Below are 72,089 nucleotides of genomic sequence, written 5' to 3'. Positions count from 1 at the left end.
CAGTGATTTAAGGAAGAACTTCCATTACTTGGCCCTTTTGCTGGATTTAGACCATCTATCCTCTTTCAAATAGGGATTTGTAGCTCTTGCTTACCTGTACCACCATATGGACATTATTGTCCGTGGAAGTAAGAGGATTTGTGACTTCTAGCACGCGGTTCCCCTAAGTTCTATCCATTTTGATTTCTTCATTTTATGCTTTCTTGTATTACATAGTAGCTATTGGCTCTTGTTTTATAGGTTTGGGCCTTAGAGCTTGGCCTTCTAGTGGGCTCATAGCCTATCAGCACTTCAATCCTTTCCACGCTTGAACTGCTTAGGCTCGAATAGAAGCATCCCTTTGAAGTGGGAACAACTTCTTGACCTATAGAGATAAATGTTCTAAACTTTTAAACATAGATATAGCTGTTAAAAAAGGTTTAACATGGAAGAATTAAAGAAAGATTCTTGGCAATGTCTCACGACATATCTCTTTCCAAAGATATATGTCATAAACACTCATTGAGAAAAAGGTTATTAATAGAATTTTTTATGCAAAAACATAACATTCTATTATGTACATATGTCATGTTATGTACTAGACTTTATAATTATTCTAGATGTTGATTCTGAATCACATAGAATAAACTCACAAGATAGATTCAACTCATTTTAAAAGGAAAGCATTAGTTTTGGAAAGATCCAAAAGGTCATTCTTACAACTTAAGCTCAATACATGTCATTTATTTGAGGCAATATATGAGAGATATTTGGATCTTTAATATTCTTTTCCAAGAATAAGGTGTGGTTATTAACTATTGTTGATATGAAAAATTAGATGGACATTATAGCCATTTTCAAAGAACCAAGATCTCATCTACGAGCCAAAATATTATATTAAAGCATTATTGATAATTGACCAAAATATAGGCCGAACATGAAGAATAGGCCGAGCATGCAGAATAGGCTGACCATGAGAGAATAGGCCGAAAAAACAAGAGTAGGCCGATTATGGAAGAATAGGCCGAGTATTGCATGTCGAGTTTTCATAACTAAGAAACACATGGTTGATTAAGTCCAAATTTAATTACAACAAGAAGTCTTGAAAACTAAATCTTAGTTGGACTCTAGTTAGAGCTTTGACTCGACCTAGGATTCTGTTGTATGACCAAGAAGATTAATCCTATTAGATTGGGAGACTTTACATTCATAAAGTCGTACTCCTTGTAAGACTAGGAGACCTTCAGTTTCTACATAAAGGAATGTGACACAACATGCTAGATATATTCATGATTCTACAATTACTACATACTTTACAACTTGAAACCATTACTGACTTAGCCATTGGAGTGAGTGGCCAGACAACCTCGTCCAGCTTTCTAACCATTGTTCCAGGTACATCGAAGCTCGAATCAAAATTGAAGACTTTATTAATAGCTTACCTTTCTTGACCAAGTTATCAAATAATGTCATTCGTGGGAAAAAGAATTGAAAGCCTTCTTTTACAAAACAAATCACAAGCTAATGACGATAAGCGAGGATACTCATGTTCTTCACCCACAAGTTCATCAAACATCAAGAAGTAAGTACTACACTTATCTCACCTATTTATCTTTGGCAATTAGCTCTAAAAAAACCATAATATGATACAACAAAGAGGATCAAAATAAGAAAGATAAGCACAAGGACACATAAGGCACCAATTCAAATAAGAAAAGAGAGGATCTAAACATAATACTAGTAGTAAAAGAAAGTTAAAGGTCGATCTCTAAAGTTCATGAGAGAGCAACAAAGCACATAAAAAAGTGCCGATCTCCAAAGCTCATGACAAAGCACCAAAGCACATAAAAAACTGCCGACCTCCAAAGCTCATGACAGAGCACAAAAGCACATAAAAAATGCCAATCTTTAAAGCTTATAAGAGAGCACCAAAAGCACATACACAAAGTGTCGATCTCCAAAGCTCATGAGAGAGCACCAAAGCACATAACAAAGTATCGATCTCCAAAGCTCATGAGAGAGCACCAAAGCACATAACAAAATGTCGATCCTCAAAGCTCATGAGAAAGCACTAAAACACATAACAAAGTATTAATCTTCAAAGCTCATGAGAGAGCACCAAAGCACATAACAAAGTATTGATCTTTAAAGCTCATGAGAGGGCACCAAAACCATATAACAAAGTGTCGATCTTCAAAGCTCATGAGATAGCACCAGCGCATATAACAAAGTATCGATCTTCAAAGCTCATGAGAGAGCACCAAAGCACATAACAAAGTATCGATCTTTGAAGCTCATGAGAGAGCAACAAAAAGCACATAAAAAAGTATCGATATTCAAAGCTTATGAGAGAGCACTAAAGCACATAAAAAAAGTGTCGATATCTACAAGCTCAAGAGAGAGTAATAAAGCATATAATAAAGTGTCAATCTTCAAAGCTCATGAGAGAGCACCAAAGCAAATAACAAGCTCATTGGAGAACAACAATACATGAGCTTAAAGGAGAGCAAAAGTGAATGAGCTCATTGTAGAGTAGAAGTACGTGAGCTCATTGGATAGCAATAATACATGATCTCAAAGAAGAGCATTTTGATAAACAACATCCTTTCAACCTCGCTAACCAATCTTCTGAATATCAAGATCATTCAAGCAGTTACTAATTACCGAGCATAAATACTCTTCTCAATAGGGCTAATGATAATTGACAAAAATATAGGCCAAACATGAATAATAGGTCGATCATGACAGAATAGGAAGACCATGAGAGAATGGAACGAGCATGACAGAGTAGGCCGACCATGAAAGAATAGGCCGACCAAATAAGAGTAGGCCGACCATTAGAGAATAGGTCAACCATGAGAGAATAGGCCGACCATGATAGAATAGGCCGACCAAGACAGAATAGGCCGACTATTAGAGAATAGGCTAACCATGACAAGGGAATGGGTAGGCGTAAGGCTACTGAATCCCGTAGTAAGCCTGACCATTCACTAACTTAATCAAATCTCAATCCAACAGCATTGAACTACAATTAACCTTAACCAACAGGTTTTACATATTTAAAATGTAGACTGCCAGTATGAATAAGTAGGATCAGAATTGACATGAAATTACAAAAGGATAAATCTAAAATTCCTACTGCGGAGATTCTAGAATTATAAGCGTCAACATACCAATAAAATATCAATTACATTAACCCGAAGATGAAGGAATCGGGCTACTAGATGAAAACCACTGCGGAAAAACTAACTACACCTGAAAAATAGTTAAATTGAGACTGTCAGTCTCGGGAGTGAGTTAAAATCATATATCCAGAAAATAATTACAAACACTTCAATAATACATTTAATTAATTTAAAATAAATATTAAGTCGTGCAAAATATACGTGTCATGCCATGCTTATATAAAAAAATAGATTTCACATACTATGGGACGGAGTACTTTAGTAGAACCCTAATCCCCATTACTAAACAGTCTCAGCCTTTCGACTCTCTTGTTCCAACAGGATTGGCGCCCAGAGAGCGAAGCTCGACCAGGGTCCTTAACTCCAGTCTGGTCACTTAACTTTCCAACTAAGCCGGCGCCTAGAGAGCAATGCTCGACTAGGGACCTTTACTCTGGCAACTCACTCTACTCAGCCCAGAGAGTTAAACTCGACCAGGGCAAATCCTAAACCATTCTTCTATTACCTGACTCAAAATTTTATACCGGTGCGCACGCGGTCTTGATGCAACCCATCAGGTGGCATGTTCAACTGCTGTCTCATCCCGAGTCAACATACAATCATAATAGCCAGAATACAGAAACGAAACGTATATAAATAGTAAATAAATAAATAATTAAAATATTAATCATTTAATCAGAGCTATTACGTAAAATCTTAGAATGACATACGTAAGCATATATATGACTTTAACTCACAGTTCTGACGACCTTCTAGCTCTGCTCCGATGCCTCAGGTGGAGCGAGCCGAACTAATGGATTTATCTAATCACAGGAATAATTTAATCAAAAAAAGTAAAATATTTGACAATTAAACCTAGGGTTAGACTCCTAGGATTGACTGTCTAAAAATTTTCGAGTCAAGTAAATTCTATCGAAAATCCGGCAGAACCTCCTCTAAATTTCGGACATCTACCCCCTGTATAACGGGTCCAGGACCTGCTAGAAAACACTACAAATATATAGCGATAAATTAACGAGACTCGGGTCACCAAAACTGCATTAATTTTTTCGACTCTGCAACATAACACAATCACGATTATTGGCAAACAGTCCGAAAAATTATTTATTTTAACTAATAAACCTCACATAACTTTTTTTAAAATTCAACACAACAATTAAACACATAAATTTTATCAATGAATTCTAAAATCAACGGGCCAGAGAATTACCGAGATGCTTGATCGCTCGGTCGACTCGCCTCCAGCTGCAAGAGTCCAATTGATGATCCGAACGCACCAATGGACTCGAAACAACGCGCTGATGATGATCGCAGCTTCTGATCTTCCGATCCGACCCCTGATCATCCGAAGAGATTTACGGACGATCTCGACCGTCGATTTTCAAACGGAGTCCGATCGCTACGAAATCGGTGCTAGTGGAAAGCTTGAGCTGAGGAGAGTCCAGATATATCCTCTGATCAACCCTCGCTGGAGCTTGCTGGAAAAATACCCAAACTCCCGATTGCCCCCACTTTCTCTCTCCACCACAACTACCAACTCCGCCCATCAATTTTAACACCACTACCGCCAAAATGAAGCTCAGGCCGAGGGGAGTCGATCGCCACCCGACTCGGCCGCCAAAGCCACCGGAAACGCCATCCACGGTGTTGACAACCGCCGCCTCCTCTCTTCTCTCTTATTTTTGTTTCGCCATGCTGCCGCCGCAGCCGACTCTTCCGCCAACTACCGCCACCGCACCTCGATCTCGATGGACGACAGCTCTTCCTCTCTCCCTTTTCCTTCTTCCCTGACGCCATCTTCTTCTTCTCTTTCTTTTCTTTTCTTACTTATCGGTATTTAGTCCCTAAACTTTTCTTCTTTACCATTTAATCCCTCAATTTTTTAATTACTAACAATTTCGCCCAGTAAAATTTCTGATTAATCCTTAAACTTTTCTTTAGCTTTTCAATTAAGCCCCTAACTATTTAATTTGGGCCAAAATAGAATTTTTTAAAATATATAATTACTTATTTACCCTTGCTTTTAAATGTAAAATTATCAAAATACCCTTACCGACATATTTAATTATAAAAATACAAAACATACAAATTTTCATTAAAACTTCCATATTAATAAATTATATTTTTAAATCCTTATTCCAAGATAAATTTTTAATTTAATCCTAATTCACAATTAATTTAATTAATCAATTTGCTAAATATTTTTCAATTAAAATTAATACCATTAGTTAATTAAAATGTCATTTCTCCATTAATTCTTTTATAAAATATTCTTTACTAATTCTTTCATAATTTTCAAATATATAAATTAATTTATACATTCATATTCTGGAAAATTGAATGACCGAAAATATAACCCATCTTCCAAAGAATTTACTCTAACTGATTTCTTAAAAATCAAACAAATTAGATATACAAAATAATTCCCTTATGTTGTCTAGCATTAAAATTCTATTTAAATCATTCCAATTAAATCAAATAAAAACAAAGTAAAATAGATTTAAATAAAAACTCATTTATTAACTATTACTAATATTATTATTATTAAAAAAATCTAGGGCATTACACCGACCATGAGAGAATAAACCGACCAAACAAGAGTAGGCCAACCATGAAAGAATAGGTCGAGTAGACAAGAGTAGGCCGAGTATTGTATGTCAAGTTGTCATAACCAAGAAACATGGGGTTGACTAAATCCAAATAAAGTACAATAAGAAGTCTTGAAGACCAAGTCTTAGTTGGACTCTAATTAGAAAGCCGACCCGACCTAGGATTCTGTTGTATGACCAAGAAGACTAATCCTATTAGGATTGGGAGACTTTATATTCATAAATTCCTATTCCTTGTAGGACTAGGAGACCTTCAGTCTCTATTTAAAGGAATGTGATATAACATGTCAGGTATATTCATGATTTTACAATTACTACATGCTTTGCAACTTGAAATCATTATTGACTTAGCCATCCGAGTGAGTGGCCGGACAACCCCGTCTGCCGCTTTCTAACCATTGTTTCAAGTACATCGGAGCTCGGATCAAACGTGAAGACCTTATTGATAGCTTACTTTTCTTGATCAAGTTATCAAATATCAGTAAATGATTTATTAATATAATATAAAGATAAAAAATATCATTCAGAATAACAAAGTTGATCCTCTAACAAAGCTATTTGACTTAGCAAGAACATGATCATTATAAGAAAGAGTTCAGTATTGTATATCATGATGATCGATTTTGATTGTGCTTTAGTTCAAGTGGGAGATTGTTAGAATATGCCCTAAAGATAAGGAATTGTCAGTTGATCTATGCTAATTTATACATCATAATGATGGCATATAATTATACTAAAGGAATTATTCAATTCTTTAATGGTACGAGCGGTCATGGTATTATCAAAGAATAATTTATCGTTAGGGATGAACATCATGGAATATAATCACAAATACAAGAAATATTATAAAGTGAGTTTATAATGATGAGACATACGTTTCTAAAGTTTGTTTATAGTCGATATTTGATTAAGAATTAAATATTGATCGTTGGATATTGATCAAACGCTCGAGACTACCATAATGTGTCATCACTTACTTATGAAGTAAGCAATTTGTCTCATAAGGTTGAGGAATAGAGATTTTATACGGGTGCTTGTTACAAGAACAAGTTTATTGAACATAACCACATTGAGTACTCCATATGAAATTTATCCCAAGTGTCTATGGACAATACTCTTATGACAATAATGTAAGACGTGATATTTAGACTTGATATAATAATATATTATCTTATATTAGGATTATTATACTTTGATACTATCTTATATTCTCTTATCCATAGAGTGCTTAAGGAACATTCATTAGATATAGTAAGAGTCATATAAAGATAATAAATTATCAATAAAGAATTCATTGCCCGAGCTAATATGACATGGGACATTATCCTGATGATTCTTGATATGCTTTAATATGGAAATCCTTAGCCAAGGTTGTACCAATAAAAATTATGAAACGTGTTTCATAGATTTTATTCAAAATATTATATGCAATTATCATGAACAAATATAATTTGTTCAATTATAGAGTTGGCACTTGCATTCATACTCTATGAATCAATTGGGGTGAAAATACAATGAAAGGATTGAATTATATTATAAAATTATTCACTGCAAATGTTGATTAAAGCACTCTAATCACTCCTACACAGTTGGATGGTCATGATGGATTGTTAGATATCAATCTTGATATATGAATATAGATTAAGTTAATTAGAGAATTAATATGGAACTAAAGGAGTTTAATTCATGATCCATATTTATTTCCAATATGTTAGGAGCCTTTTAGGTCACACACAAAGACTTTAAGTGAGGATTAAAATGAGGCTTTAAGCATTGGGCTTAAAGTCATATATATTGGGCAATAATTAAAAGTTAATTAATTAAGAGCTAATGAACCTTATAAAACAGACCTAGATGGGTTTAATATCTATGGATTAATTCTTAATTAATCAAACTCCAATTAGTCCAACTTAATGTAAGCTGAAATTTTATAAAAATTCTAAACCTTTAAGGAATTTGATTAAAAGGCAATATATATAGAAAGAGATGCTATGAGGCGGTAAGAAGGAAAAGGATGTCTTTGATGAAAAAAGTATTTTCTTTAGAAGAATACCCTAGTTAAATTAATCAATAAGATTAATTGATTCATACCCTTGCTTAGAACTAATATTAAATCTCCTACATCTCTTTTCAATCTCTTAAAAGTTATTTAAGAAATATTTATTTAGAAGCTTATGTGGATCATCAAAAGAGGCTGGTCATTTGAGTAGCTTTGAAGTGCATCAATCATCCTTAAAGAATCAAGAATCAACAAAGTAAGAAGCACTCCTTAGATTGGCCGAAGACTCCATTTGTAAGCCTTTTCCATCTTTTGTTTGTTTATGTGTTATGATTACTTTACATCAACTTAAAAAAAATCCTAAAGATTGGGTTCATAATTTTTACCGAAAGGATGTGCATAAAGAAACATACTCTTTTTTTATGGGTCTAATGAACAATAGCAAATTTTAGTAAAAAAATAAAGATATATCCACCTCGGCCTTTACCTGATAGGAGAACGGCTGGTAGGCCAATAAAGAATATAAAACTGAAAGAACATGATGTGAGAAGTGGAACAAAGCTTTTAAGAAAAGATAGGGTGATAACTTGTCAAGGTTTCTATGAGATTGGTCACAATATGAAGACATGTAAAATATTGAAAGAAAGAAATGGAGGACAAAGTATGATAGCCACACCTGAGATGCGAACATAATAACAATAACAACAACAACAACAAAAAAGTCATGAATCAAATCCTCAACCAACAAGGTCATCTAAATTCAGGTAATAAATATAAATGATTTAATATAATTATATCCTAGTAAGTTTCATTAGAATAATTAATCTATTATATTAACTGATGTTTGGATAATGTTTAGACAATATGAGGTAAAAGGAAGGAATAAGAAGACATAGCTAATAATGCCAATTCTTAGACATTTATTACTGAGGTATGTTCTTTCTAAGTATAAGTACTTTAGTAGTTAACGTTATAAGGCAGTCCGACTGAGATTTTTACTCTCTTCATATAAGAATATGCAGTAGTGGAGGATCTATTACCATTGAGTGCTCCACTAGTCATCAATCCTTCGGGTGCATCAGAATCTATTTCTAATGCAAGATCGAGTTATCCTAATGTTGGATTAACTTCACTTACAACATATCAATAAAAAAGAAAGCCTCCATATAATAATGTTACTCAGCCATGGAAGTCAAAGAAAGCTCCATGTGGTTCTGGAGTATACATAAACCTTCAAACAAATATTATAATTCTCAATGTAAGCTTCACTAAGACTTTTTTATTTAATGATCTATTATATGATTCTAACATCTTAACTTAATTCAGCCTAATACACATGAAGAAAGAGTTAGACTGGAGATAAGAAAAAAGTTGGCAATGAGCTTAAACTTATCTTTATGATAGAAAGGAAGAAAGGTTTTAAGAAGTAGAAGAAGCATTTTATCACAACTTTATAGCTTTAGGTATTAAATAATAGTAGTCATACATGAAGGTTTTGTATTTAATTTTAGCTATTTACTATTCTTTATAAAACAAAACTCATGCCAAGCCTGCAACTTCAAAAGGAAAATGAAAAAAAGTTAAAAATAACGAAAAAATGATCAAATAGTAAAAACTTCAATGGAATCAAGAGTTGCAAATTAGTCATAACAAGAGTCAACTATCCAAGATCGAAATGCATGAAAGTCGAACTTTTTTTGTTGAAACAACTGTTGTAATTTATCAGTCAACAACAACAGCTATTTTTTAGCCAAAGTTTATGGCTTTGTGTTTTTTTAAGTGATGTAACTAATCCAAGCATTGCGAACTTGGCTATTATGTTTATTGTGTTTTGACAGTACAATATATATGTTGAGGTTTTAGATCACCATAGTCTAATTTATAATGCAGTTATTTTGTGAAACATTTGCAATCAAATTTATGCAAGAATCTGCAATAGCAGTTTAATATATTACAGTGTGAAAATGTTATTGTCATTTTCTCTAGGTTATGTATGGACAGATTTATGTAGGCACTAACTAAAAGCCACTTTGCAATTATATCCACCAATTTTTATTGCAGATATATCCACCAGATTAAATACTAAATTACTAACTAACAGTTCAAAGAAACCATCACACTTGTTAGATCACATTAGAAAAAAAAGGTAAAGGTTAAACTCTTCTAATTGGCATTTCATCAAACATGTAATTTGTATGAATCAAATTTCTTTTCAGTTATAAATCCAACCTAAACATATTCACTAATTGAACTTTCTTCATTACCTTCACCCTGAATTTTTAACCCTAAACTCTAGCAAATTTTCTCTAAACATCATAATCACATGACTACATAAATCAGACACCTTCATTTAAATTAAAATTATAATAACCAACACAAGTACAACTGCCCATATAGCCTCTCTCTATTTCTGCTTCTTTGCATTTGCGTATCCATCCTTCTCACTCTCTGCAATAATCCAGGTATAATTTGTCTCCCTCTTGCACACATTGGAGGATCAACTCACGAAAAAAAATCCACAACTACCATGCATTACTAAATTATCAAAGTACCAAAGTTAAAACCTTGATTCGTCTTACATATTTTGTTCAACACAAGAATCATACTTACATTGTGTATAGCACATGCCAAGAATTTTCTTCTTGGATTTGCAGCTATCCATGACGTTCTCAGTACACAAGGAGTCATACACCTACTTTTTTGTTCTTCCATTGTTTCGCTGCCTTCAATTTTCCTCTTCTTTTCGTTCATTTCTTATCCTATCCTTTCCTAAAAGTTCTTCAATTTCTTTTCCATACAAAGCTTAGCTTAGATTTTGAAGATGAAAAAGAATTTATTCTAATTAATATGCATTTTTTTACTGTTATTATATTAATATAAAATCATTATTGTCTTATTATGTAAATTTTATCTGTCAATTGCTTTAAGTGACAAAGTGGGTCCCACATTGTTGAGTAAGCACTTAGACAGCTTAAAAACAAAGTAATACACCATAGTAATATATATTTATCCCGTTCAGATACTTAATCAAATAAAAAGAATATCCAAACACTAAAATAGAAAAAAATTAAAAAGTACAAATATCAAATTTGTAATTATCCTTTGATTTAAAGCTAGGTGATCCATTTGGATTTTTTTCACTCTTATATATAAAATTCTCAAAAATTAAATATCTTGTACATTAGCTGCAAAAAGTAGCAACATAGAAATTCGTTTTGAAGTCCGGCAAGCAAATCAACTGAATCATAAAAACAAAAACTAAGAAGCAGCAATTTTAACATAAAATGAGTTTCTGTACTGGGAAGGCTTGAACCAAATGGGGTTACTATTAGTACACATGCACAAAAATGAATTGACGTGTAGAGTGTCCAGAGCATGAGATTCTTGTATCATAATTTGATTATGAATAAAAACATATTCAAAATCCATGTAGTAGGAATATTTACTTTAGATATTTTACAATTAACTTAATTAATGACACAAATTAGATTTTTAACTATTCTCAGCTACCTCCTTTGTTTAATAACTCAGCCAACTCAATTCAAATTAAAAACTGTTACATCAGATAAATTATAAGCCTGTGTTTTCTTTATAGATGTGTTTTCTGTATACAAGAGTTACACGCAATAAGACATTTGTTTTTGTTGAAATTATCAGCCACCAAATAAAACAAGAAGTGCAAGAGAATGACTCAGAAAATGAAAAAATATAGAGAAAAAAGACAGATCTAGGGTTTTGAAAGGACGGGCTACGGTTAGGGTACCCATCCGTTTAAGAATAATTGAACCCGATTAAAGATATGAATCCAAATTTATCTTAAATCTGTTAAAAAATTATCTTTATTATTCAGATTCGTCCAAATCTAAATAGAAATATCCGCATATTATCTGAATCCTATTAAAACTGTTTAAATTAAATAATTATTAAAAATATCTATGGATATTTAAATAGATAACGGGTATCTTATCCATTTATATAAACATTCGAGTAATTAAATAGATATCTGTTTACTGAACCCATTTATAGTAATTAAATCCTAAAATATATTAACAATAATTAACATAAATAAAAAATACAAAATGTAAGTTAATCAAATCTAAATATTCACATTAAATATTCAATATATTAATACAATCCAAACATAAATTTAGTAATATTTAAAATAATATTTTAAATAAAAAACATAGAATAAAATTTAATATAATTGGGTTCAAATAACGAGTACCTATAGATTTAAACCCAAACTCGAACTGAATCCGATATAGATGGTAAGATCAAATTTCAAACTTGTTTATTATTTTTCGAATATTTATTTTACTAGAATTCAGTTGAATCAACTACCCAAGAATATACACTCGAATACCAATTTTATATAAAGCTTTATAGATATTTAATAATTTATTTGTCTTATAATATTTAAATAAATTAATATATTTAAATTTATGCTAAGCGTATTTTTAAGTAAAAATATGGAGTTTTTAGTTTAATTTTTAACAAAAAAAAATTTAAAAGAATGTGAAATTTGTTTTACACTTTTTAAAAAAAAAAATTAAAATTAACTTTTAAAGGATAGAGTTTTTATAAAACACTTTAATGGAAATTATTTATTTTCTATTTTTATTTAAAAAAATTCTAAAAAATTAGGCAATCTTTTTCCAAATAAACACGCTCTTGATTAGAGATTTTAATTTATTTTTCTTGAGGATTTAAATAATATAAATTAAAAAGAAAAAAGATTTTGAAAGGAATTAATCTTCTTTAATAATTTTGTCTTGAGTCTCAACTCAAAGATATCTTCACTTTCGCATTATCTTCACTGCTTTGTACTTAACCATGGCTAAAGAGAGGTAACAACAATTGATTGAAAAGAAATTAGTCAAAAACCGAATATATGGAAGTTAAAGTTGAATTTACTATTTTAGTTCTATAGATTTAATAACTTAAATCTTTAAATGAATTTGCATTTCAACTTTAAAATCGTAAATTAAATTCACAAAATTTCATAAAATTTATTTTAATTGGAGATATCTTCATTATTACTTAAGTTTAAAATTACCTAATTATCCGAATATGTCAATAAATTAATAAATGCTTCTCAAGGCAATTTTTAAACGAATTTAGGCTGACTTTAATAGTTGGATATATATTGTAAATTTTAGATTGATGTTATTTTCACTCACTCTTATTACTAGAGATTGAAAATTATTATAATATGATTAAACAAAAACCAATTTAATTAACATTTTTCAAATTGTTGGTAATAATACAGAAAGCCCAATTTAATGGGCAGCAAACAACTACTCCATTAATTCACACAAAAATAAGTAGAAATTTTACAACTTATTAGAACACTCAACTCGAGTTGCAAAAGTTTGGTTTCCAAATTTAATCTTAATGTTTTCCACCACCTCCACTGCCGCTCCCAGTACCACTGCCAGTTCCCTGGCCAGCACCAGCCCCTACTCCAATTCCTATGCCAATGCCAATTCCAACTCCAATTCCTCCACCGCCTCTATGGCCACCACCAAGACCACCTCCTGCACCTCCTCCTAAGCCACCACCAGCACCAAATCCACCTCCATGCCCTGATCCTCCACCTACACCACCTCCTCCTCCTCCTCCACCTCCACCTCCACCGCCTCCTCCTCCAGCACCACCCCCGATACCTCCACCTACACCACCTCCAGCTCCAAAGCCTCCTCCATGACCTGAACCACCGCCAATTCCACCACCACCACCACCACCACCACCTCCACCTCCACCTCCACCTCCTCCAGGACCACCTCCAAGACCACCACCTACACCACCTCCTGCTCCAAAGCCTCCTCCATGGCCTGAACCCCCGCCAATTCCACCACCACCACCTCCTCCTCCTCCACCACCACCACCACCACCACCTCCACCTCCACCTCCACCTCCTCCAGGACCACCTCCAAGACCACCACCTACACCACCTCCTGCTCCAAAGCCTCCTCCATGGCCTGAACCCCCGCCAATTCCACCACCACCACCTCCTCCTCCTCCACCACCACCACCACCACCTCCTCCTCCAGCACCGCCTCCTACACCACCACCTACACCACCTCCAGCTCCAAAGCCTCCACCGTGACCTGAACCACCTCCAATACCGCCTCCCCCACCACCACCAGCTCCACCACCTCCTCCTAGTCCACCTCCAGCTCCACCACCTCCTCCTAGTCCACCTCCAGCTCCACCACCTCCTCCTAGCCCACCTCCAGCTCCACCACCTCCTCCTAGCCCACCTCCAGCTCCACCACCAATGCCACCGCCTCTTCCTAGTCCACCTCCACGTCCACGACCAAAGCGCCCACCGCATCGTCTACCCCAACGACAATAATCATCGTCATTGCGAAACCTAGTTTTATCAAGTTTGTCATCCCCAAAAGCGACTACACTCAAATGAGAAACAATGCACAAGAAAAGAAGAAGCAAAGAGAGCCATTTTTGAAAGACACCCATCACTACTTCACTTAACGCCAAAGAAACTATAATCTCAGTTTGGGTTGCTCTTGATTTGGATAATATCTTTGGTTATTTATATAGGGTTCGTCCACTTGCTTAATATGAACAACTCCACTAAATAGCCATTAATTGGTGGATATGCATGCTACGGGTTGGAACAGTTGGGGCACTGCCGGGAACATTTATTAGTCCTATCAAACTCAGAGACGACTTTAAAACTCACTAATTTGTTGAATATCTTCTTGCATGATGGAGGGCTCGATCTTGTCTGTAAAACGTTATTTATCTTTTGCAGCTCTAAGGTTTTAATCGACGCAAAGAAGATTTTCTTCTTTATCTAGTTGGAATATTTATGCTAGTAGTGGCCAATGAATGTGTCAAAGCTATGCCCATATGTATACTAGTATTAGTCAACCGGCTGACTTGAGCTAACTGCATTTATGCAGATCGCAAGAAATAACAGATATTTTATTATCGATAATTATCAAGATTTCTTTTTCTTTTCTTTTCCTTTTCTTTTCCTTCATTAATTAGTCGGCCAATTATTATTCTGAATATGCCATTAATATGTTTGGGACCTTTCATTGAGCAGCATATATCATGCTACCACTTGAAATTTTAGTGTAATTTCTTAGGTGTTATATATTGCATGTCTTTAACACAAAAGGGAGCAGTATTTTTATTAAAGGGTAGATTCTAGCCGGTTAGAGAGACTCTTTTTTAGTCATTTTAGGTGTATTATTAAAAATGGCGATGTCGTTTGCTATTCTTTTGATTTTATAGAGACTACTATATCCTTTGGTTTATCCTGCAAATTTGATTAATATATAAATTTTATTTTCATTTCATTTCATTTGTATTATGTTTTTAATAGAGGTCATTTAATTAACGATTAAACTTCCAACGAAAGAAGGAAATTTTTTATATTTGATTATTTACATAAATTTATATTAATTTATTTAAATTTAATATAATGTTTTCTTAATATTCACACGAAATACGAATTAAAAAAATAAGAATAAAAATGTTGTTATCAATCCTATATCTAATGTTGCTATATATTATGTCATGCACAAATAATACGTGTTACATTATATATATTTTTCATTCTAAAAGAAAATTATCACACACACATATATTCTTAAATTTATTAAAAAATTAAATAAAAATTATCTAAAAATAATAAAAAAAACAAAAAGTTATAATCTTATCATATTTGGAATTCTATTTATGTTTAAAGTTTATGTATTGATCATTGCTAAAGAAGAGCATTTGTTTCAATGTCTGATTCAAATATGTGGAATAGTTATCTACCTAACTTTCTTTGCAATGTTCTCTATTTGATTTGCAATAATATTTTTTTTTCAATTTCAGAAAAAAAAGTTTGTAATCATTTAGCCACTCAAAATATAATATTGATACAGTTACATATATTATATATTGCAAAAAATAATTTTTAATAGTTATTTATTAATTTATCACTAATTAATTTGTGAGACTAATAATATAATTATATAACTATTATTTGTTATTACTTTTTAACATTTTCAGTAAATTAAATCAATTAACTATAATATTTTTATTATGGCTAAAAAATTATAGTTAAATAATTATTACCACGAAATTGAAATATTATAACAAATTTGATATATTTAAAATATATAATTAGTTTTGTAATCGGACAATTTACTAAAATTATACACAAGTACAAAAGTCAGTTTTTATAGCTAATGTAATGATTTAGCTAAGAAACTATAGTTATATATAGCAATTATTGTCACGACCCGATCTGTGGGCCTGTGACCGGCACTAGGGAGTGGGTAGACTTAAGGCCACCAAATCCTGTAGTAAGCCTGACTATTCACTAACTCAATTAAATTAAAATCTGAACTCAATCTAAAGCACTTTTTCCACAATTAATCTTAAATCAATGTGTACTATAAATTAAATTCGGCCCGCCAGCATAATTAGGCGAGACTTGAATTAATATAAAATTACAAAAGTGATAAGTCTAAAAATTCTTACTACGGAGAATCTCAAATTTTACAAGTCAAATATACTCAAAATCAATTACATCAATCCGATGATAAAGGAGTTGGGTTGCTAGATAAGAACTGCGAAAAGACTAACAATCACCTGAAAAATAGTAAAATTGAGACTGTCAGTCTCAAGAGTGAGTTAAAATCATATATCCAAAAATAACTACAAACACTTCAATAAAACATTTATTTAATTTGAAATAAACATTAAATCATGCAAAAATATACGTGTCATGCCATGCTTAAATAAAAATAACTTTCACATACTACGAGACGGAGTACTTTAGTAGAATCCTAATCCCAACACTAACATCTCGACTCTCTCATTCCAATAGAACTGACGCCCAGAGAGCGAAGCTCGACTAGGGTCCTTAACTCCAGTCCAGTCACTTAGATTTCCAAATAAGCCGGCACCGAGAGAGCAATGCTCAACCAGAGACCTATACTCCGGCAAACTCACTCTACTCAGCCTAGAGAGCAATGCTCGACCAGGGCAAGTCCTAAATTTACCTTTTAAAATTCACCCTTTTTACTATCTGTCTCAGAATCCTACCAATGTGCACACGGTCCTGATGCAACTCATCAATAGTATGTTCTATAGCTGTCTCATCCCGAGTCAACACGACAACACAAAACCATAATGCAGTAAATGAAACATATATGAATAGTGATTTAAATAAATAATTAAAATATTAAATTATTTAATCAGAACTATCACGTAAAAATCTTAGCAGGACAGTTGAACAGATATATGACTTTAACTCATAGTTCTGACGACCTCATAGCTCTGCTCCGATGTCTCGGATACTGACGGATTATCTAATCACGAAAAATAATTTAATCTATAACATTGAAATATTTGACAAATAACCCTGGGTCTAGACTCCTAGGACTGACTGTCTAAGAATCTCGACTCGGAAGAATCCTACCGAAAATTTGGTAAAACCTCCTATAGATTATAGACATTTACCTCCCGTAAAACAGGTCCAGGACCTGCCAAAAAATATTTTAAATTTCCAACAATTTATTATTTTAACGGGATTCGGGTCACTAAGACTTCATTATTTTTCCGACTCCGCCACACATCACAAATCACGACTAATGGCAGACAGTCTGACAATTAATTACTTTAACTCACAATATTTTTCTAATGTTTAACACAATTCAATAAACACATAAATTTACCAATAAATTCTAAAATCAACGGGCGAGAGAATTACCGAGACGCTTAATTGCTCGGTCGACTCGCCTCCAACCGCCGGAGTCCGATCGACGATCTGAATGCACCAACGGACTCGAAACGACGCGCTGATGACGATCCCAGCTTCCTATCTTCCGATATGACCCCCAATCATCCGGAGAGATTTACGGACGATCTCGGCCGTCGATTTTCAAACTGAGTCCGATCGCCACGAAACCGGTGCCATTGGAAAGCTTGAGCTGAGGAGAGTCCGGATATGCCTTCTGATCATCCATCACTCGCCGGAACTCGCCAAAAAAGCCCGAGACTTTCGGCTGCCCCTAACTTTTCACCTCGCCGGATCTTGCAATTCCGCGTCCTCAAGGGGTGACGATGGTCGGAAAAAGAAGCCCAAAAAGTTGCTTATAATTTTGAGTCCAGAATCACCGGCAATGGTTGCCGGAAACGCCATGAATGGCGGCAAGAAACGGCTGCCATTTCTAGCCATTCTACACCGCCGCTTCACTTCGACCTCTCGATGTCGACGCCACCCTCGGTCGAGCCTCTAGTGCCCGTCCCCCATTGAAGCCGACGTCCCCCTTTTTCTCTTTCTTTTTCTTGTTCTTCCTTTTTTCCTTCTTTATTTTCTTTCCTTTTCCTCTCCATATCGACTTTTGGTCCCTAAACTTTTCTTCCTTACTATTTAGTCCCTCAACTTCTTAAATTACAACAATTTTGCCCTGCAAAATTCTCAATTAATCCTTAAACAATTCTTTAGCTTTTCAATTAAGCCCCTAACTATTTAATTTGGGCCAAATTAAAATTATTAAAAATATATAATTACTTATTTACCCTTGCTTTTAAATGTAAAATTACCAAAATACCCTTACCGACATATTTGATTACAAAAATACCAAACATACAAATTTTCATTAAAATCCCATATTAACAAAATTATATTTTTAATCCTTATTCCAAAATAAATTTTTAATTTAATCCTAACATACAATTAATTTAATTAATCAATTTGCTAAATAATTTTTAATTAAAATTAACACCATTAGCTAATTAAAATACCATTTCCCCAATAATTCTTTATAAAATATTTTGTACTACTTCTTTCATAACTTTCAAATATATAAATTAATTTATACATTCATATTGTGAAAAATTGAATGACGAAAAATATAATCCATTTTCCAAAGAATTTACTTTAATTAATTTCTTAAAAATCAACAAATTAGATATACAAAATAACTCTCTTATTTTGTCTAACATTAAAATACCATTTAAATCATTCCAATTAAATTAAATAAACATAAAGTAAAATTAATTCAAATAAAAACTCATTTATTAATTATTACTATTACTATTATTATTAAAAAAAAATTCAGGTATTACAATTATTTTTTTATTTTTTTTTGTTTGAATCAATGTAAATAAAAAAAATCAAATTCGAAGACTTTAGTTTGAAACCCATTTACCACCTTCTTTTGAAAAACCGTTACCTAAAACTATCTACTATATAAATCAATACATGAGAGTTTAAAACAAATTAAAATTAAGTATTAGTATGTTATTAAAGCAATTATTGACAAGACTTAAAAGCTGTGGTTCAATCTTCATTTATTACAAAATATAATTTTTTTTGCTTCTTTATTAAATATATATGGTTAGTGTCATAATTTTCTAATTTAAATTTTTCTAAGTTTATTATTCTAGATTAATTAATTGAATTTATTTTGTATTATTCTAACTATCGATATAACTTCAATTCAATACATAAATCATTTTCTTATATGCATTCTTAATTCTATTAATTCCTATTAAATAGATTTTCATTATGTTATAACCGGTGTAATCTATATCTAATAATTATCAATTGAGCCAATCTTCACGAATAAATACTTCCTTATGAGCTAATTAAGATAATCAAAATATACAATCATCCTCAATTGATTAAATTTATAATAACAAATACTTTACCATACTAGGGTCGATGTAATATATGTCTAACCATTCTCAATTGATTCAATTCTCACAAACAAATATTTCATTGTTCCTTAATTGAGGTAATGATATGTCTATTTTGGTACTCGCAAGTGCACGAACCCTTCCTATAGTAAGGGTAAATTCACCACGAGATCGATCTCTCAAGGAACTATGAGGCCACTTATTATAAAGACTAATTATCAACACAAAACAATAAAAGTAAATCTAAACACTCTAAATTAATATCTTGAGAGAATGATATTCATAAAGTAAAGTAACTAAACAATAAATAAATATGCAGTGCAATGCAAATGCAAATGCTTATGATCTAAAACTATATGCTAAAAATAATATTTAATCTAGCCATTTACTTAGTAATCTCCTTGTTTTACTTTAAGCCTAGATCTAATGAATGAGATGATGATGTGCCTTTTCCCTAAATCATTCAAGCTAATGATGCAACTTAGGTTTCTTATACCAATATAGATTAAAGCAAAGATGATGTTTATAATACTTTTAAACCTAAAGATTTTCATAACAATTACTATTGCTAAATTAATATGATGGTTAACTAACAATAATAATTAAAACTAATAAAGATATGAAGGTAAAGAAATAATTTATTAAATAAATAAATAATAAGGTTCATACAAAAATGAAAAGACTAAACTAAACACTTATGAAAACTAGCCTAACATATTTAATCCAATGATCATGGTATTAAATAGAAAGATAAAAAATAAGAAAGTAAAAAGCTCCCTCAAGATCCAGAATTTCTTCAAGCAGGAAGAAGATTGGTTCTCAGTCTCACTTCTTGAAAATATCCTTAGATCCTAAAAGAACAATAAAAACTAAAACTAAAGTGTTTATGAAGAACTGTAGAGAATTATGGAGAGAATAATGGCGGCAGGTGTAGAGAGGAGGTAGGAGAAAACTCCTCTCCTTCTTTCTTCCTTCCTCCTCTTTAGGGTTTTGCAGAGATTTATATAGAAGAGAGTCCTCCTCTCAATAAATCTCTCTAGAGATGAGTATACTAATATAAGTCTATCTAATATATATGACTTTAAGTATCTTAATCACCATCAAATACTATCTCATAAATAACTCTTAATATAAATCCTAATAATTATACAAAATGACTAAAATATCCCTTGGGCCTTATAATTAGCAGTCCATGCGTCTTAATCTTGGGCCTTGACATGAATATGTCCCATTAAGCTTCTTTTAGCTCCATATTTTCTCTTTTTACTAATATTCCTGAAAATAGACAATTAAGCTTAAGTGAGGCAAAAACACATATTTTCACCATTTTATATATAGAAATATATCATTAAAGCTTTAAAATACCCTTAAATATCTATACATAATTTGGACCGATCAAATACCCCCACACTTAAACTTTTACTTGTCCTCAAGTAAATAGCAACTGAGAATTAACTTTTGTAAAAATCATGAAAAACATCCCTACTCAGCTTAAAGATATTATTTAAAAGAATCTCACTAATGCAAAAATCATGTCAACCTAAGAACACTTGAGTCATAATAATTTTCTTTAAGAATATAAACTTAATCATTGTTAATCAAAAGACTCAAGCATCCAATCCTTCACACCTGTTTTACAACAAATAGTCCAACTCATCTTCAAAGGATACAACTATGATGCATAATCCAAATTATTATAACCCTATTCAAAAAAGTAAAACCTTCATTCAAAAACAAGAGATCAATAGGCATTTATTACTTGCTTTTGAAGCTCTTATACTTTTTCTTTTCTTTTCTCTAAACCCCTTGGATTTTAATTTTTGATACTTGGGGTACTTCTTTCTTTTTTGAGATGTTATGCCTTTTTACGCAAATACAAACATGGGTAATGAATGCATCTGGTTTCTCAACAAAATATACATTCATTATGTAAAGTAGAATTATATCACTTAGATCTTTAATTTGCCCATATCATATCTCACAAACTTAAGTAAGCCAATTTAGTAATAAGAAAATAATAACCTAAATCATACACTTCTAATCAATACCCATATGTCAAATGTTGCTAAACTACTCATCATGTCCATATGCAAAAGATGGACACTTGATCATTAAGTGCAAATAACTCATGAGTTCACATTTATACATATTAAAAACTAACTTAAGAGTTCAAGAATCTTAACATAATAGCATTCTTTCATTGACTCTTATATAGAATAATAAGAAAAAAATGAGTGAAAAAATTTAAAATTTTGCAAAGATTCATCAAAGTTGCTAATTCTCATGGCATGACATAAGAAATATTCTATTTCCATCCCCCATACTTAAATTTGACATTGTCCTCAATGTCATTGCATATAGAAAAATAAAGAACAAAAAGAGAGGAAATAGATAGAATACTCCCCTAGAATTTTGCAATGCATAGTAAGCCATGAACTTGAATTCTAATCTCCACCATCCAAACCTTAGAAGCACACTTGAACACACATCATTGATAATTATAAAAAAATAAAGAAATAAAAAATTAAAAATAATAATAAAGAATTAAAAATAATAAATTATCCTAAACATACTAAAAAGACTAAATCCTAAAATAATTAAAAGTTAGGTCCTAGTAAATAAATATAAGTTCTAGAATAAAATTTAAAATAAAGTCCTAGATCAATGATATGACTATTTATTTGGAGCAGATATATATATATATTTAAATTTAAAAGAGAGTATTTTAACTAAAAATAATTCATAATTAATCCCAATTTCTTGGATTTAATTATTTTAATTTCTGCTCAATTTTTTTTTGTTTTTTTTACACTCGCATGCGTGCTATGCTACTGCCCTGTCGCCGCCGTGCGCTTGCACTGTCTTGCGGGCATGTGGCTTTGGCTGCTGGCTTCCTCGCGGAGCATCCCGCGACCCGCATGCTTAGCCTGCGGGCCCATGTTGTCTCTGCCACACGGGCATGTGTCGCCCGCGTGTGAAAATTCATTCTTAACATGGCTCGCTCAATTTTCTTTTTTTTTTTTATTGGAGCTTTAATTGCTTCTCATGGAGACATATTGCCTTTTTGGGGATCAAATATAAGCCTACAAGATAAACATAAAATAAATAAAAAATTAAAAAATTAAAAATTAAAAAAATTAAAAAAATTAAAAAAAATTAAAAAATAGTAATAATAATAACTTACATGCATAAAAATAAAAATACAATTGCTAAGTTTATTGTCTATAGCTAGACATTCTTGATTATGCTCATGGCGGACGTTCATCCGCGCACTCCACCTCTTCGTCATAAGCCATTCCTTTCAAGTATGGCTTTATACTTTTAATGCGAACATCTAAAGTGTCACGAAAACTCTTGTCAATTAAGAATGGAATATCATCATATAATTGTTCATAAACAAGAGAATCTAAATAATTATATGAACACTTATCAATAGTAGATTTAGGAGATAAAATTATAAAATCAAACACTTTAAATTTCACAGTTTCTCCTAAAACTATCATGGTAAGTTTTTCATCATGCACATCAATCATAGTTCTAATAGTTGCCATAAAAGGTCTACCAAGGAGTATGGTTTGCTATTTATCCCTTGCTGGTGTATTTTCCATGTCAAGTACTACAAAATCAACTGGAATTATTAACTTACCTACTTGTACTAGTAAGTCTTCCACTATACCTCTAAGATATTTTATCGATCTATCTGCAAATTGTAGAGATATAGTGGTAGGCTTCAACTCTCCCAAGCCAAATAGTTCATACATCGAATACGGCATCAAATTGATGCTTGCTCGCAAATCTAACATGACTTTTGTATCCTTTTTGTCACCTATTGTAATATTAATGATGAAGCTACCAGGATCTTTCATCTTAAGGGGCAATTGATGTTGAAGCATTACACTTGCTACTTGTACTTTTTTGTTGTTCGTATATCGCCTTTTGCTAGTGTTCAACTCTTCAAAATTTTTTTGCATAAGCTGGCTTATTCCTGATAACATCCAACAAAGGTAAGTTAGTATTAACTTTAGAGAGCATCTCAATATTTTCAAAAAAAAATTTATCCTTTGTGCTCTCTTTTGGTTGGTTTAGAAAAGGAATAGGTGGTCTATAAGGCTGAGCTGCCTTATGAAATTCAGATCCAGAAAATGCTTCATTTTCTTTCTTTTCAAGCCTAAGATTAGGCTCTACTTTTTCTTCATTTTGCATACTCTCCTTATTGATTTACACTAATCCATCATTTTTAGGTGTACCTGCATAAGAAGAAGAATTCCTTTTAGTTTCCAAAGCAATATTATCGACAACCTCACCTCTTCTAATAGTAGTAATGGAATTGGCTTGTTCATGTTGACTTGATATTTCCTCTTTATTGAGCTCTTCAACAATTTGTTCCATTTGAGCTTCTAAACGTTTCAGTGAAGCCTCAATGAAATCTGCATTTTTCTCATTCCTCTTCATCTTATCATGAGAAGCCATCATAAATGATTGAAGTATTTCTTCCAAACTTGGCTTCCTTTGTTCATTAGATTGAAATGTTTGTTCTTAATCTTAAAGGAAAGGATTGGAGTCCCTTTGAGATTGAGAATATTGGTCTTGATAATGAGGTTGATTTTGATTTCTCAATAATTGTGGTAGATTTTGGTCATTGTATTTCCAAGAGAAATTTGGATGGTTTCTCCAACCTGTATTATATGTGTTGGAATAAAGGTCATTCATAGGATGCATGGGTTGGTAAGAATCCATCAAATTTTTTTGATCATATATATTTCCTCTGTAATTATCAAAAGATGAACAAACGTTAGCACTATGACCATAAATACCACAAATACCACATACCTCATTATTTTGTGAGTTTTTTGTTGAAGTATGCATATTAACTTGCTTAGTCAATTCAGCCAATTGCATGACCATCTCACTATTAGCTACCACTTCATTTACTTCTATTCTCTTGGTCCTTACACTCTTTTGTTGAGAATTGGCTCCTAACATCTCAAAGATGTCATAAACCTCATCAGGTGTCCTTTTAACATAGCACCCCCAGCTGCATTATCAACCATATATTGATATTGGTGTGTCAACACATCATAAAATGATTGGTTAGTTATTGGGACTGGGAATCCATGGTGTGGGCATTGCAATAAAAGTGATTTGAAGCGATCCCATGCTTCATGAAAAGATTCAACATTCTCTTGATAAAAATTAGAAATTTCACCTCTTAATTCTTTGGTCTTTTGCTATGAGTAAAATCTACTCATAAACTTTTGATAAATTTCATTCCAATTTCTCAAAGAATTAGGAGGCAAGGTCATTAACCAAGCCTTTGCTCTTTCTTTCAATGAATAAGGGAAACACCTCATTTTTAGTTGATCCTCATTAAGTCCAGATAATGGGAAAGTATGAACTATGGCATAAAATTCTCTAATGAATGTTAATGCATTCTCACTAGGCATACCATAAAATGAAGGAAGCATATTAAAATGAATGCTCTTAAGTTCATAATTCCTAGATGTATCACCTAGAACTATGCATGAAGTAGTGTTACCAATTGTAGGCAATGCATAATCTTTCATAGCCATTCGCCTTTCAGCTCCTATTTCTCTTGGTGGGTTTGCCATGATTTCAACTTCTTCTTTTGATTCTTCTTCTAGTTGTTTCTCGCTTCGCATACAAAACAAAAGGAAATTTCAGATTAAAAAAAAAACTTAAAAATAAAATTTACAAAAAAAATAAAAACACATAAATAAAACAAATTACAAAACTCACAAACAAAATAAAAACACACAAACAAAATGAATCACAAAACACAAAATAAACTAACAAACACAATACACTTTTGATAATCAATCAATATAATAAATTTGGACACAGTTCCCTGGCAACGGCGCCAAAACTTGATATGTCTTTTTTAGTACTCGCAAGTGCACGAACCGTTCCTATAGTAAGGGTAAGTTCACCACGAGGTCGATCTCTCAAGGAACTATGAGGCCACTTATTATAAAGACTAATTATCAACACAAAACAATAAAAGTAAATCTAAACACTATAAATCAATATTTTAAGAGAATGATATTTATAAAGTAAAGTAACTAAACAATAAATAAATATGCAGTGCAATGCAAATGCAAATGCTTATGATCTAAAACTATATGCTAAAAATAGTATTTAATCTAGCTATTTACTTAGTAATCTCCTTATTTTACTTTAAGCCTAGATCTAATGAATGAGATGGTGATGTGCCTTTTCCCTAAATCACTCAAGCTAATGATGCAACTTAAGTTTCTTATACCAACATAGATTAAAGCAAAGATGATGTTTCTAATACTTTTAAACCTAAAGATTTTCATAACATTTACTATTGCTAAATTAATATGATGGTTAACGAACAATAATAACTGAAACTAATAAAGATATGAAGGTAAAGAAATCATTCATTAAATAAACAAATAAAAAGGTTCATACAAAAGTGAAAAGACTAAACTAAACACTTATGAAAACTAGCCTAACATATTTAACCAAATGATCATGGTATTAAATAGAAAGATAAAAAATAAGAAAGTAAAAAAGCTCCCTCAAGTTCCAGAATTTCTTCAAGTAGGAAGAAGATTGGTCCTCAGTCTCACTTCTTGAAAATCTCCTTAGATCCTAAAAGAACAATAAAAACTAAAACTAAAGTGTTTATGAAGAACTGTAAAGAATTATGGAGAGAATAATGGCGGCAGGTGTAGAGAGCAGGTAGGAGAAAACTCCCCTCCTTCTTTCTTCCTTCCTCCTCCTCTTTAGGGTTTTGCAGAGATTTATATAGAGGAGAGTCCTCCTCTCAATAAATCTCTCTAGAGATGAGTATACTAATATAAATCTATCTAATATATAAAACTTTAAGTATCTTAATCTCCACCAAATACTATCTCATAAATAACTCTTAATATAAATCCTAATAATTATACAAAATGACTAAAATATCCCTTGGGCCTTATAATTAGCAGTCCATACGTCTTAATCTTAGGCCTTGACACGAATATGTCCCATTAAGCTTCTTTTAGCTCCATATTTTCTCTTTTTGCTAATATTCCTGAAAATAGACAATTAAGCTTAAGTGAGGCAAAATCACATATTTTCACCATTTTATATATAGAAATATATCATTAAAGTTTTAAAATACCCTTAAATATCTATATATAATTTGGACCCATAAGGTAATAAAAAGATATAATCATTTTTATTATTAAAATTTCACTTACTATTTTTCACCATGCTATAATCAATGTAATCCATGTCTAACCATTCTCAATTGATTCAATTCTCACAAATAAATATTTCATCGTTCCTTAATCGAGGTAATAAAAAGATATAATCATTTTTATTATTAAAATTTTACTTTCTATTTTTCACCATGCTATAATCAATGTAATCCATGTTTAACTATTCTCGATTGATTCAATTCTCATGACCAAATACTTCACCATATTACCGTAATTATGGTAGAATAATAATTGATGAAAATTATTTAATAGTTTATCATAATTAATTGTGTTTATAAACTCATTAACAAACAATATTAATATGCCCACCACTATAACTAACGCTTTGATACATAATACCATCTTTAAATAAATATAAAATCATAAAATATTATAAAATGGTAAAAATGTGATTACGTATAATTGAAGTTATATTAATAGTTACATTCAAACTATTAAGTATATATTAATACTTCACGAATAAATAAACTGATGTGCATAACATTACCAATAAGTGTTATATTTTATATAAAAAGTTATTAAAATAACATCTAATAATATAGACTTGATTTTCTCTTTCAAATTTAGAATATGAATACATTTAACATATATTATTATAGGTAGCATTGAGCATGAATTTACATTAACGTGATACTATAGCAAAAGCTGTAAATATCTTTTTTTTTTTCTTCTCTAGAATGAGATGTAGAAGTAATGTACCACATATTACTTATGCATATATTCCATAATAATATATCAACTTTATTTGTAGGCTTAATTGCAACATTTTATTTATATGTTTATTAGTTCTATTCATATATATTTAAAATATATTATATTTAATTTAAAGAAATTAACATAAATTCATGTAAATAGTTAAATATAAATTTGAATCGCATCTTATGTTTATGAATAAATTTTTAAAAATTTATTTTCAATATGTTGAATTGTTAATTAAATGGATTCTCTTAAAAATGTAACATGGAATAAATGAAGTGAGAGAATGAAATATAAAATTAAATTTAAATTTTAAATAAAATATTTTAACTAAATTTAATAGAATGCTAGTATGGTCTTTTTCTTTACTTAATTAAGCATTAAATGTATACTTCTAGAATTCTAGATGGCTAGAATCTAGCCAATTAACATTGTCCTTTTATTAATAATACCCCAGCATTGATTGCATATAAGATTAAAGTTTTAAATAAATGATATAAAACTAAAAATAAAATTATCATTTTTAATAAAATGATTTAATAAATAAAATTGAAAAGAAACCTATTGAATGATTGTATGAATAATATAAATACCAAATATATTAGAAATCAATTATATATCAAAGAACATATATATTAGTGACTATTACATTGGCCATCCAATAACAAAGATTTCAATAAATTCCATATATTATCATCCTTTTTAATAAAAAGTCGAAAATAAAAAATTGATAATAATAATATTAATAATAATAATAATAATAATAATAATTATTATTATTATTATTATTATTATTATTAATATTATTATATTTGCAAAAAAATCATGCATGTGCTTTTTGTAATCCTTTCAACATTAAATTGTCATTACATTTTAGTAGATAACTAAAAAAATTTAAATCTCATATGCAATAGAAATATGTTCGTTCTCTTTATTAAGAATTAAAATCTTAAGAATAGATAAATATATAAAGAAATCTTAAAAAATTAAAAATAATTTCGAAAGGCATATATTATGAATATGTATAGAAAATTATATGATTAGTTAAACATTTATATTTTGAATGAATCTGAATTAATTATCATCTATGTAGCTAGAGTAACTAAGAAGATTATATGCTACATTTGTCTACTTGGTCTCTTAAATTATACATGTAATTTATGTTTTCTTTAGTTTCTTTATTCTTTAATAGTTTTAAATTTAACAGTTATTAATGAACATATGACAATTTGTAGAATTATGTAGGCACTAATTTAATATGGATATTCATTTTTTATTACATTTAGCTATTATTCTATTTTAATAGGCCCTTAATATTATCATCTTATTTTATTAACTTTAAAATCATAATATATTTAATATTATTATTTTATTTGATTAGTATTAATATTATAATAAATTTCTATGATGCGATTTTCAAATGGAATCTCATGGATTATAGTCTTAAACATTTATAAATTTATGCTTCCCACTTTAGTCTTTAGATATGGCATGGAGGATGGCACACTTAATGATCATATATAGCAAATCATTTGGTTTATCAATTCTCTTTCTGCTTGAATTTTTTACTGCTTAAAGTTGCTGGTATTATATGTAGCATAAATTGCTTTTGTTTTTTTTTTTCTTTAGTTTTGAATCATTTTAATTTCTTTTTATAAGGAATGAATCTTTTATTCATTGGAGAATAAAAATAATACTTGATCGTTATAAAAATAAAAAAAGGTACAATGAATTTTTTTATAAAATTGGTTCTAGTTCGGTTATTTAGTTCGGTACAATACAAGACAATTCGATACTGTTCTCTGTATAAATATTAATAAAATCTATAACTATATCCAGTTTGATTTAGAAAAAGTCAAATGATTAGTAAATATTTTTTATTATAAATATTTTTATTCAGTTTTTTTGGTACCGTTGGCGTCTTCGAGTCCCATGATAAAATTGTTTTTATATCCTCTTTATAAAGAGGACGTGTATCATATTCTATAACTAATTTAGCCTTATTAAATAAAATAAAAAAAATTGCATTTTTGTAATGCTCTTACGTTTTTAGGAATTTTTTTTTAAAACATTGAATTTTTATCAAATTTATTTTGTGTTTTCTCTCACTTTCCTAATTTTTTTCTCTCCACTAGTTCATTTTTCATTTGTTTTATTAGTACGATAATCTTTAAAGAGAATATTCCATTAATTTTATAGACATAAATGATTACAAATAATAGTAAGTCTAAATTTTAGACGCAAAAAATATATAATTTTTAAGAATTTAAATCTCAATTTTGTGAATATAATCATTTTATATAAAAACATATATTCCATTATTAATAAATTATAATTATTCTAATTGGCCTTCATTTAAAGATATCAATGAGGTATTGAAACAAAAATAAGAGATAGACAATAATATTAAGTTAGCATACCGAAATAAAATAAAAAGATTTTAATATTTTAAGAGTCTTACAAAAAGTAGTATTATTATTTATCTTATTTAGTATTAATTATATAAACTATAAAATATGCTATATATCTTATTTATAGAAAAAAAATTAAAAAAGAAAATAATAAAGAAAATATGTTTAGTAGTCTTAGTTTTTATGATTATAATTCCTGTTAATATCTCTTTGTTCTGGCAATGTTCCATGACACGGAAAAGGAGACTCTAAATTGGTATAATTACTATATCGTATTTATTTTCAAATCTAGCTTTTAGTTTTAACAATGTATTATAATATCAATTTAGATTTTAATATTAGTAAAATTATCAATAAAAAATTATTAATATAGCTTATATATCCAGCAATAATAATAAAATAATAAAAAATAATTGAATCATTATTGAAGTTATTGAATTATATAATAAAAATAGATATAGTTTAAGTAAATATATAGATGATTTAACTATAAATATTTTTTTCTAATATTCTACTATTTTTTATTAGAATAAAAAAGGGTCTAATATTCTAACCTATTATCCATCTCTAACTTTTTTTTTTTGACATTTATTACTACGGTTAAATACCTTTCAAACTTTGAATTTCTAGGATTCTCAAACGTATTGGTTGAGGATTTTATAGAATGTCCAGTAATAAGTTAGTTACTCATGGATACTCACTTAAATCATACTTAGTCAAATTGAATAATACCCGAATTAATTAGATAATATATCTAAAAAAATTATATTGAGTATGGATAAAGTATGGATACTATACTACTCTATTTATACATGTATCTATACCCTACTCAAAATATTTTTTTTGAATTGGATGTAAAATATTAGAAATTTTATAATTTAATTTATAATTTTGATTGTCTAATAGTATTTAGAAAATTAGATAAACTATTTAATTATTCAATATTTGTTAATATTTTAATAATTTCTTTATTTTATTATTTTAATATAATTTTTAAATAAATTATATATGATTTTAGTTAAATAAAACTATAAGAATGTTTTAGTTTACTTAGGTTTTCAATTTTGACTCGAGCCAATATACTAAATGAATAATTTTGTGATATGTCTAAGTTAGTATTTGCAAGTGTACGAATCGTTTCTACAGTAAAGTGATAAATTTACCTCAAAGTTGATCTTGTTGAGGATGTTAAGCCTTAATCTAAGGCCTATCTTATATACACCCATTGACCATCAATTATAGGAAATTGTATAGCTAATTCCTTTATTTATTTTGTAATCAATATTTACGTGTATTTACGCTATTACACAATTTATAAACAAATATATATATATGAAAGGCTCTCACCACTCAAAAACAAGGTGGTTTCTAAACACTTTTATGGTATCAGAGCGAAGTTAGGATTAACATCCCATGATTCCTAATGGCCTCTGATTCTTCTCCCACCCTCCTTCCCTTCAACACCATGATTCACAATCAAACTTCTCCTCCTCCAACTACCTCTTATGGAAGAGCTAACTTCTTCCCCTTCTTGAGAGCCAAGGTTTACTGGGTCATGTGGATGGTACCCTTGAGAGCCGCCACCTCCATTTGATCCTCCTACCTTAGAGACACCAAATGCCAAACACTTGGCATGGAAGCCACCGATCAACGCCTACTAAGACTTCTCCTCTCCTCTCTCACAGAGGAAGCCATTGCTGAAGCCGTCGGCCTCTCCATATCCCGTGAGGTCTGGATCGCTCTGAAAAATACATTCAGCCACCCGCTCTAAAGCTCGTGAAATACGCCTCAAAGATGACCTCCAATTGATGAAGCGTGGCACCCTTCCAATCAGTGCCTATGCCCGTGCCTTCAAGACCGTCTGCGATCAACTTCATGCCATTGGTCGCCCTGTTGATGGAATTGACAAAGTTCACTGGTTTCTTCGTGGCCTCGGACCCGATTTCTCCAGTTTCTCTACTGCCCAGATGGCACCAAACGCCTCTCCCCTACTTTTCGGATCTTGTGTCCAAGGCTGAGAGTTTTGAACTCTTTCAAAAATCTCTTGAGATCTCGGCGCCTTCAGTTGCAGCGTTCACCGCTCATCGTGGATCTTCTCAACGCGAGGGTGGTTTCTCTCGCTCCAGACGTGGCCGCGGAAATGGCCTCAGCCATGAGTCGTCTAGTTCTATACAAGGCCGTGCCTAACCCACTCAAGGTCATCATCCGCCACGGTGCCAGATCTACTGCTTGGAAGGCCACTATGCTGATCGGTGCAGGCACCGCTACGATCAGCACCAACATGGCCAATCAGTGCAACTTGACGAGGCCTTCAACACTTCATGCTCTGTGTCTGGCAGTGAAGCTTCAGACTGGTTCTTGGACACAGGAGCTTCGACCCATATTACTCCAGCCCATTCCACTTTGGACCAATCCACTAACTACACGGGTAAGGATTGTGTGATTGTAGGGAATGGTGCGTCCCTACCCATTACCCACATTGGTAAAATTTCCCCTTCCCCAAATCTTCATCTGTTAGACATTTTGGTTATCCCTCACCTCACAAGAAATCTTTTATCCATTAGTAAATTAACACATGATTTTCCTTTATCTGTTACTTTTACTAATGATCTTTTCACTGTTCAGAATTGCCAAACGGGAAGGGTGGTGGCAACCAGTAAACGAGATGGAGGCTTATATGTGCTAGAGTGTGGAAATTCCGCTTTCATTTCTGTCCTTAAAAATAAATCCCTTCATGCTTCGTATGATTTATGGCATGCTCACCTTGGACATGTAAACCATTATGTTATCTCTTTTTTAAATAAAAAAGGACAGCTTTATCTTACCTCTTTATTATAGTCTCTTACTTTATGTCATACATGCCAACTTGCAAAAAATCATCGTTTGCCTTATTCTCGTAATGAACATCGATCGTCTAATGTTTTAGATTTTATTTATTATGATATATGATGTCCTTCACCCGTAAAATCAAATTTGGGTTTTGCCTACTATGTCTTATTCATCGATGATTATTCTCGTTTCACTTGGCTTTATCCATTAAAATTCAAATATCACTTTTATGATACTTTTATCCAATTTTAAAAATTTGTGGAAAGTCAACATTCTGCCCGTATAAATTTTTTTCAAAGTGACGGTGATGCAGAATTTACTAGCAAGTGCTTTAAAACTCATCTTCGTACTTATGGCATTCATTATAAACTTTTTTGTCCATATACTCCCGCCCAAAATGGTCGTGCATAAAGAAAACACCGTCATGTAACTTAAACCAGTTTGGCCCTGCTTTTCCACTTTCACACTTCACCTCGCTTCTGGGTTAACGCCTTTAGCACTGCAGCCTACATCATCAACTGTTTGCCAACACCACTTCTTGGAGGTAAGTCCCCCTTGAGCTTCTATATGGTTCTTCTCTGAATTATGCAAATTTTCATTCATTTGGTTGTCGTGTTTATCCTTGTTTACGTGATTATATGCCTAACAAATTCCTCCCCCCCCCCCCTCCCGTAGCATTCCTTGCATTTTTATGGGTTACAGCCCCTCTTATAAAGGGTTCCGTTGTCTTGACCCCGCCCCCTCTAGGATCTATTTCACCCGACATGCTCAATTTGATGAGACTCACTTTCCCTTCCTCGAAACCTCCCAGGCTCAATCCATATCGTCCCTCCAATTTTTAAATTTTCTAGAACCCAGTCTTTCCCCTACAGACATGCTCCCACCTTTCTCTACGCCCTATCCCAGCACATTACACAATCTGAATCTAACTCGTGTGGTCTTTGTACTGATCCAGTGGAGGAGTCTTTGCAGGCCAATGATTCTCTTGCAGGTCCATCTTTGCCGCCCTCAGATCCTAGCTCCGCTCCTCTTGAGCTCCCCATCGAGCCGCCTATTCCTGCTCCTATTGCGGCTACTCTAATGGCTTCTCATCCCATGCTTACACGAGCCAAAGCTGGTATTTTCAAATCTCGCCACCCGGCAAATCTTGCTGTCTTGGGCTCCTCTAGTCTTCTCTCTGCCCTCCTTGCATCCACTGAGCCCAAAGGATTCAAATCTGCAGCTAAGAATCCTACTTGGTTCACCGCTATGGATGAAGAAGTTCAAGCCCTGCAAAATAATCGTACTTGGATTTTGGTCCCTCGACCTGCCAACACCAACATTGTGAGCTCCAAATGGGTGTTTCGAACCAAATACTTTCCTGATGGATCCATTGAGCGCCTCAAAGCCCGCCTTATTGCCAAAGGCTATACACAGGTACCTGGTCTCGACTACACTGATACCTTTAGCCCGGTGATCAAGGCTACTACTCTTCGTGTTATACTCTCTCTTGCTGTGACCAACAAATGGTCTCTCCGCCACCTTGATGTGAAGAATGCATTTTTTAATGGTCATCTTATTGAATCTGTATTTATGGAACAGCCTCCCGGGTATATTGACCCTCGCTTTCCCAATCATGTTTGTCAATTGAAGAAAGCTCTTTATGGCCTCAAATAGGCTCCTCGTGCCTGGTTTCAACAATTTAGCTATTTTCTCAGTCAACTTGGTTTTTATTCCAGTCGTGCCGACACATCGCTTTTTGTTTTTCATAAGCAGTTTGACATTATTTATTTTCTCCTTTATGTTGATGACATCATTATTAGAGGCAATAAATCTTCTATTCTTAGCAGCTTTATTCGTAAGCTTAATTCTGAGTTCGCTACTAAGGATTTGGTTCTCTCAGTTACTTTTTTGGTATGGAAGCTACATCCACCACTAATGGTCTATATCAGTCAGCTTAAATATGCACGGGACATTCTCACACGCGCTCAGTTACTTGACAGCAAGCCTGTTCACACCCCCATGGTTGTCTTTCAGCACCTGTCTTCTCATGGTCCTTTATTTTTGGATCCTACTTTTTACCGCTCTCTAGTTAGTGCTCTCCAGTATTTGACTATCACGCGTCCAAATATTGCTTACATCGTAAACTCTGTCAGCCAAGTTCTGCACTCTCCGACTGAAGACCATTTTCTTGCTGTGAAACGCATTCTTCGCTATGTTAGACTCACCTTTCGTTCATCTGCTGCTCCTAGTGCTTTAATTGATTACTTGATGCCGACTGGGCAGGATGTCCTGACACTCGTCGCTCTACTTCTGGTTATTCTTTTTTTTTTTTGCAACACTTGGTTTCTTGGAGTGCCAAGAAACAACCTACTATTTCTCGTTCAAGTTGTGAGTCTGAGTATCGTGCCCTTGCTCTCACTGTCGTTGAACTTCTTTGGCTCACGCATCCTATGCCTTAATCTAAGGCCTACCTTATATACACCCATTGGCCCTCAATTATAGGAGTTTGTATAGTTGATTCCTTCGTTTATTTTGTAATCAATATTTATGTGTATTTACGCTATTACACAATCTGTAAACAAATATATATATGAAAGGCTCTCACCACTAAAAAATAAGGTGGTTTTCGAACACTTTTAGATCTCTCAAGGAACTATGATGCCACTTATTATAAAAATTAATTATCAACACAAAATAATAAAAGTAAATCTAAACATCCTAAATTAGTATTTTTGAGGGAATAATATTCATAAAGTAAAGTAACTAAATAATAAATAGATATGCAATGCAAATACAAATACTTATGATTTAAAACTGTATGCTAAAGACAGTATTTAGTCTAGTCAATTACTTAGTAATCATTTTATTTTACTTTAAGCTATGATCTAATGAATGAGATAGTGATGTGCCTTTTTCTCTAGCCATTCAAACTAATGATGCAACTAAAGTTTTTTCTACCAACATAGTTTGAAGTAAACATGATGTCTTTAATACATTCAGCCTAAATATTTTTATAACAATTACTATTGTTAAATTAATATGATGATTAACTAACAATAATAACTAAAACTAATAAAGATATAAAGGTAAAGAAATCACTCATTAAATAAATAAATAACAAGGTTCATACATAAATAAAAACGCTAAACTAAACACTTATGAAAACTAGCCTAACATATTTAATCCAATGGTCTTTGTAATTAAATAGAAATACATAAAAAATAATACAATAGTAAAAGCTCCCTTTAAATCAAGAATCCTTCAAATTGGAAGACGATTGGTCCTCACTCTCTACTTTTTGAAAAGGTCCTTGGATTTTAAAAGAACAATGAAAACTAAAAACTAAATGTTTATAGAAAAACTATTGAGAAAATAATGATGGACAGTTGCAGAGAGCATATAGAAGAGAGCTCTCCTCCTCGTTTTAGAACTAGGTTTGCAGAGATATATATAGAGAAGAGTCCTCCTCTAAGTAAGTCTCCCTAAAGATATGTATACCCAATATAAGTTTATCTAATAGATAAGACTATAGGTATTCTTATCTCCACCAAATATTATCCTACAATAACTCTTAACTCCTAATATAAATCCTAATAATAATATAAAATGAATAAAATGTTCCTTAGATAAATAGTAGAATTGGGCTAGCCCAGTAAATAGCAGTCCACGCATCTTAATCTTGAGCCTTGATACAAACATATCCAACTAAGCTCATTTTTAAGTATTTTTCTCCATTTTTTCCTCTCTTGACTAATATTACCTGAAAATGAACAATTAAGCTTATGTGAGGTATAAACACTTATTTTCACCATATTTTGTATATTAAATATACTATTAAAGCACTAAACATCCTAAATATATATACATAACTTGGACCTATTAAATACCCCCACACTTAAACATTTACTTGTCCTCAAGTAAATAGCAACTGAAAATTAACTTTTACAAAAACAATAAAGAATATTCATACTCAGCTTCAAGAGATTACTCAAAAGAATCTTATTAATGCAGAAATCATATCAATCCAAGAACAACTTGAATCATCAAAATTTTAAAAATATAAACTCAACCATTGTTAATAAACGATTCAAGCATCTAATCCTTCACATATGTTTCATCAATAAATAGCCTAACTCATCTTCAAAGGATACAACTATAATGCATAATCCAAATTACTATAACCTTATTCAAAAAGGCAAACCTGCATTTATAACAAGAGATCAATAGGCATTTATTTTTCATAACACTTGCTTTTTAAGCTCTTTTAATTTCTTTTTTTTTACACCCCTTAGATTTAAACTTGATACGTGGGGATTTCTTTCTTTCTTGAGTTTTTTATGCAAATACAAACATGGGTAATGAATGCACCTGGTTACCCAAGAAAATATGCATCAAGATGCTTTGCATCCTCATAATCTCAATTGTCTTTTTACTCGAAAATCAACATTGGTCATGAAGATTTTCGGTTACTAAGCAACTAAAATTAGTAGAGTAAATTATTAAACTTAAAGCCTTTACTTGTTGCCCATATCATATGTCACAAACTTAGTCAAGTCAATTTAATAACAAGGAAATAACAATCTAATTCATACACTTTTAACTAAACCGAACTCAAATTTATCAAACTACTTATTATGTCCATATGCAAAGAGTAGATACTTGATCATTTGAGTGCATCTAAACTCATGAGTTCACATATGCATGTTAAATACTAACTCAAGAATTTAAGAAACTTGGCATAATAGCATTCTTTCATTGACTCTTATAAAAAATAATAATAAAAAGTTGAGTAGAAAAATTTAAAATTTTATAAAAATTAACTAAAGTTGCAAATTCCCATAGCATATAAAATATAATTGAAGAAATATTCTATTTTTTTCTCCACACTTAAATTTGACATTGTCCTTAATGTCATTGCATATATAAAAATAAAAAACAAGAAGGGAGAAAAAAGATAGAAAATTCTCCTATATTTTTTTTATAATGCATAGAACGCCATGAATTTGAATTCCAATCTCCATTAATCCAACCTTAGAAGCACATATGAACACACATCATTGATAATTATAAAAGAAATAGAAAGAAATAAACAATCCTAAAGAAACTAAAAAGATTAAGTCCTAAGGTAAGAAGTCTTAAACTAAATATAAATCCTAGAATAAATCTTAAAATAAAGTCCTATATCAATGACATAATTATATATGTGGAGGAGATGGATATTTAAAGTTTAAAGAGAGTGTTATGGCCTAAAAAAGACTTAATTTTCATATATATCTGAATTACCCTTAACTTTTTAATAATTTTAAAAATTAACTTTTTAGAAAAATTGGCTAAGGAAGTGTTGAGTCGCGCCTCCAGCGCCTGACGGCTCTTCCGTGAGCTCTCGGCTCGTTGACCTCCAGCAATTGCTGCCTACCTCACGAGCTCGTCCAAACCTCGCAGTTAGTTCTTCCTCATGTGGTCCACGACCATGCAGCTGGCCAGCGCCTTCCTTCATCTGCGATGTCGCGCCTGCCTAGCTTGTGAGAGCTTCTGCACGTTGCATTGGTGTGTTGAGAGGTCTGCGCCTCGCGGAGGACACACGCCCTCCTGGCTTACTGCGTCTGGCCTACTCGCGAGAGCTTTCACGGCTCGCAGCCCCTACTGTGCTCCTGCTGGCCCGGGATGCTTCTGTCGTGCCACCGCTACGAGCCCAATTCTTATTGCCGCAACATGGCTCGCTCCAAAAGTACTTTTCTAAGTAATTCTTAAATAATTTTTATTAACTCTTACATACACAAGGGACTCTTAATTCATGAAAATTATGTAATTAAGTGCAATAAATTAATTTTAAAATTAAAAGTACTTAACTAATTAAAAACTCAAGAACTTGGCAATTTTAACTAAAATTTTTTAAATTTTATTAATAATTTAATAAAAAAAAGAGTTCAACTGACAAAAACTAAAAAAATCTAGAGCCTAACTAAGATAGCTAAATAAAATTTAGCTAATTTGTAAGTAATGACAAGCATATAAGAAAAGTACTAGGTCCTAATCCTACAAGAAAATGAAACATGCATAGAGTTAAATAACTCCCTATTAATATTTTCTAATAATGAATATTCAATACATTAAGCACACAATATCCATATAATAACATAAGATCAATTGAACATGAAAGCATATTATTAAAAATAAAGTGACATATTACCACATGGAGAAATATTATCTTTTGGGAATCAGAAAAGGTAGAAATGTTGATATTTCCTTCACAAGCCTACAAAACAAACATAAACCACTAAAATTAAAAATAAAAGAAAATAAAAAATATAATTACTAAGTTTATTGTCTATAGTTAGACATTCCTTGTTATGCTCATGGTGGGTGTTCATCCATGTACTTCACCTCTTGGTCATAAGCCATTCCTTTCAAGTGTGGCTTTATGCTCTTAATGGGAATATCTAAAGTGTCACGAAAGCTCTTATCAATTAAGAATGGAATATCATCATATACTTTGTCATAAAGAAGAGAATCTAAATGATTATATGAACATTTATCAATAATAGATTTAAGAGATAAAGTTAGAGAATCAAACACTTTAAATTTTGCAGTTTCTCCTAAAACTGTCATAGTAAATTTTCCATTATACACATCAATCACAGTTTTAGTAGTTGCCATGAAAGGTCTACCAAGAAGAATAATTTGCTCCTTTTCCCTTACTAGCGTATTTTCCATTTTAAGCACTACAAAATCAACAAGAATTATTAACTTACTTGAACTAGTAAGTCTTCCATTATAACTCCCTAATAATATTTTTTGATTATAAATATTCAACATATTAAGCACATAATATCTATATAATAATATAAGATCAATTGAACATGAAAGCATATTATTAAAAATAAATTGACATGTTACCACATGGAGAAATATTATCTTTTGGAAATCAAAGAAGGTAGAAATGCTGATATTTCCTTCACAAGCCTACAAAATAAACATAAACCACTAAAATTGAATAAAAAATACAATTACTAAGTTTATTGTATATAGCTAGACATTCCTTATTATTATCATGGTAGGTGTGCATTCATGCATTCTACCTCTTGGTTATAAGCCATTCCTTTCACGTGTGGCTTTATACTCTTAATGCGAATATCTGAAGTGTCATGAAAGCTCTTATCAATTAAGAATGGAATATTATCATATACTTTGTCATAAACAAGGGAATCTAAATAATTATATGAACACTTATCAATATTAGATTTAGGAGATAAAGTTAGAGAATCAGACACTTTTAATTTCATAGTTTCTCCTAAAACTGTCATAGTAAATTTTCCATTATGCACATCAATCACAGTTCTAGTAGTTGCCATGAAAGGTCTACCAAGAAAAATAGTTTGCTCCTTATCCCTTGCTAGTGTATTTTTCATTTTAAGCACTACAAAATTAATATGAATTATTAACTTACTTACTTGAACTAGCAAGTCTTCCATTATACCTCAAGGATATTTTATTGATCTATCATTAAATTGTAGAGACTTGTAGTTTGCTTTAACTCTCCAAAGCCAAGTTGTTCATAAATCGAATAAGGCATCAAGTTGATACTTTTTTTTCAAATCTAACATGGCTTTTGTAACCTTTTTGTTACATATTGTAATATCAACAATGACGCTATTGGGAACCTTTATTTTAAGGGGCAATTGATGTTGAAGCACTGCTTTTACTATGTTGTACTTTTTCATTATTCGCATATCATCTTTATTGGTGTTCAACTCTTTAAATAGCTTTGTATACAATGGCTTATTCCTGATAACATCCAATATAGATAAATTAGTGTTAACTTTAGAAAGCATCTCAATATTTTCAAGAAATTATTTGCTCTCTTTTAGTCGGTTGGGAAAATAAATAGGTGGCCTATAAGGCTGAGCTGTCTTATAAAATTCAGGTCCGAAAATGGTTCCTTTTCTTTTTTTCTCAAGCCTTAGGCTCTACTATTTCTTCCTTTTGCATGCTCTTCTCTTGATTTGTATTTCTACTAATTCATCATCTTTAGGTGTACCTGCATAAGAAGAAGAATTCCCTTCAGTTTCCATATCAATCTTATTATCAACAGCCTCACCTTTTTTAATAGTAGTAATAAAATTAGCTTGTTCAGGTTGACTTGGTAGTTTCTCTTTCTTGAGCTCTTGAACAGCTTCAACAATTTGTCCCATTTGAGCTTTTAAACGTTTTATTGAAGTTTTAATATAATTTATCTTTTTCTCATTCCTCTCCATCCTATCATGAGAAGCCATCATAAATGATTCAAATTTTCTTCCAAACTTGTCTTTCTTTGCTTATTAGATTGAAAAGTTTCTTCTTGATCTTAAAAGGAAAGGTTTGAGTTCCTTTGGAATTGAGAATAATTATCTTGGTAATGAGGTTGATTTGGGTTTCTCAATAATTGTGGTGGGTTTTGGTCATTGTATTTTTAAGAAACATTTGGATAGTTTCTTCAATCTAGGTTATATGTATTTAAATAAGGGTCATTCATAGGTTGTCTGGATTGGTAAGAATAAATCAAATTTACTTGGTCATACATATTCCTCTATAATTATTAAAAGATGGACAAACATTAGCACCATGACCATAAAGACCACAAATACCACATACCTTATTGCTTGGTGCGTTTCTTGTTGAAGCAAACATTTAACTTGCTTAGTCATTTCAATCAATTGCATGACCATCTCACTACTAGCTACTACTTTATTCACTTCTACTCTTTTTATCATCATACTCTTTTATTGAGAATTGGCTCCTAACATCTCGAAGATGTTATAAACTTCATCAACTGCTCTTTCTAATATAGCCTCCCCAACTGCATTATCAACCATATACTAATATTGCTCTGTCAATCCATCATAAAAATGATTGGTCAATTATTAGAAGTAGGTTTCCATGGTGTAGGAATTGTAATATAAGTGTTTTGAAGTGATCACATGCTTCATGAAAGGACTCAGTATCCTTTTGATAAAAATTAGAAATTGCAGCCCTTAATTCTTTAGTCTTTTTATATGAGTAAAATCTACTCATAAACTTTTGATACACTTCATCCCAAGTTCTCAAAGAATTTGGAGGCAAAGTCATTAACCAAGTCTTTGCTCTTTTTTTTCAATGAATAAGGGAAACACCTCATTCTTAGTTGATCATTATCAAGTTCAGATAATGGGAAAGTATGAACTATAACATAAAATTCTCTAATGAATGTGAGTGTATCTTCACTAAGCATTATATAAAATAAAGAAAGTATAAAAATGAATATTTTTGAGTTTCTAATTTCTTAATGCATTACTTAGAAAAACTATGCATGAAGTAGTGTTACCAATTATAAGCCGTGCATAATCTTTCATTGCCATTCGCCTTTCAGCTCCTACTTCTCTTAGTGGGTTCGCCATGATCTCAACTTCTTCTTTTAATTTCTCTTTAATCTTTTGAGTTAATGAATCACTTGATTTAGTTTTCCTTCTTCACGTATAAAAAAGAAAATTCATATTTAAAAACTTAAAAAATAAAATTTAAAAATAAAATAAAAACACGTAAACAAAACAAATCATAAAATAAATAAACAAATACAAGACTCTTTTGGCAATTAATCAATATAATAAAATTTGGACACAGTTCTCCAACAACGGCGTCAAAAACTTGATGTGTCTAAGTTAGTAATCGCAAGTGCACGAACTGTTTCTATAGTAAAGTGGTAAATTCACCTCGAGGTCAATCTCTTAAAGAACTATGAGGCCACTTATTACAAAGACTAATTATCAACATAAAACAATAAAAGTAAATCTAAAGACTCTAAGCCAATATTTTTGAGGGAATAATATTCATAAAGTAAAGTAACCAAACAATAAATAGACATGCAATGTAAATATAAATACTTATGATTTAAAACTATATGCTAAAGACAGTATTTAGTCTAGCCAATTACTTAGTAATCCTCTTATTTTACTTTAAGCTATGATCTAATGAATGAGATGGTAATGTGCCTTTTTCTCTAGCAATTCAAACTATTGATGCAACTAAAGTTTTTTCTACCAACATAGATTGAAGTAAACATGATGTCTTTATTACATTCAGCCTAAATACTTTTATAACAATTACTATTGTTAAATTAATATGATAGTTAACTAATAATAATAACTAAAACTAATAAAGATATGAAGGTAAAAGAATCACTCATTTAAATAAATAAATAACAAGGTTCATACATAAATAAAAAGGTTAAACTAAATACTTATAAAAACTAGTCTAACATATTTAATCCAATGGTCACTGTAATTAAATAGAAAGACATAAAAATAATACAAAAGTAAAAGCTCCCTTTAAGTCAAGAATTTTTCGAGTAGGAATATGATTGGTCCTCACTCTTCACTTTTTTAAAAAGCTCATTAGATCTTAAAAGAACAATGAAAACTAAAAACTAAATATTTATAGAAGAATTATAGAAAAAATAATGGTGGACAGTTGCAGAGAATGTATAGGAGAGAGCTCTCCTCCTCGTTTTAGAACTAGATTTGCAGAGATATATATAGAGAAAAGTCATCCTCTAAGTAAAGAGACCTCATTTAAGTAAGTCTCCCTAAAGATATGTATACCTAATATAAGTCTATTTAATAGATAAGACTATAAGTATCCTTATCTCCACCAAATATTATCCTACAATAATTCTTAACTATTAATATAAATCCTAATAATAATATAAAATGATGAAAATATCCCTTAAGTAAATAGTAGAATTGGGCTAACCCAGCAATTAGCAGTCCACACGTCTTAATCTTAGATCTTGATATAAACATGTCTAATTAAGCTTTTTTTTTTAGTATTTTTCTCCATATTTTCCTCTCATAATTAATATTATATAAAAATAAATAATTAAGCTTAAGTAAGGCATAAACACTTATTTTCACTATATTATATATATTAAATATACTATTAAAGCATTAGAACATCCTGAATATATATACATAATTTAGACCTATCACCTTGCTTAATATATAAAATAACAAATTTTTTTAGCCTATACGTATATAACCTCTACTATTTATATATATAAATGTTAACTTTTAAATTCTATTATATGCACACTAACTTTTGACCATATGCTTTTCTTTTAATTCATAACTCATACATAAACATAAACATAAACAACTAATTAAATATAAATTTTTAAATCAATAAATATTAACTTATTAATAAATTAATAATTGATAAATAAATAATATTTTTATAAGAATTAATATTTTTTAGTTATAATAATATTATCTTATAGGGTTTTATTATATTCAATAACTATTTGGGCAGTGGATTACCCACGGATCACCGAAATTCTATGGATATAGGGACGAATTTAATATTTATTAGCCAAATAGGTATAAATAAGGTATAAATACCTATTATCATTCCTAACCAAATAAGTAAGAAATTTTAGGTTGAGAATTTTTTAGGTAAATTCAATCGACCACATTATTTATGGATAAATTGAATTAAATAGATTTGTGAAATTATTTATTAAGTGTTACATTTACATTGGTTAATTTATTTAAAATCACTACAACCCATATAAAATCCAACCAATTCAAATATAACACTTAATAAATAATATCATATTTTAATATTTAATTCAATTTATCTATGAATGATGTGGTATATCATATTTATCTAAAAATTCCTCACACAAAACAAATTTTGTTTAATAACTTCCATGGAGTCCAAAACTAAAAAATAAATATCAAATACGTTGGTAATATTAAAAAAAAATGAAAACTTATAATGCTAAACACATGATTTATTTGCCAATTAAGCCTTCTATTTTTCAAAATCATTTTTCTGGTTTCAATGCAGTCATAAAAATGACAAAAGAAGAAAGGAAAGATTCATAGCCTGAAAATTTGAATTATATAGAATGAATGCGGAGTTTACAACAAATAATATTATGACGTAAAGAATCTAGCTAGCTCGGGCTATTACAATGGACTATCAGGCCGGAAGTGATGTATGAGATGAAGAAACAGGGAAAAGTATGCAATACATAGGTTAAAATTTGCTCTTTTTCCTGATAAAAATCTGCACTCCATGGACAGACTAAGATCATGTCAACCTTTCATGACATTCATTCTTTCAGTCCTCTAACCGTACAGGCCTGGTTCAACGACCTGCTGCCCGACCACACAGAAGTGCATTTGATGGGATTGGATATTCATCTCTCCATGAATTTGCTGGAGAATAAACACGAAGGTAAAATTGCTGTCCTAAATACTGGTGAGCCCAGTTCTCAGACCTTACATTCCACATCCCAACGTTGTCCAATGGCATGTAAACCGCAGTCCATGACTTGGGATAGACCTGTGTTTAGAACAAACAAGACGAAAGATACAAATTAGTACCTCAATTAGGACGAGAATTGCATAATTAACGAAATCATAGTTGAAAAATAATAAATTTTTCAGTTGTCGTTGCAAAATATTGCAAGCCAGTGCTAAAAAAAGTGGTGGCCTGTTTGCCCTTTTGGGGTCATGTGATATTGAGCAGAATGCATGACAAACTAAATTGAACAACGCTAGTTGGCTATATCCTGACACATTAGAAGTGAGAACTGAAAAATGAAATTCCAGCATTGCTGTAAGCTTGTGCACTTGAACAATAAAGGAAGCAATCAAACGTCTTCTAATACTACTCCTGACAACATTGAAAAAAGATCAGATATTTTTGGAAGTTAGTAACAGATCGATGCTCTACCTGAACTGTGCAACGAGAAATTGTATCTCTCAGATTATAACTTAATCTGCTGGCTGGCGACCATTGCCCACCATCCATCCTGCCCATCAGAATGTAAAATATGTTAAAAATATAAATCCAGAAGATAATATCTTCGACTACAAGTAATGGGAAAAAGCCTTTAGAGAATAGCAAATGAATGGCAAGTTCCATGAAACCTTTTAACATCTCAGAATCATCATTCACTACTAAGAACTTTGAATGAAAAAATTAAAATGCAAAGTAATCAACGTATATACAGCCAAATGAACTTACCCTACGACAAAGAAGTTGTGGCCATCAATGTGCCATGACTGCAGAGTGTCTTCTGGATTATCAAAAACAACTTCAGCATAACCTCTAAAATCAGCAGCCATGACAGAAGTCTGGAGGTAAGCACCTCCACCGGTGGGGTTGTCAGGGATACTTCCGAGGGAGAAAACTCCAGGGATATTGAAGTGGTCAGCAAGTTTAAGAGGAGTATCAGCAGGGGTGAAGGACACACTATTGACAGCATACCTCTGCTTGCCATTAATCATTGAAGCAGAGTTTTGTAATCTAATTGTACGAGTTGTGTTGACCAATCCATAATGGTAAGACCCTTGGGGGTTAGGTCTTGGGCCACTTGCACTTAGATTCCGCCTGATGAAAAGAATGAGATGACACAAATTAATAAGAAGTAGCATGTAAAGGTCACTTCTCTTACATTCATAACAGTAAATATACACAGGATTGCCACTTCCATAGATTCATTTTAATTTGGTGAAAAATGAATTTATGCTCTTTATAAAGAACCTATTGGATCAACACTCAAGATTCCACAAACGTTAATTCATTTCAGACCTCCTTTTCTAATCAACAGGGCTGATTCAAGATGTGAGAATTTGGAGAATACCTAATAGATCGGGCTTGCTCAAGAGACCAGTCAATCTGAATAGTTGGCCCACCAGGGGGAGGACCTGAGACACTTCCTGCTGAATTACTATAATGAAGAATGGAGGTTGTTGTGAAGACTTGAGAGGTAAATCGTGTTGACACGACTATGTAATAATCTTGTGCTGGTTGATCAGCTGTAACCAACACAGAATAAGATTGCCCCAAATGAATGTCAAGGGAATCATAAGTGTTCTGGAGTGTGTGAGTGCCTTCAACTTCCACTAATAACATTTTATGCCCTTGGATTCTAAAATTTATGGAAGTTGTAAGCCCCACATTTGATATCCGAAATCTGTAAGTCTTGCCTGTTCCAGCATTGAACACACAAAACGATACCAATTGAGTCACTATCATATACATAAAAATTTTGAACTTGACAAACTGCAGAATCGTTTACCTTGGTCCACTGAAAATGTGTACCCATTTGATCCACGGCCATTAATAAGCAGCCCATCAGGAAAAGGAAGATCACTTCCACCATCCAAAATTGCTTTTAGATCCTGTAAGATGCAGTATGCAGCCATCAAGTAACAGAGGTGACTTACCAAAGATGGATTTTAGGATTTATTTTCTCCAGGTCAGTTCTGAACGATACTTACAGTGTGATTCATCCTGAACCAATCACCCGCGAGAACGGTGAAATCACCAGCTGGAGGAGGGAATGGTACAGGAATGACTGACCGACTTGCGATTTTGAAGCCTCCATAGCCTCCTGCAGCCTTGTGCATGCCCAGGGAAGGGAAGTAGAAGTAGCTGCCGATCTGATCCTTCACTTGAAGCACATAAGTGAAGTTTTTCCCAGGTGGGATGGGGCAATTGGTGCCATAGACACCATCTTGCCATGAGTTCCTTCTCTGCTGCACACCATTCCTGAGAGAGAGTCACGTGAATTACAATTGACTAGCAGCAAATTCTCTCCTTACTGTTGTTTGACAAAATTAATCTAAGGTTTTCGGTATTCATACAAGATTGTAAGCATCATGTAATAAAATTTAGCCACAAGGTCCTTTTCTTTATGTGTAACACATTTCAAAGAAAAAAATAATATTTGTTTGACGAAAACTTATTCATCAAGGTTTTCAATTGCAATGATTTATTAAATTTAGAGCTGACTTCATAAAATAGGATAATAACAGGTTCCGATTTGAGATAACCCCGAAGTTAACAGTGCAAAATGCAGTTTTAACCAACGAAAAACAGAAGCAACTGTATAGATCTGAACAAGCTCAAAAACACAGTATAGAGGAAATTGCTCTTTTCCTACTTTGATATGGATATATGATGCAGATTCCAGAACTTGGGTTTCACTCATAATATGGTAAGAACATGAGAACTTCAACAGATATATGTAAGCATTTAATACCATTTTTAATACAAAACCAGACTTGCACATGTCAACTGAACAAACTGTCATAACAATCATGAATCGACTCCATATGTCATCATAAAAGACAATTATATAAGTCTAATTCTTGGTGGTCCATAATTTGGAAATCCTATCAATATCCATTGTGAGATTCATATTATTTTTCTGATAATCTTCCGAGGGCTTAGCCTAACAAGCGTAATTTAATACCAGACTTTTCCACTTTGAGGAAAGGAAGCCAAAAGATCTAGATCTATCACACATCCAGCATACCTAAATGTTAAGTTCCTGACAGGGCTCATCAGGCTAGCAGAATAGCAATTTTTCGAATGTCATTTCATAATGCAGAAGGTCATGGGTTCGAATTGTGGAGAAAACTAAAAATAAAGAAATTAGTAGCCTTAGAGGCAGGGCACTGTGCAGACCATCTGATATGCAAAATATAATTAAACAGAGAATAAATGAAAACATGTGAAATGTAAGAGTAAGACAACATATGTTCAAGAAACGTTGAACTAACCAAGAGATGAGGAAAGGCTCATCCAAGCTATTGAAAACATTGATAATCAAGTTATCATTGGTCACTGACTCAATCTGTGGCCCTGGAAATTGCCCGTTTATTAATATTCCCTGCCATTACAAAATGCATATTAACCTCTAAAAGAAAAGGAGCAAAAACAGTGACAAACATAAGAAAAGAAAAGAAGAAAAACCAGAAAAAGAGAAGAAAGACATGGCACTGCTGTTTTACTATGGTTTGTTACCTGTTGTTTTACACCAAGTGGGTAGATATCACCATAGCTAATATTCCACGAATAGAATCTATAAGGGTCTTCTCCATTAATGCAAGTCACCAGCAACACAGCTACTACAAAGAAAGACCATATATTTCTATGGTGGCCACCCATTTCTCTACCACACACACACACAGAGTCTCTAATGAGAATGTTATTAGATTGAAGTGCAAGAAAAAGAAATCTTGCAAAAGAAAAAAGAAACTCAACTAAGCAAGCTAGCTCATCCACTTTCACTCTGTAAAGTCTCACTCATACCGTTCCTTTTTCTTTTTCTTTTTCTTTCTTTTTTGAAGGGCAAGTGTCGGTGTTGACAAAAAAAAGAACAGAGAGGGCACAGATTGATTCTTGTTTAGAAGAAAGGGTCAGTAATAGTTACTGCAGGAAGCTTCTTCCTGTTGGTGAAGAAATGAAGTGAGCTGTACCCACTGTCTGGCTGGATGGTTTTTCTGCAGTATCTAAGCAAGCATGGTTCCTTCATGTCCCTTTACCTCTATAGTCCACATCCGCGTCCCTCGAGGCTGCCAACTTGATTTGAATGACGTCGCTTAATTTATTTAACAAAAGGAATAATAAAAAAACTTATTAGTGCATATGGTAATATTTTGATTTTGAACAATCTGAATATTTTAAAAATATTAATTAAATAATGATTTATGATTTTGAGATCTGAACAACGTGAAATCTTTATTCCTAGAAAAATAGGTGAATTATTTAAATAAATAAAATTTAGTAATAGAATTTTCTATTCATATTCTTTTATTTGGAGAAACTAACTTAAAATAATGTTTACCGGTATAATGTATTTTAAGTGACATATATATTTAATGAAAATACTGAAATAGATATCTAAGTATCTACACTTAGAGAGAAATCAAAACAAGAAGCTATGTGAAAAAATATTTTTTAAAAACTTTAGATAAATAAATAAACTTTATAATTCTTTTAAGAAAATATATATATACTAAAGTAGAAGAATAAAATCAAACACCCTAAAATTGAAGATAAGCAAATAAATCTTAAAATTTTATAATATTAAAAAAAATTAATTACCTTAAGAATAATATAAATAATTATGATAAAAATAATATCAGTAAAACTTTATAAAAGTAGTAACACTCTGCATCTATATTTAATCCATTAAAAAATTAATCACATTAAGGATATAAATAATGATTATAACAAATAATAATGATAATTTAGTTTAATTTCAAAGTCTATAGGAATATATTCCTCTAGGAGTCTTTATTTATATTAAATTTATAATAATTTTCACAATGTTTATATATATCAATTAATAAGAACTTTGTCAATTCAACTTTTTATTTTCTCGTTTTTATTTTTTGATAGCAGTAATTTCCAGCTAAAAAAAAATTATAATTTGAATTTTTAAATTCTCATTGTTAGTTCGTAATAGTAGAAGTTCTGGGTACACAACTAGCAGTGATGGAAGAAGTATGGAGAAATTTAACAATGTTTATGTTGAACGAGCTCTCAGTATTATATACAGTGTATGGTGGGTGCGGAAAAGAGAGAATTTCGTAATAAATTATTGTCAAGTAGTTTTTAATTAAAATTCTCATTTAATTAGAAAATATATCAAAGAGATTTATAGAATTATGTTATTATTCATTTTATATAATTTTTTTAATTCATTATTTTTAATGAAACATATTAGTATATATTAATTGTACCCATGTTTTGATTAAAGGAAAAAGAATATGGAAAATAAACAAGGATTTTTATTTTTTTATTTGAAAAATGAGTGGAAAATAAAAGAATTATTTTTATTTTTATTTTTATTTTCTCCTTAAAATGGAGAAAATGTAAGAAAAAAAGTGAGAAAATAATTCACCATTTAATTTATAATTACACTCTTATCCTTGTATTTATTTATTATTTTTCTATCCAAATATAAAAGAAAATAATTTTTTTTCCCTCTTTATTTTATTTTCTCCCAACTTATCAAATTCTGAGATTAATTTTAATCCGGAGCTGTTTGATGACTCATGACGAATTAATATGATATTAAAATAATTTATCAAACTATGTTATAACTTTAAAAAAAAGAAATGTTGGAATAACGGATTTCGGCACAGCCTTGCTTACTTATTTGCTATAGTTAATTAGTTTGGGCGATTCCCGATGGCGAATTGAAAATGCAGTACAATGAGCTGTCTGTGATCAACGATGCATACGCAGAACACTGTTTTCTTCTGACTACAATAAATGTGTGATTTTAATTACTTCTTTTTCTTTTTGAATTGGCATAAGCGGCACACTTGGAAAGTCCGAATACACCGCCTATGACCAAATTTTAATTTTAACCACCGTCTAATTTTGTTTTGTGCCACCCACCATCACCCCGATCGCCGCCGCCGCCACCACCACCGTGACCACGCAGCCAGTCGTTTAAGAGATTCATTGCATCACTCGCACAGTACTTTTGGCTGCTCGTATAAGAAGAAGAGGATGAGGTGGCAGGCTATGGTAACGGAATCCTAGAAGGGCATCGTACCACCCGATTTCACTCCACTTCATTATCTCTAGATAGACATGTTCAAAAGGTGGGTCGGATCGGTTCGGATATAATTTAGTCTAACAGTTTGAGATCAATTTAGTTAAAAATTTGATATTCTAGTTTCAAGCTTCAAAAATTATATAAAATTTATTTTTGAAACTAAATTAATACAGCTTTCCATTTATGTATAATAAACTTTTTTAAATAATCCAGTTTATTCTTATGATTTTTTTTTTTATAGAGATCATTTTTTTACTCACATAAAGTTTCTTAGTTTTACATGCTATGTTCGTTGCCTTTATATACTCTATGACTGTCTCGCCTCTATTACTTTATGATTTCATCTTGATCTTCATATTGATACTATTACTTTATGATTTTATCTTGATCTTCATATTTGATGCTAAGGGGGAAGAGATAATTAGTGCATTGAGCAAGCACAAAAATTGGCTTTAATGATCTGATAGTACTGAGTGAAAGGATTGTCGCTCAACGGATTAAAATTGCTCTAAAGATAACAGACTAATATTTTCTAAGAACTCACATCAATGGAAAGGTTTGACACTTATATGTCCGCTCTTCGCCACCTAAGGCTTAATTATTCTCATTCCCATCTTAATTTTTCTTTTACTTCATATTCTTTATTTATTTAAAGCTTTCTTTTCATCTTCATGATTTTATTTTCATATTCAACTTCTTCTTTTTTTGGACCAATGACAATTAAAAATTACTTACTCATAATCCTTATAGTTGCCTTGGATATATTTAGCTCAAAGTCTCAATACATATTCATAGTTAACCATTCTATTCATTCTAAGCATAATTATACAATAAATATATACATATATTTTATCCACTAACCAACATGCATAAAATCAAATATAAAGAAAAATTCATAAACCAAGCTTAGGTTTGGGTCCAGAAATGAAAATTATCAAAGGAAGTTAATCTTAATGCTTAGAGCTAGCAAAATCATATTCACCACCTCTGCATCTCCTTAAAATTTATCTAAAAGTGGTTTATTCTTTGTAATTAAACTAAATTAAAGTTTAGCTCTTACAATCAAAGATAAGGGTTTAAAATATTAAAAACAAGAGCTTAGTCTTTGATGCAACCAAGGATGCTTTTAAGTCAACTAGCATGGATCCACTAGCCTATGGAGGACCAATGACACAAGCAAGGAATGAGAAGTTCAAGTAAGCCTTAAATTCTTATTTGGAGCATGTTTTGAAGATAGCTAATGATGGTGTTTTTGATGGTTTTGATGATGATAACAATGCCTTGAAGATAGTGACATCAATTGCTATTAATGAGCAAATGGGGCATAAGCTCAACTTCCATAACACGTGACCACGCCTTACAACCTGTGAGCTGCACAGAAAAGGGGCAGAAGCTCAACTTCCATAAGGCGTGACCACACCTTACAGTATATAAGCTTCCTACAAAAAGAGCTTCGAATTTTTCAAGAAAACATTCGTATTTCCTCTATTTTTAGAAGTATTGGATAAAGAGAACTTACTCCCATGAATTTAAGATGTAACACCCTTAGTTGTAATAATAATAATTATATATATATATATATATATATATTTAAAAAAAAAAAATCTCTCCTTTTCCCCTCCCCCTCCTCCTTTTCCTTCCTCCCTTCCTCTCCTCTCTGCCTCTCCCCGTCACCCCACTGCCGCCCGCCGCCTTCCCTCCTCTTTCCTTTCCGCTGACAAGCGAAGGGCGAAGAGGCTGCCATCGTCGATTCGGACTCCCTGCCGGCGTCCTTTCCGCAAACCGGCCGGAATCGGACTCCCCATCCCCAAAAACCGGAAGCAACCCTCCTCCGTCGGAAAATCCTTGCCGGCCTTGGGAAGTGTCGCGTGAGCAGCGACTTTTCGGCCCCGATCCGCGCCCGGCCACTTTCCGGCCAAAACTCTTGTACCGGACTCCCAACGAGCTTGGCGTGGCGCCCGGTTGAATTCGTTGGCGGGCCGGCTTGAACCCGGTGTTTTACGACGTGAATATTTTAATTTTTAACTCGGTATAATTTTATTAGACTCGAAAATTTTGTTATAATATTAGAATGTTATTGAGGCTATTAATTGCTTGTGTTGGGTAGTTTAAAAATAAATCAAATTAAATTGTTTGGATTGTGGTGTTTTGGAGTCGGGAAAATATTAATGCGATTCTTGTGGCCCGGCTCCTGTTATTAAATTCCAGCATGTTTGATATGTTTTTGGCAGTCCTGGACCCGTTTTACTGGGGGGTAAATATCCGTAATTTAGGGAGGTTCTGTCAAATTTTAATCCTCGAGTCCAATTTAATTCTAGGCGGTCGACCTTAGGGTCTAAGTTTAGGAAGAATTTCGAATGTCTATTAATTGTATGTCTTTTGTTATTAGATAATTCAGCCTTCCCTTGACTTCACCCGAGGCGTAGGAGGTGTGGAACGCATCAAATCATGAGTTAAAGTCATTTAATCTTTCGCGCTATTGCTAGTCCGATTTTAATATGTTATTTAGAATTTGTGCTTAATATGATTATTAGTATCGCAAAATAAATGATTTCACTTGATTATTAATATTTGAAATAATATAAATATTATTATTAGTATGTTATAATAAGACAAACGTTATTATTTTTCCCTCACAAATTGCACGTTGTTTTATCTTAAATTTTTAATCTTTATTTCGATATGTGTTGGATGAGTTCATCGGGATAATGATATTTATTATATGTGATGATTGCGAATTGGGAAATGTGGCTTGTAGAACATGCCGATTAATGATCATGGACATGTAATAAGATATTTATGGGTTTGCCACGGTCGAGCATGGCTCTGGGCTGATTTGTGTAAATTACGGGAGGTAAGGTCCCTAGTCGAGCATTGCTCTCGGCTTATTTGGATACTTAAGTGACGGACCGAGGTAAGGTCCCTGTCGAGCATTGCTCTCGGGGCGCCCGATCTTATTGGATTAAGAGAGCCGAATGACTACTAGATTTCTTATTTGGATACTTAAGTGACGGTGGAGGTAAGGTCACTGGTCGAGCATTGCTCTCGGGGCGCCAGTCTTATTTGGATTAAGAGAGCCAAAATGGCTGTTAGAATTTGGGGTTAGGGTTCTACTTAGCCACACGTCCCGTGAAAGTAAAAATGTCTTTATTTATTTACACTCTCTTCTTTTATCATTTTATTACTATGGTGTATGATTATATATTATGATTGCAATTATATTCAGAAATTGGTATATTATTCTGAATAACTAATATATCATGTGAATGTTGCAATAGTCCTTAGATTATTTGATTTTGACTCACTCTAGACCCGTGATCTCGGTTGTAATTTTTTCGGGTGATAGTTAAAGACCTTCGCCATCGCGCATTCGGCGGTCAGGACTTCTTCTTCTTGGACTTTGTAATTATCTTGTACTTCTATACTTGTCATTTTTACTCTAGAGTATCCGGCAGGTAGGAAATTCTAAAATTTATATAACTGTTCGACTCATTGGTAGTATGGTGATTTATTATGCAAGACAATTATGACTACTTTATATTTGGTTAATTGTATATATGGATTTCGCGGGTTGGTAAGGCTTACTACGGGTTTCGGTGGCCTTAAGCCTACCCATTCCCTAGTCATAGGTCATGGGCCCTCAAAGTGGGTCGTGACAAAGTTGGTATCGAGCTTAGGTTTAGTTTTTCCTTCGATCTAGGTTAGCTTTCTAAACTACTGCGGGAACTAGGAAAAATTGAGTCTGTCCTTGCATGTTTCGTTGATTCTAGTATCTGCGCTTATACGTTAGAGAGTCTGTTGGGTTAATAACTTGTTGTTCATTTTCAGCTCTTGCCAATGCCGAGAACGGCGGTAGCTGCAGTGATCGGCCCGGGAAGGCGAAGATGAGTTTTACGCTCGACGGCTCCTCGGACCCTGACCCACCCCATGGTACCGAAGGCGAGGTAGGCCTCGGCGGTACCAACCAGGATCAGGCGAGGCTCGGGAGGTACATGAGTCGTGAAATTCTAGTGGAGGCTTTTGTGTCCGGTATGACTGGGATGCAGAGGGCTTTAGAGCAGTTGCTAGTCTTCCAGCAGCAGCAGTCTGCTCAAGGTGCAGGAAGTCGTGCTAGTGGGTCCGGTATCAAGAATTCGGACGATGTCCCTATGTCTGAGTATACCAAGTTAAGACTGTGGAGTTTGATGGGACGGTGGAGACCCTTTGGACTTTTTGGATGAGGTTGAAAGAGGGCGTCCGATTTGCCTTTCCGACAGGAGGACCATCGAGATGGCCGGGTTTTCCTTGAAGGGAATAGCATCCCAGTGGTTTAGAGATTATATCCGCCCCTTTCTGGATGGGTTGTCGTTGAGGCAATTCAGAGCGATTCGAAGAGTACTTCATCCCTTTCGGTGTAAGCGGTGAGTACAGGAGAGGTTTGAAAGGTTAGTTAAGGGAGAATCATCTGTGGTCGAATACACCAGTGCAATTTGTTTAACCGAGTAGGTATGCACCTTGTCGCCGGGGACTGAGGAGCAAAAGAACAACAAATACATTTCAGGCTCGGCCCGAGTTTGTTTCCTTGGTTCAATCTAGGAGGAGCGGCTTCCTAGAAGTTCGACATGGCGAGGCGGATGGAGATGACGCCACGAGGGTTTAGTCAAGGGACTGACGATTGTAGGAAGAAGAAAACCGGGTTGAGGTCGATCGGTCATGACACCGTCTGCCGTACTATGGTAGTGGAAGTTACTCTGAGGTACCGGAGCGAGGCCGTGCGAGAGAAGTCACCGCATCCATGAAAGGGTAGGCGTAATCGGAGGAGTAGCGAGGATCTGAGACTGTCGGGCTTCCAGTGGTAGTGGGCGGAGTTCAAGGCATGGCTCTTAAGGGCCGGCAAGACTTGTCGGATGTGTGGCGTGTCACATCGTGGACCGTGCCTAACATCCAAGTGGAGCCTGCTTTAGGTGTGGTGAGATGGGACATATGGCTCGAGAGTGTCCTCGCTATTTCAGTCGACCGGCCTTTTCCACAAGGCTCGTCAGCTGAGGCGACCGACCCGACTTTTCCCTGCAACCCCGGGACATTTCAAGATGGATCTCAGTTTGTTGGCCGGTAGGCCGTAGTTTTGGAGGTAGATCTTGGGGAGGCCGGTCCGGGGCGGGGTTCAAGGTCGAGCCTGTGGTCTCAGCAGTTAGGCCGGGGCAAGCTAGAGTGTTTACCCTTACTCCTCAAGATGCGCCGAGCCTCAAATGCCGTGGTGTCGGGTACTATTCTTGTTTGTCATTCCGAGGCTAGAGTTTTGTTAGACCACGGGCCACCTATTCTTCATTATCGCCTAGTTTTGCCTTAAGATTGGATGTCCACACCGCTAGGCTTGAATTAGATGTCGGTCACCACGCTAAGTAAGGCCTTAGAACGATGTCGGTATCCGTCGTGTCCGATGTCCGCTGAGGGACGGATTTGGTTCTTGACCTAATTCTTTTAGATGTAATGGATTTTGATGTGATATTGGGAATGGATTGGTTAGCTATGCATTTCGCCATGTTGACCGCAGGGAGAAACAAGTTGACTTTTCAATTCCACGAGACTCGGAGTTCTATTTTAAAGGTGGAGCGGTATACCTTCTCCTCGAACCCTCGTGTCGGCCGATTGCAGTAGGCGGATGCTTGGCCGTGGATGTCAGGGATATTTGGCTTTGGTTAGGGATACCTCTGCAAGGAAAGGTTGCGTCGAAGACGTTCCGGTGGTTTTCATGCGAGTTTCTTGATGTGTTTCCGGAAGAACCACCGGATTACCGCCCAATAGAGATAGAATCGTATCGGACGGATACTGCACAACACCTATTTCTTTGCCGCCCATCGAATGGGCCGAGTTAGAGAGGCTAAAAAGGAGCGGATTGCAGACCTCCACTAGATAAGGGTTTCATTAGACTAGTACGCTCTCCTGGGGTGCGCCTGCCTCGCTCGTAGAAGAAAAGGATGGTACCTTGCGTCTACGCATCGATTCAAGAACTGAATAAGGTGACGATTCGTGTCGGTATCCGCTTCCTCGCATCGATGACCTATTCGATCGGCCTTCAGGGAGGCGGTGTATTTCTCCAAGATTGATCTACGATCGGGGTATCACCGGTTAAGGATCCGTGGTGAAGATGTGCCAAAGACGCTCAAAGACGCGTTATGGGCATTATAAGTTTCGGTGATGTCGCTTTGGACTCACTAATGCCCGGCTTTTATGGATTTGATGAATCGAGTGTTCAAGGAATTTCTGGATCGTTTTGTCATCGTATTCATTGATGATATCTTGGTTTATTCAAAAGCGAAGAGGAGCACGCGTGGCACTTCGAGGATAGTACTTCGGACTTTGAGGGAACATCAATTGTACGCTAAGTTCTCCAAGTGCGAAGTTCGGTTGGAAAGCGTTGCTTTTCTAGGCACATAGTGTACAAAGAGGGTATTCAAGGACCCTAAGAAGTGGAGCGGATCGAATGGCGAGGCCAACCCGGTGGTGCCGGTGGTGAATGTGCGTAACTTTCTAGGGTGCTACTACCACGATTTGTGCAAGACTTTTCGAGGATAGCAGCGCCTTTGACTAAGTTGACTCGGAAAATGTCGTTTCGGTGGTGGCGTGTGAAGAAGCTTTCAAAGTCAAGGACTGTTTGACTTGACTCGGTGTGACCTTACCTTCCGGGACTGGTGGATTCACGGTGTATCATGCACGGCCTAGAGTGGGTTTGGGTTGTGTTCGATGCAAAATGAAAAGGTAATAGCTTATGCGTCTAGGCAATTGAAGAAGCATGAACAAAATTACCCGACCCACGATTTGGAGATGGCGTGAGTAATTTTTGCATTAAAGATTTGGAGGCACTATCTCTATGGAGAGACGTGCGAGATTTATACGGATCATAAAAGCTTAAAATATATTTTTCAACAAAAGGATTTGAACCTGAGGCAGAGAAGGTGGTTAGAGCTTCTGAAGGACTATGATTGTAATATTCTCTACCACCCGGGTAATGCGAATGTTGTGGCTAATGCTTTGAAAGTGGTGGGTAGTCTTGCTCATGTCGGTGTAGAAGAGAGCCCTTGGTTAGAGAGTTGCATGAACTGTATGATCAAAGGTTACACGGTGGAGATATTAGAATCGGGTGCATTATTAGCACATTTGGATTAGGTCTTGTGGTCAGCGACGTAATCGGGATGGCTCGGAATCGGGACCCACAGTTGCAGAAAATCTTGGAAGATGTGCAGCAGGGTCGAGCTAATAACTTTGTTATAAATGATGATGGCACCCTCATGATGGGCTCTAGGCATGTGTTCCCGATGTGGATAATCTCAGGAAGGAGATTTTAGAAGAAGCTCTCATAACTGTACAACTTAGGCATCCGGCTCCACAAAGATGTACCATGATTTGAAAGGAAATTATTGGTGGAGCGGGATGAAGAGAGATGTAGCAGAGTTTGTCTCCAAATGTCTGACGTCTCAGCAAGTTAAATTAGAGCATCAGAAGCCGTTTGGTTTACTGTAGCCGCTTCCTATACCATAGTGGAAATGGGAAAGGATTACTATGGATTTTGTATCAGGTTTACCCAAGACTTTTGCTGGTTATGACTCCATCTGGGTAATTGTGGATCGATTGACTAAGTCAGCGATTTTCTTCCCAGTAAGACTACCTACCTGTAGCTAAGTATGCAAGAGTGTATCCGGAAAGGATTGTCAGTCTTCACGTCCCGGTTTCCATAGTGTCCATAAATGCAATTTACTTCAAGGTTTTGGAAAAAGTTGCAAGAGGAACTTGGTACCAGGTTGGACTTCAATACGGCCTTCCATCCTCAGACGGACGGACAATCAGAAAGGACTATTCAGACTTTAGAGGATATGCCTTGGATGTGCGTGATAGACTTTGGTGGTCAATAGGATTGGTATTCACCGTTGGTCGAATTCGCGATAATAACGGTATCACGCAAGTATCAAAATGGCACCTTTCGAGGCCTTGTATGGTCGGAAGTGTAGATCCCCCGTATGTTGGGAAGAAGTTGGTGAACGGAAGTTAGCAGGATCGGAAATTGGTTCAGATCACTTCAGAAAAGATTCCTGCTATTCGAAATGAAACATGACTTTTAGTAGGCGAAAAGTTATGCGGATCCAAAACTGGAAGCACGTGGAATTCAGTGTTGGGAATATGTATTCTTGAAGGTGTCTCCTATGCGTGGTGTGTCATGCGGTTCGGCAAGAAGGGCAAATTGGCACCTCGTTGTGGGACCCTTTGAGATTATTGAGGAATTGGAGATGTGGCATACAAACTAGACTTGCCACCGAACTTCCGCCGACGTGCATCCGGTGATTCCACATATCGATGTTAAGAAAGTATATTTCGGACCTCGCATGTGTTACAACCACAAAATGTGGAAGTTGGTGAAGATTTGACTTACGAGAGCGGCCACCGATCGTGGATACTCAAGTTCGCCAGTTGCGCTCTAAAATTATTCAGATGGTCAAAGTTTTGTGGCGGAATCATTTGTCCGAAGAGTGTACCTGGAAACCGAAAGTGAAATGAGAAGCCTCTACCCTCATTTATTTCAATCCTAAGTGGGCCATGGTTTAAAATTCGAGGTCGAATTTTTTTTCTAAGGGGGTAGAATGTAACACCCTTAGTTGTAAAAAAAAAAAAAACTCTCCTTTTCCCCTCCCCTCCTCCTTTTCCTTTCTCCCTTCCTTCTCCTTCTCCCCGCGTCGACCGCTGCTGCTTCTCCTGCAAGACCGCCACGTGCTTTGCCGGCCCGCTCAGTTAGCCGCGCCTTCCCTCCTCCTTCCTTTCCGCTAGCGACGAGCGAAGGACGAAGAGGTCGCCATCGTCGATTCGGCCTCCTGCGCGTCCTTTCCCATAACCGACGCCGGAATCGGACTCCCCATCCCCAAAACCCCGGAAGCAACCTCTTCCGTCGGAAAATCCTGCCGGCAGGCCTTGGGAAGTGTCAGCGTGAGCGGCGACTTTTCGGCCCCGATCCGCCGCCTCCAAGGCCACTTTCTGCCAAAACTCTTGTACTTAGGACTCGCAACTGAGTCAGCGTGGCTCTTGGATTTGGAATTCCAGAAACATTGGCAAGACCGGCCCCGGACCCCAGTGTTTCTGGACGCGAATATTTTAATTTTTAACTCGGTACAATTTTATTAGACTCGAAAATTTTGTTATAATATTAGAATGTTATTGAGGCTATTAATTGCTTGTGTTGGGTAGTTTAAAAATAAATCAAATTAAATTGTTTGGATTGTGGTGTTTTGGAGTCGGAAAGTATTAATGCAGCTCTTGTGGCCCGGCTCCTGTTATTAAATTCCAGCATGTTTGATATGTTTTTGGCAGGTCCTGGACCCGTTTTACGGGGGTAAATATCCGTAATTTAGGGGAGGTTCTGTCAAATTTTCGGCAGAATCCTCGAGTCCAATTTAATTCTAGGCAGTCGACCTTAGGGTCTAAGTTTAGGAAGAATTTTCGAATGTCTATTAATTGTATGTCTTTTGTTATTAGATAATTGACTTTTCCCGCCAAACTCCACCCGAGGCGTAGAGGCGGACCGGAACGATCAAACCGTGAGTTAAAGTCATTTAATCTTTGGCGCTATTGCTAGTCTGATTTTAATATGCTATTTAGAATTTGTGCTTAATATGATTATTAGTATCGCAAAATAAATGATTTCACTTGATTATTAATATTTGAAATAATATAAATATTATTATTAGTATGTTATAATAAGACAAACGTTATTATTTTTCCCTCACAAATTGCACGTTGTTTTATCTTAAATCTTTAATCTTTATTTCGATATGTGTTGGATGAGTTCATCGGATAATGATATTTATTATATGTGATGATTGCGAATTGGGAAATGTAGCTTGTAGAACATGTCACCGATGGGTTACATCGGGACGCGTCTTACCGATAATGATCATGGACATGTAATAAGATATTTATGGGTTTGCCCTAGTCGAGCATGGCTCTCTGGGCTGATTTGTGTAAATTCGCCGAGGTAACGTCCCTGGTCGAGCATTGCTCGGCTTATTTGGATACTTAAGTGACCAGACCGGAGGTAAGGTCCCTGGTCGAGCATTGCTCTGGCCATGATCTTATTGGATTAAGAGAGCCGAATGACTACTAGATTTCTTATTTGGATACTTAAGTGACCGGAGCCATTGCTCCTGATCTTATTTGGATTAAGAGAGCCAAAATGGTCAAGTAGAATTTGGGGTTAGGGTTCTACTTAGTCACACGTCCCGTGAAAGTAAAAATGTCTTTATTTATTTACACTATCTTCTTTTATCATTTTATTACTATGGTGTATGATTATATATTATGATTGCAATTATATTCAGAAATTGGTATATTATTCTGAATAACTAATATATCATGTGAATGTTGCAATAGTCCTTAGATTATTTGATTGTAATTTTTTCGGTGATAGTTAAAGACCTTCGCCATCGCACATTCGACAGTCCGACTTCTTCTTCTTCGGACTTTGTAATTATCTTGTACTTCTATACTTGTCATTTTTACTCTAGAGTATCCGCAGTAGGAAATTCTAAAATTTATATAACTGTTCTGACTCCTGTTGGTAGTATGGTGATTTATTATGCAAGACAATTATGACTACTTTATATTTGGTTAATTGTATATATGGATTTGCGGGTTGGTAAGGCTTACTACGGGTTTCGGTGGCCTTAAGCCTACCCATTCCCTAGTGCCGGTCATGGGCCCCCAAAGTGGGTCGTGACATAAGATTTTAATTAAGGTTAGATTACTCTTTATCTTATCCTTCCTTATAGGGATAAGAGTAGCCACATATTATGAGTCTTTTAGGGTTTGATTTTGATTTGTTATCTCTTAGTCCTTTTAGAGTTTAGAATCATTTCAAAACTCCATAAATAGAGCTATGTATTTCGGCTAAAACAATAAGATCAATATATATTTCTGAATGAAATTTTATTTGAGTTGTTAACTCTTATTCTTAAGGTGCTCCTTATTGAATTTCTTGAGATTAAATTAACTTGTTTGATTTAGTTTCACATTTACATGTTTGATCAATCAATTAACTTTTTATTAGTTTCTTGGGTTGTTTGAACATTCTTCATCTATTTATAACTAAAGGGCTTAGTAGTTCTATTGCTAAGTTTGTTATTTCCATAATCAATTGCAAACTTTCAAGTTAGATTTTGGGGCGACAATTCGAACTTATTGGTAAGGGTGCTTCCTCATAAATAGGGAGAGCATTTATCAGTTTGAGTTTCTCACCATTGCTTATCTTGGTGTTTAAACGTATCCGGTTCGAGTTTGTATCATTTGGTATGAGAGCCAAACTTGTAAGTTGGTTTACTTTCTTTTCAATTAAGAGTCTATTTTTTATTTCATCTCAATTTCTGTTCGCATCATTATAAAAAAAAAAGTATACTATTTTCATTGTTTCCCGCATACTAAGGCATATTTCAAAAAAAAAAGAAAGGAACGGAAAACTAACCCTAACCGTTTGTGTTGGGTAGTTCTTGAAGAATTGATTCTTGATTGATTCATTCTGCCATTCTTTTTAATTGATTGGAGCTGATCTTCATTCTTGAAATTTTGACTTGGGTAATTTTTTTTGTTTTCTCTTAAAAAGCTTTTCTTTTGGGTTAATTGAGTCTTGTTCAATTAGTTGTAAGCTTGTTTTGTTCACACGCTTATAATTTGTTTTATTGATTCACGAGTGTTCTATTGAACTTTAGAATTAATAAACGTTAAGAGGTTGTGAAAAATTTGTTCTTGTGATTACTAGAATAATTTGATTTAATTTCTATAAGGAATTTAATTCTTTGTGAGTGAAACACGTGAGGGAGTGATCTTTTCTTGTTTTGCCTTTGACTATAAGAAGCCTCCAGAGTATAACACTTGATCACGTCTTTTTTATTTTATTTTCTATTCTTTTGGTTTAACCATGTCATCTGAACAACCATTGACTTTGGAAAATTTAGCTTATAAATTGAGAGATGTAGTAGAACATATGCAAAAACAATTTCAAAAACAAGATGACAAATTAACTAGGTTATTGAATGATATGCCTAAAACGTCTAGAGGGGATGGTTTTGATAATGACCAAGAAAGTGAGTCTAAAGGGTCTAGACATAATCTCCAACCCAAAATTGAAACTAATTTAGGTAGCATTAAGATGAAAATACCATCTTTTCATGGTAAGAATGACCTTGAAGTTTATTTGGAGTGGGAAAAGAAGGTTGAAAGGGTTTTTGAATGTCATAACTATAGTGAGTCTAAAAAGGTTAAACTTGCTATTGTTGAATTTTGTGATTATACCGCCATTTGGTAGGATCAATTGGTGAGTGGTCGTAGGCATTATGGGGAACCCGAAGTTGGTTCATGGGATGAGGTTAAACGCATTATGCGTAAAAGGTTTGTGTCATCGCACTACCAAAGGGATTTGTACAACAAGTTACAAAATTTAGTACAAGGTAGTAAGAGTGTTGAGGAGTATTGGCAATCTATGGAGATAGCTATGATTAGAGCCAATATAGATGAGGATAGGGAAGCCACAATGGCAAGATTTCTATATGGTTTAAATCGTGATATTGCTAGCATAATTGAATTGCAGCATTATATAGAGATGGAGGACATGTTGCACATGGCCGTAAAGGTGGAAAAGCAATTAAAAACCAAGAGCAGAAGTGCTGCCCCTAGCTCAAAATGGAGTAACACATGGAAAGGAAGCAACCAGCCCCCTAACAAGGGTCGTGAGGCATCAAAGGACATCAAGGCAGTCCCTAAATTTGTTGTTAACACTAAGCCAACGACGCAAAGTGACCTCAAATCAAAGAAAGTGCAATGTTTCAAGTGTTTGGGGTATAGGCATATATCTTCCCAATGTCCAAAAAGCGAACCATGACAATTCGAAATGGTGAAGTGGTCTTTGAGAGTGATGAAGAATTCGAACATAGTGAGGAGGATTACCTAGACATGCCTGAGTTGGAGGATTGTGATGATGTGTAATTGGGTGAGGTTAGTAATGTACTTGTAACCTTTAGAGCTCTTAATTTACAACCTATTGATGATGATGCTCAAAGGGAAAACATATTCCATACTACATGTAAAGTACAAAACCATGATGCTAATTGTAGTTTAATAATTGATGGGGGTAGTTGTACTAATGTAGCAAGTGCTATGATGGTTGATAAACTTAGACTTCCAACTATTAAGCACCCTAAGCCATACACCTTGCAATGGCTCAATGATCAAAGTGGAATTAGAGTTACTAAGCAAGTACGGGTTGCATTTAGTATAAAGAAGTATCATGATGAGGTACTATGTGATGTTGTTCCCATGCATGCATGTCATATGTTGCTAGGTAGACCATGGTCATATGATAGATCTATAATTCATAATGGTCGAACCAATGCTTATTCTTTTGTAATGGATGGATAACCGTATGTTTTGGCACCATTAAGTCCTAAAGAAGTTTGTGAATTACAAAAAGTTCTAATGGACCGAATGGAAGCATATGAGAAAGAAAAAAGAAAGTGTGAGAGTGCACATGAAAAAGAAAAGATGCACAAGCAAAAGGAGAGTTGTGTGGAAAATAATGAAGGGCGAGAGCAAAGAGTGGTAAAAGGAGAGTTTAGTGAGGGTTTGCGCAAAAATGTGAGCAAAAGAATGAGTAAGGTGCAAGAAAAAAAGGAAACAAGCGAGAAAAAAGTGAGTTTCTTAGTTAGAGAGTGAGACATGAGAAAGGCTTTGAGTGAAAATAGGCGAGTACTTGTACTTATATACAAGGAAACTTTATTTGACACTAATAATCTTAAATTTTCTCTTCTTAGTATGTTTGTAAGTGTTTTGCCGGAGTTTGTCATTCACACGGATCATGAAGCATTGAAGCACTTGAAGGGACATAACAAGTTGGATAAACACCATGCTAAGTGGAGGGAATTCATTGAGGCGATTCCTTATGTCATTAAGTACAAGCAAGGTAAAGAAAATGTAGTTGCCAATGCACTATCTAGAAGGTATGCTTTACTTGCTTCTTTAGAAATAAAATTGCTTGGTTTTAAGTATATCAAAGACTTGTATGTTGATGACCACGATTTTGGTTCTATTTTTCATGCTTGTGAACATGGTGCTATTGATAAATTTTATAGACATGATGGATTTTTGTTCAAAGAAAAACGTCTATGCATTCCTATGTGTTCTATGCGTGAATTGCTTGTGAGAGAGTCACATGAAGGTGGTTTGATGGGACACTTTGGTGTTTAAGAGACTTTAGATGTTTTGCATGATCATTTCTATTGGCCTAAGATAAAATCTGATGTGAATAGATTATATGCTAATTGTATTGTATGCAAGCAAGCTAAGTCTAAATCACAACCTAATGGGTTGTACATGCCTTTGCCCATACCTAATTCTCCTTGGATTGACATATCTATGGATTTTGTGCTTGGATTACCTAGGTCTAAGCATGGGCATGATAGTATTTTTGTTGTGGTGGATAGGTTTTCAAAGATGTCACACTTTATTGCATGTAGAAAAACCGATGATACACAACATATTGCTGAATTGTTCTTTAGAGAAATTGTACCTTTACATGGTATGCCTAGAACTATTGTTAGTGATAGGGACACCAAATTTTTGAGCTATTTTTGGAAGACCTTATGGGGTAAATTGGGAACTAAGTTGCTTTTTTCTACTACATGTCATCCCTAAAACGATGGTCAAACTGAGGTAGTGAATAGAACTTTGTCACAGTTACTTAGGGCCATGGTTAAACGAAACTTGAGAACATGGGAAGATTGTTTGCCGCATGTTGAATTTGCATGTAATCGTAGTATGCATTCTTCTACTCAATTTTGTCCATTTGAGATTGTTTATGGCTTTATTCCTTTGAGTCTTTTAGATTTGGTTGCTTTACCTTTGAGTGAACAAGTGAATTTAGATGGCACAAAGAAGGCTGAATTTGTGTTGAAGCTGCATGAACAAGTGCATGCAAACTTTGTAAGGCGCAATGAACAAATCACCAAACAACACAATAAGGGCTGCAAAAAGATGGTATTTGAAGTTGGTGATTGAGTTTGGGTGCACTTCATGAAGGAAAGGTTTCCCAACCAAAGGAAATCAAAGTTGATGCCACGTGGTGATGATCCATTTGAAGTAATAGAGCGCATCAATGATAATGCATACAAAGTTGACTTACCTGGTGAGTATAATATTAGTGCTACTTTTAATGTTGTTGATTTGTCTCCTTTTGATTTTGATGAAGGCGTTGATTCGAGGTCGAATCCTTTCGAAGAGGGGGAGAATGATGCAACCAAGGATGCCTCTAAGTCAACTAGCATGGATCCACTAGCCTATAGAGGACCAATGACACGAGCAAGGAGTAAGAAGTTCAAGCAAGCCTTAAATTATTACTTGGAGCATGTTTTGAAGATGGCTAATGATGATGCTTTTGATGGTTTTGATGATGATAGCAATGCCTTGAAGATAGTGACATCAATTGCTATTAATGAGCAAATAGGGCATAAGCTCAACTTCCATAAGGCATGACCACGCCTTACAACCTATGAGCTGTGCAGAAAGGGAGCAGAAGCTCAACTTCCATAAGGCGTGACCACGCCTTACAGTATATAAGCTGCCTACAAAAAGAGCTTCAAATTTTTCAAGAAAACATTCGTAATGGACCCGTTTTTAGTTAATTTCCTCTATTTTTGGAAGTATTGGATAAAGAGAACTTCCTCCTATGAATTTAGGATTTTAATTAGGGTTAGATTACTCTTTATCTTATCCTTTCTTATAGGGATACGATTAGCCACATATTAGGAGTTTTTAAAGGTTTGATTTTGATTCCTTATCTCTTAGTCCTTTTAGGGTTTAGAATCATTCCAAAACTCTATAAATAAAGCTATGTATTTCGGCTAAAACAATAAGATCAATATATATTTCTGAATGAAATTTTATTTGAGTTGTTAACTCTTATTCCTTAAGGTGCTCCTTATTGAATTTCTTGAGATTAAATTAACTTGTTTGATTTAGTTTCACATCTACATGTTTGATCAATCAATTAACTTTTTATTAGTTTCTTGGGTTGTTTGAACATTCTTCATCTATTTATAACTAAAGGGCTTAGTAGTTCTATTGCTAAGTTTGTTAGTTCCATAATCAATTGCAAACTTTCAAGTTAGATTTTGGGGCGATAATTCGAACTTATTGGTAAGGGTGCTTCCTCATAAATAGGGAGAGCATTTATCAGTTTGAGTTTCTCACCATTGCTCATCTTGGTGTTTGAACGTATCTGGTTCGATTTCGTATCAGTTTTCGAAGTCAATTGATAAGGGTTAAACATAAGAGACTGTAAAAACCATGGCCTATGATCAAAGATAAGGTTTCAATCTTTGAAAACAAAGATTGGTCTATTTCCTTCAATTCAACTAAATTAGGGTTTAGTTCTTAAATCATAAACTAGGGTCTAATCCATTATACAAAGGTTTAACTCTTAAACTTAATTGATAAAGGTCAAATATCTATGGAGAATAGGGTCTATTTCAACTTGACCAAGGTCAAATCAATGGACTATGGCCTATTTTCAACTTGACTAGAATTAATTTCAATGGATTATGGTTTAATTTAATTTGACTAAAGTCAATTTTAATAATCTAAACAGTTTGTTTCAATATAGCTAGAGTTAACTTCACTAGAGTAGGCTCTATTTTTATAAGATGAGGGTCAAATTCTTGCAAAACCTATATACTAGGGTTTAATCTCTTATAAAATCAATTAGCAAGGGTAAGTTTCACTAGAAAAGGGTTAATCTCATCAAGATAAAGGATAAATTCATACAAACTCTACTAGACTAGGGTATGTTTCTTGTGAATCAACTAGACCATGGTCTAATGCCTACAAACCCCTAATTGTAGTGTCAATTCTATTAGACTGATTTTTGTTTCATCTTTGAATAGGATCGAAATCCAAAATCTCCAATAAACCTCATTACATTAAGGAAGGTGTGTTCAATTAAAAATTTTAATGATTTAAATGGAGTTTAAAAGTCAGAGTGTATTCAATAATGACTTTGAAAATTTTTATATAAATCATGTAGTATTCAATATAGACTTGTAAAGACTTTTAAAAAGTATTAAAAGTTATGAGGTATTCGATTACAACTATTATAAAGTCTTTAAAAGTAAGCTAGTATTTAAAAAGTCATTGACTTTTATAGACATGAACTTTCATATACTCTTAATGACTTTTAATGCATTGTTATAAGTAAAAGTTCTCAAGATTTCTCTTTCACTTTTCATCAAGATTTCAATAGATTTTTTTTTTTTTTTAAAAAAACTTATCTTTCTTCTTTCAAAATTTCACGCATTATCGTCTTTATTTCTCTTTACTAGATTCTCCATCCTAAAAAATATAAGAAATGATGAAACTTTAGAAGTTAAAAATTATTTGCTAATAATATTTTCTTGTACTTACACATACAAAAAAATTAATTAAAAATTTTAAATTTAATTTTAAAAAGGCCTCATGAAAAATATGAATTTAAAATAATACATTTAATGAGTTGTTTTGAGCAAACAACCCCACCATATATATAGACTTCTAGATTTTATTAGGAAGATTATTTGGATAATTTTTTCTGTTGGTAAGCATAACTTTCAGTTTAAGTCTTTATTAAATAATTTAGTAAAGGTGATTATTATTGATTTAAGTATTAATCAAACAAGTAATAAATAAAAGATAATGAGTATGACATGAATTTAGTAGTTTAATTGGAGAAAAATTATAATATGATAATTTCATTTAAGAAAAATTATTCTTTTGATAAAAAAATAATATTCATATTGTGAGATAAAAAAAATTAAAAATTGGTATGAACTTAATACAACAATAAAATAAAGTCTGTCATTTTACATATAACATTATGTGAAATAATATTTAAAATAAACAGAAAAATGAAGAAAATAATAAAAGTAAAATGATTAAATTTTTTTAAAATAATTAAATAATAGATAAATAATAGTTTGTGAAAATCAATAAAAGTTTATCAATATCTATAAAAATATTTTTAAGTAAAGTATGTAGAAGTTATTCATTAAATTATAAACTCTGTAAAAGTCATTAAAAATTTTTAAAAAAATTTTAAAATAATTTATTTAAAAAGAATATAAAAATCTTAATTAAATAAACTCTCCTAAGTACTCTATGAACACTTCTATCCTCGACTAGTAGCATTTTCTCTTTCTTAGAAGTTACATCGAGCGGGGTATCTCTTAACGAACACCTGCCAATAATGAAATCAACATCCTAATTGGTTGATTATGTGGTTATATCTCCTTTTAATATCGTAATTAGCCCATAATCATTTACATATATATGTTAATGATAGCTTAAAATATTATGTCTTTAATAGATAACTTTTATAAAATAATTTTTATATGAAACAATGACGTCACTAAAATAGAGATGTGTCTGTGCGCACATTCTATTAAAAAGCGTGAGTGAGATTCAAGACACGTTATAAATATATCTGCAATATACTTTCTAATTTCATTATCATCTTAGGCATAAGTGTTGTAGGTGTAAGTCTTTGCTATTTCAACCAAGATTAAAATTACTTGAGATTCAGGATATGCTTAGGAATAAAAAGCACATGTATGTTGGATTCAAAATTTGTAGAAGTCCCAAGATTAAAGTGTTATCCAAATCAATGGGGGACATGTGGTTGAATATGGCATGTCATATCACTATGTGAATAAAATAAATAGCAGTAACGCTAGAGCAACTTGTTTTCTAAAGGTCTATAAGAAGGATGAACCAGGAAAACACATTTTTAAAAGGTTCTATGTGCATTTTCATGCTTTGAAACAAGGCTGAAAGGATGGATGTTGAAAAGCACATGTTGCTTGTTGCTCTTTAGAGATGGCAACAGCCAAATATATCTCATAGTATGGGCAGTGGTGGAGGTTGGAAATAAGGAGGGAAAGTGCTTTATTGGTGAAGGTTGGTTTAATAGTAATCACTAATATGTAGAAGGTATATATATATTAATTTCTGAAACTTAAAATTTTTTGACACGTGTGTTTAATTTTTGATACGTAGAATTTTTATTTTGACATGTGTACTATTAATTTAAATATTATATTAACTAATAAAACTTTTCCAATTAGATAATGATATTAATCATATCCTAAAGAATATCACATTAATTATATTTTAATATTATATTAACTAATAAATTAATTTTTTAATTAGATAATAATTCTAATTGTAGAAAATAATATTTTAAATAATATTTTTAATAATAAATTAATTTTCTAATCATATAATAAATTTTTAATCCTAAAAATAGTAATATCAATTATATTGTTAAATTATATAATACTAAAATTAATTAATAAATATATTTAAAATAATTTTTATATTATTACAGTAATAAAATTTTAAAAATTTTAAAAAATAAAAATATTTAAAAATAGTTAGTTTGCTATTTTTTAAGAATATTATAAATTAATATTAAATATTAAAAAATTATAAATTATATTTATCGATTTAATTTTATAATTAAAATAATAATAATTATCGTGCAACACATGGGTAGACCACTAGTATTTCTTAATTTATTATCCTTTCTAATTTAATTATATTTTATTATTTGCCATAATAATGGAGACAGTCAATCAATATAGATTAATTCTAAATCTAATTCAAATCCAATGTATTCTTTCATTCTTTTTCATATTTTTTCATAAAATGGAAAAAGAATATGCAAAATAATTTTTAGGAATTACTTATTTTCAAATAAAAATATAAATAATGATTAATTCTTTTATATTCAACTCATTTTTACTCATTTAAAATTATTTAATCTTTGATTAATTTTAAAGATCCTAATTTTTTAATTTACTATTAGATTATTAGAAATTTTTTATTTTTCTTATTACAATTATTCTAATTTCTTATTAATTCATCTATTAATATGTAGATTTTTTTTTGAAACAAGTTAATATATATATATAAAAATCAAATGATAGAAAATTTATTTATAATAGATAAAGGTAATACTATGAAGAAACTAGTCTCTGCTTTAACAAGTACTGGTGTGAGTTAGGAAATAAGGATTATATGTTTTGTGGAGGCAGGAGTGGAAACGCCTGAGAGAGCGCTTCGCGATAGAATCGTGTGGTGCGCATACTCAGGTACCCAATCTAGATCCAGCACAAAGTACAACCGTCGAGCACGAACTGCCCTCTTAAACTCAGTTGAGCACAAATTGCCTTTCCTGAGACTCAAGCCCCGACTCACTTATTTGTTGGTAGGTGGATTGACGCATCTGAGCAGGCAGAGAATACTCAGTGCTTGGAATTTGCGCTAATGTATAATTATTAATAATTTTATGATTTAAATTAAAAATTAATTTTTATTTTTAATTATAAATATATTATATATTATAAGAATTTATTATTTTATTTTAATAAGTATTTGATATTACCATTTTACTTTAATAACTTTAAAATTTAATAATTATAAAAATAATAAAAATAGATATACAGTAAATTGGTGGCATTATATAATCACTAATTCCTTCTATTATATTTAGCTATCATTTTATTTTAATAAACACTTAATTATATTATTTTATTTGATTAATATTTAATATTAGAATACATTTAATATTATTTAATATATTTAAAGTTAATTGACAAAGATCAAAATCCTCTAGAGATTAGGGTCTATTTCAACCTTACCAAGGTCAAATTAATGGACTAGGGCCTACTTTTAACTTGACTAGAATTAATTTCAATGAACTATAGTCTAATTAATTTGACTAAAGTCAATTTTAATAATCTAAACAGTCTGTTTCAATCTAGCTAGAGTCAGCTTCACTAAGGTTTAATTTCTTATAAAATCAACTTAATAAGGGTCAGTTTCACTAGAAAAGGGTTAATCTCATTAGGATAAGGGATAAATTCATACAACCTACTAGACTAGGGTATGCTTCTCCTAAATCAACTAGGTCACGGTAATAATTATAACAACAAAATTATTTTTTTATTATTAATTTCTCCCTTTAAATTTGTTATTAAATTAAAAA

The 72,089-nt window shown here is 32.9% G+C and overlaps 3 protein-coding genes and 2 non-coding genes across 5 annotated transcripts; 3 read left to right on the top strand and 2 right to left on the bottom strand.

The window, feature by feature from the left end:
• Window positions 1-13,163: 13,163 nt before the first annotated feature.
• LOC8285885 (glycine-rich cell wall structural protein 1) lies at window positions 13,164-14,252 on the bottom strand. Its single transcript, XM_048376937.1, has 3 exons — window positions 13,799-14,252; window positions 13,523-13,642; window positions 13,164-13,480 (listed from the first exon to the last, which is right to left on the bottom strand). Exons 1-3 carry the CDS (start codon window positions 14,250-14,252, stop codon window positions 13,164-13,166), a joined length of 891 nt encoding a protein of 296 aa, XP_048232894.1.
• Window positions 14,253-24,557: 10,305 nt separating this feature from the next.
• Window positions 24,558-24,665, top strand: LOC125370750. The gene has a single exon (XR_007216853.1). It is a non-coding gene; the product is annotated as a small nucleolar RNA R71 (small nucleolar RNA).
• A 9,889-nt stretch (window positions 24,666-34,554) lies between these two features.
• LOC107261698 (uncharacterized mitochondrial protein AtMg00810-like) lies at window positions 34,555-35,078 on the top strand. The gene is made up of 2 exons (XM_015722754.2): window positions 34,555-34,932; window positions 34,980-35,078. Exons 1-2 carry the CDS (start codon window positions 34,555-34,557, stop codon window positions 35,076-35,078), a joined length of 477 nt encoding a protein of 158 aa, XP_015578240.2.
• A 6,451-nt stretch (window positions 35,079-41,529) lies between these two features.
• Window positions 41,530-41,637, top strand: LOC112535695. Its single transcript, XR_003079775.1, has one exon. It is a non-coding gene; the product is annotated as a small nucleolar RNA R71 (small nucleolar RNA).
• A 2,876-nt stretch (window positions 41,638-44,513) lies between these two features.
• LOC8285883 (L-ascorbate oxidase homolog) lies at window positions 44,514-48,964 on the bottom strand. Its single transcript, XM_002524777.4, has 8 exons — window positions 48,457-48,964; window positions 48,213-48,322; window positions 46,926-47,196; window positions 46,724-46,826; window positions 46,286-46,631; window positions 45,667-46,032; window positions 45,373-45,451; window positions 44,514-44,979 (listed from the first exon to the last, which is right to left on the bottom strand). Exons 1-8 carry the CDS (start codon window positions 48,598-48,600, stop codon window positions 44,782-44,784), a joined length of 1,617 nt encoding a protein of 538 aa, XP_002524823.1. The 5' UTR covers window positions 48,601-48,964; the 3' UTR covers window positions 44,514-44,781.
• Between the last annotated feature and the right edge of the window lie 23,125 nt (window positions 48,965-72,089).

Source organism: Ricinus communis, chromosome 7 (genome assembly GCF_019578655.1).
Source record: "Ricinus communis isolate WT05 ecotype wild-type chromosome 7, ASM1957865v1, whole genome shotgun sequence".
Lineage (NCBI taxonomy): Eukaryota > Viridiplantae > Streptophyta > Magnoliopsida > Malpighiales > Euphorbiaceae > Ricinus > Ricinus communis.
Note: the sequence above shows the minus strand (reverse complement) of the source record. Positions and strands in the feature narration are given on the sequence as shown.

Excerpts from the sequence above, each read along its gene's own strand:
- LOC8285885 (XM_048376937.1), bottom strand. The coding sequence starts at position 14,252 with ATGGGTGTCTTTCAAAAATGGCTCTCTTTGCTTCTTCTTTTCTTGTGC. Across the intron at positions 13,643-13,798 it reads AGGAGGTGGTGGTGGTGGTG|GAGGAGGTGGTGGTGGTGGA; the intron begins GTGGAGGAGGAG and ends GTGGTGGAGGAG. Across the intron at positions 13,481-13,522 it reads AGGTGGAGGTGGAGGTGGAG|GTCATGGAGGAGGCTTTGGA; the intron begins GTGGTGGTGGTG and ends GCGGTGGTTCAG.
- LOC107261698 (XM_015722754.2), top strand. The coding sequence starts at position 34,555 with ATGGTCTATATCAGTCAGCTTAAATATGCACGGGACATTCTCACACGC. Across the intron at positions 34,933-34,979 it reads CACTCGTCGCTCTACTTCTG|AAACAACCTACTATTTCTCG; the intron begins GTTATTCTTTTT and ends TGGAGTGCCAAG.
- LOC8285883 (XM_002524777.4), bottom strand. The coding sequence starts at position 48,600 with ATGGGTGGCCACCATAGAAATATATGGTCTTTCTTTGTAGTAGCTGTG. Across the intron at positions 46,827-46,925 it reads GGTTCAGGATGAATCACACT|GATCTAAAAGCAATTTTGGA; the intron begins GTAAGTATCGTT and ends TGCATCTTACAG. Across the intron at positions 46,033-46,285 it reads GAGCAAGCCCGATCTATTAG|GCGGAATCTAAGTGCAAGTG; the intron begins GTATTCTCCAAA and ends TCTTTTCATCAG.